General features: G+C 43.5%; 2 protein-coding genes, 3 long non-coding RNA genes and 1 other non-coding gene across 9 annotated transcripts in view; 4 read left to right on the top strand and 2 right to left on the bottom strand.

The window, feature by feature from the left end:
• The window catches only part of LOC136767716 (uncharacterized), a 16,931-nt gene extending 8,473 nt beyond the window's left edge, over positions 1-8,458 (bottom strand). Inside the window, exons 1-3 of one of the 4 annotated variants that reach the window (XR_010821877.1) lie at positions 7,718-8,131; positions 6,716-6,753; positions 5,581-5,775 (exon numbers count right to left, since the gene is read on the bottom strand). This is a non-coding gene — a long non-coding RNA (uncharacterized LOC136767716). Of the gene's footprint in view, positions 1-5,580; positions 5,776-6,715; positions 6,853-7,717; positions 8,132-8,352 lie in introns of those variants that run through there. The other 3 variants (XR_010821875.1, XR_010821876.1, XR_010821874.1) reach the window with 3 other exon arrangements.
• Positions 8,459-32,928: 24,470 nt separating this feature from the next.
• Positions 32,929-33,001, bottom strand: trnaf-gaa (transfer RNA phenylalanine (anticodon GAA)). The gene has a single exon. It is a non-coding gene; the product is annotated as a tRNA-Phe (tRNA).
• A 3,903-nt stretch (positions 33,002-36,904) lies between these two features.
• Positions 36,905-49,489, top strand: LOC136767715 (uncharacterized). The gene is made up of 3 exons (XR_010821873.1): positions 36,905-36,974; positions 42,820-43,014; positions 49,417-49,489. It is a non-coding gene; the product is annotated as an uncharacterized LOC136767715 (long non-coding RNA).
• Positions 49,490-51,699: 2,210 nt separating this feature from the next.
• On the top strand, positions 51,700-53,079 carry LOC136767714 (uncharacterized). Its single transcript, XR_010821872.1, has 3 exons — positions 51,700-51,768; positions 52,116-52,235; positions 52,874-53,079. It is a non-coding gene; the product is annotated as an uncharacterized LOC136767714 (long non-coding RNA).
• A 6,122-nt stretch (positions 53,080-59,201) lies between these two features.
• LOC136767390 (maestro heat-like repeat-containing protein family member 1) lies at positions 59,202-61,830 on the top strand. Its single transcript, XM_066721150.1, has 9 exons — positions 59,202-59,223; positions 59,504-59,646; positions 59,953-60,078; positions 60,190-60,331; positions 60,448-60,546; positions 60,645-60,799; positions 61,093-61,233; positions 61,491-61,643; positions 61,792-61,830. Exons 1-9 carry the CDS (start codon positions 59,202-59,204, stop codon positions 61,828-61,830), a joined length of 1,020 nt encoding a protein of 339 aa, XP_066577247.1.
• A 14-nt stretch (positions 61,831-61,844) lies between these two features.
• On the top strand, positions 61,845-65,766 carry LOC136767710 (maestro heat-like repeat-containing protein family member 1). Its single transcript, XM_066721658.1, has 14 exons — positions 61,845-61,980; positions 62,162-62,262; positions 62,348-62,487; positions 62,604-62,718; positions 62,815-63,071; positions 63,161-63,275; positions 63,371-63,499; positions 63,610-63,801; positions 63,914-64,063; positions 64,215-64,343; positions 64,461-64,563; positions 64,679-64,744; positions 64,931-65,115; positions 65,555-65,766. Exons 1-13 carry the CDS (start codon positions 61,884-61,886, stop codon positions 65,071-65,073), a joined length of 1,737 nt encoding a protein of 578 aa, XP_066577755.1. The 5' UTR covers positions 61,845-61,883; the 3' UTR covers positions 65,074-65,115; positions 65,555-65,766.
• Positions 65,767-71,573: the final 5,807 nt, after the last annotated feature.

The following is a 71,573-nucleotide window of genomic DNA, read 5'->3' as shown; positions in this document are numbered from 1 at the left end:
GTGGCAGCAGCACCTTCCGGGGGTCCACCAGTGGCTCCCACTTGACGTTGTTCCTCCCCACAGAGAACTCGGTCTGCGGTGGCCAGTCCTGCCTGTGATAGTGCGCCTTGGTGTCCCTGCTGTCCCAAAGGCAAAGATAGCAGGGAAACTTGGTAAAACTGCCTTGGAGACCCATCAGGAATACCACCAATTTGAAGTCTCCTATGACCTTCCAACCATACTCATCATAATCCTCTTTGAGGTGCACCGAGTGAGCCAGGGGAAGAGACAGGTACTTGTTACCATTATGGAGCAGCACGGCTTTGAGGCTCCTGGATGAGCTGTCAATGAAGAGGCACCGGTTACTCATTCTGGTTACAGGCGATTCCGATTGCCTCAAACAGACTGGTCACATTGTGGCAGAAACGGAGCCCATCTTGACGGGTGAAGAAGCTGGAAAAAGGTTAGTGACGCTTCCTCTGATCTGTGACTTGCACACTTTCATCAAACAAGTTCCACTGCTTGAGCCTAGATGTCAAAAGCTCAGCACTGGACTTGGTGAGACCAAGATCTCTAATCAAGTCGTTGAGGTCTTTTTGGTTGGGGTAGTATGGGTTCCTCTCCTCAGCTCCACCTCTGAAATTGTCATCTGGATCTACAACGTGTTCCTCGCTCTCTGACTTGCTGCTCTCTTCTAAAGACAGCTGCTCTCTCTCTGGAGGAGTGGGTACGTGGAGCTCATGGCACTGTGGCACCGGGGCGATAGATGAAGGATACGTGATAGTAGGTGCATTCTTGCCAGTCCGACATTTGGAAGGGTCCACCACACAGAAGTAGCAGTTGCTTGAGTGGTCAGTGGGTTCCCGCCAAATTCTTAGGATAGCAAACTTCATGGCTCTCTTTCCCCTCTGTACCATCCTACAAAAATAAATTTTGTAAATACATTTACAAGAGATTCTCATTTTTCATATATGATATATTTTTTCAATAACATTGAAATTTGTAAACATTTTAAAATTAAAAACTTTTTCAATTTTATATTATTTTTACAAATTTTATAACATAAAATTCCGAGCACCAATTGTCCATCTTACCTTCCAGAGTTTGTTGCAGTGCTTGTAGATGAAATCAGGTGCCCAGGGTTTGTCTTGATCCCAGAAAGGTATACTGAAATATGCCTTGTATGCCTCACACATCTTAGCAGATGCTTCCACTGAGTACTTCTTGCTCTTTTCTTGATAAATTGGCAGCAGACATAGCAAAATGCGTCTGCCGGATGCTTGCACCTCTTGATGCCATCTCAGAAAAATGCAGATATGTATCGACTTAAGCAGCTGGAACTAAACTGAACTGGTGGGCTTAAGGCCCCTGCATTTATACTACTATTTATATTTCTATCTAGAAAGTTCTAGAAGTTACTCCAAGTTTACTCAGCACTGAATCTATCTGGAATGTTCTGGAAAATAGGTCAATTTCAAAATATCCTGGTCACAAAAGCAAAGTTTGTGGGGAATAATAGCCATTTTCTATACTTTTGAGGAATAAGCAATTAGGAAATAACACTTACTACCCAGGAACCAAAAAAAAAAAAAAAAGTTACACGGTGTAAATATACTCAACAGATTTCTACAAAATTATCAATTCACACAGAGACAATGGTCTTTAGCATTCACTATTTCTATCTATCTAGGTCGGCTAATGTTTCTGATATCCAAATATAATTGCATAGAATATTAACCACGTAATGCGTATTTATTTGTTTCAGTTGCCTGACAAAGGAACTAACCTATCAGAGTTCAGTCGTTTTCATTGACGACGCTATTTTACACCAGACTAGCTTGCTTGTTGTTAAGCTTAATGGTGGGATATTGCCTAAGTTAGGCTGGCTGTATTGACATGTTTTAGTAGTGGTTTAATTTCACAACAGTGACAAACAATGTCAAGGCTTGGGGCAAACACTATCGTTACCCAACTGTTACCAATTAAGGCAGGTCAGGGAGACGCGGATGCTGCTCCGCAGGGCGCTCGATTTGCGGGCGTTAACTGTGGTGGCTGTGACGAGGGAAGTTGAAGAGGGATGGGCAGGGGATCATGCAGTCTCACAGAATTAGAGCTCAGATGCAGTTGTCAGGCATTACAGCATGCTTATAATTGAGAATTGATGCCATGGGCCAAATTTAAAAACTAAAATATAGCATTAGAAAAAGAAATAGAAAAAAAATGTCTTGCAAAAAGGGCAATCATCTAGACAGAGGCCAAAAGGGCAGGTGCTTGAGCATCACCTGGGGTCTATCTGTGCACGTGCCTGGCCTTAGGCCCCGATAAATGAGTCATTGAATTACATTGCTAAGTTGCTATTCCTGATATACAAGTCAGTGCCTGACTCAAATAATTAAATTATGGCTTTCATTTTTTGATCATTAGACTGAAATAAGTTTGTAGTGTTATGTTGGGTGTATTTTGAGAAGAGCATTTTAGCTCTGAGCTGAAGCACTGATCTAAAGAAGACCTCTCCCCCACAAAGTTATCAGATTTCCTTAGCTCATCAGCTTGGAACTGGTTTGCATCAAAGTGACAGTTTTGGGGAGGATGGCACCGAGAAGAGGCCAAATACGTTGAATCCTGCTATGAGATGTCTGGAGAAAGGGGCCTGTGGGTAATAAAAACTCTTTGAAGTGGACGAGAGCCGAAATCCCGACATAGAGCTACGAACCCGGGCCAAACGGCATTTCCAAAAGATGGCATGGATTTACATCAGTCATAAATCAAGCCCCCTCCAATACGACACTGAGGGCTGAAACCGAAATCCAATCTCAAGAACTCAAAAACCAATCACCTATTGATCTGACAGACTATAAAGAACAGCGCACGGCCTCTCTCTCTCTCTCTCTCTCTCTCTCTCTCTCCTGAACCAGAAACTCGCTGCCACAGCTCAACCTGTAGCTCTGTTGCCAGAACCGGAACCAGAAACCAACCAAGTCTTTGCCGGCAACAGAAGAGTTAAACTGGGAGAAGGAGATTGAGCCGTACGAAGAATTCTTTTAAAGGACTTTATTAAATAAAGAACTTTACAGACTGCGCTGACCGCCTGTCCCCACCTGATCAGTGGAGTTTTACAGCTGGACAATTGACTAAGTCGACTGTATACGAAAGTGTCAGTCATTTAAATAGCTATTTGAGTCTTAAGAAACTTGACCCTTGGAACGAACAGGGCCCTGCTTTCCTCAAAGACTTTGTCTTCAAGTAACTACGGTGGAACCCTGCTTACAAAGATTTTGTGCACAACCTTGGAGCCTTCAAACCAGTGGAAAATCTGTTTGGCAACTTCCAGGAGCATCGACTGAGTGGAAGTTCTTGGACAAAGCCGAACCGGACTGCCTTTGTTCCAAACCACACTGGTTAATCTGTAATTCATAACTCTAGAATGTGTAATATCATTTAGTTTTCTTAAATATAAATGTGTGTTGCATTAAACTGTTTTGTTGATAATTTTAGAAATAAAATCCGTCAACGCCGAGAAATATCTTCTCATTCCTGTTTAACTGTTTAGTCTGAAATTGACACAAGTTAATAGACACCAGATTATAGGTGGCCCTGCCTATCCTTAATCATTGAATAATAATCAGTTAAGGGAAACTGTGGTAACAAGTAATGATAGGATCTTTCTCGGCACCTAAACGTAAATGAGACTGATATACACTCACCTAAAGGATTATTAGGAACACCATACCAATACTGTGTTTGACCCCCTTTCGCCTTCAGAACTGCCTTAATTCTACGTGGCATTGATTCAACAAGGTGCTGAAAGCATTCTTTAGAAATGTTGGCCCATATTGATAGGATAGCATCTTGCAGTTGATGGAGATTTGTGGGATGCACATCCAGGGAACGAAGCTCCCGTTCCACCACATCCCAAAGATGCTCTATTGGGTTGAGATCTGGTGACTGTGGGGGCCAGTTTAGTACAGTGAACTCATTGTCATGTTCAAGAAACCAATTTGAAATGATTCGACCTTTGTGACATGGTGCATTATCCTGCTGGAAGTAGCCATCAGAGGATGGGTACATGGTGGTCATAAAGGGATGGACATGGTCAGAAACAATGCTCAGGTAGGCCGTGGCATTTAAACGATGCCCAATTGGCACGAAGGGGCCTAAAGTGTGCCAAGAAAACATCCCCCACACCATTACACCACCACCACCAGCCTGCACAGTGGTAACAAGGCATGATGGATCCATGTTCTCATTCTGTTTATGCCAAATTCTGACTCTACCATCTGAATGTCTCAACAGAAATCGAGACTCATCAGACCAGGCAACATTTTTCCAGTCTTCAACTGTCCAATTTTGGTGAGCTTGTGCAAATTGTAGCCTCTTTTTCCTATTTGTAGTGGAGATGAGTGGTACCCGGTGGGGTCTTCTGCTGTTGTAGCCCATCCGCCTCAAGGTTGTACGTGTTGTGGCTTCACAAATGCTTTGCTGCATACCTCGGTTGTAACGAGTGGTTATTTCAGTCAAAGTTGCTCTTCTATCAGCTTGAATCAGTCGGCCCATTCTCCTCTGACCTCTAGCATCAACAAGGCATTTTCGCCAACAGGACTGCCGCATACTGGATGTTTTTCCCTTTTCACACCATTCTTTGTAAACCCTAGAAATGGTTGTGCGTGAAAATCCCAGTAACTGAGCAGATTGTGAAATACTCAGACCGGCCCGTCTGGCACCAACAACCATGCCACGCTCAAAATTGCTTAAATCACCTTTCTTTCCCATTCAGACATTCAGTTTGGAGTTCAGGAGATTGTCTTGATCAGGACCACACCCCTAAATGCATTGAAGCAACTGCCATGTGATTGGTTGGTTAGATAATTGCATTAATGAGAAATTGAACAGGTGTTCCTAATAATCCTTTAGGTGAGTGTATATATAACGAGAAGTTACCTGACAAATACTAACCTGCGTAGTGATTTAATGTCTGACTAACAATACTAATGAGACTCACCTTCGTCTTACTAACCGGTATTGTAGTCAATATGTTTATAACCTTTTTTGTTTAACGATTTGTGCGTTATCATATGCGATCCCATGGTCTTTGATTTGGTCATGGAAGTGATTTGTCTTTGATTTGTTGATCTAGAGTTGAATTTTAATTAGTTTTTCCCTTTTGTATAATTAGTGTAGTGCTACATTTAGTCTTTGTTTTTGAATAAATTTGACAATTTATATCTTTGGAATTGGTGTCTGCGTCCAATTATTACAGAAATTTAGTTCTACAAGATTCCAGGATTCGTGATAAGGTGATACTATAAATTCACTTCTTTAATTTAAATGCATAAGTGTACCTTACGCTACAAGTTTAAAGTTTTAAAGTTTATAAGTTTAAAAAAGGAAGGTTGATTACAAATTTAAAGCACAATGAAAAGGAAAGGAAATCCAGCAAAAATGTAAACAATAAAACGCTGATTTCCTAATTTAAAACAAAGAAATGCAACCCATAGTAGTAGACCCTTGGAGAAATGTGACTGAAAAATAAATAGACAGACAGACAGACAGATAGATAGATATTAATAACAACAACAACAACAACACTGAGAACATACTCACCCCCAGAGGTCTAGGTTCTCGTTTTAGGAAGTTCCTGGCCATTGCAGGCAGCTTGTTCCCAGGTGTGAACTGTGGTTGTTCATTGTTTATGGAAACAGCAGGTACAGAAGGAGCTGAGTCTTGCCTCTGTGGCAAAACCTGGGTGACAATGACCAGACCATTGGCAGTAGTGATGGAGGAAGTCATCTTCTCAGCCTAGAAGAGACGCAAGGGAACAAAATATATTTCAAATAAAACTAGACAACTTACATTTAAATATAGCAGTGACCTCAAACCCTGTTCCTCTGAAGCCTTCAATCCAGATGCATACAGTGGCTCTCAAAAGTATTCACCCCCCTTGGACTTTTCCACATTTCAGTGTGTTACATCGTTTTTGCCACTGATCAACACACAAAATGTCCATAATGTCAAAGTGAAAAATATGATCTGCAAAGTGTTCTAATTACAAATACAAAACAGAAAATAATCAACATTTCTAATGAAAGGATGGAAATATATTCAATAGTGGTAAAAAAAAAAACATTTAAACAAATGTTTGATTGAGAAATGTAGAGGAAATTAGGAAAATATGTAAATTCTACAGGATGTTAGTTAGAATTGTCTGGTTGTATTTTATTTATTCATCAATCTGTATTTAATTGAATCTGTCTTTAATAAAGACAAGTTGTTATGTCAATATTTGCTGGGAATAAAGACTGCAGCTTTAAAGGCAGGCAGAGATATTCTAAACTTCTGCATTTATCTTACAAATATACATGAGATTATTACTTTGTTGCTTAATATATCAACCGTCATTCCCCCCCATGTATACAAACATATTGTGATTGATATAGAGCAATATACACTGAGATCATTAGTGTAAGGTGGTGACTTAGACCTACATTACTTGTTCCAGTAAGTAATCAGTTATATCTGACCTGGAATCACTGCTAACAAAATCATAATTCCAGGTATTGTTGATGTGCGTCTGTTTTATTTGCATCTTAATGAGCTGAATCACTAACGATTATGTCCTTAAAGCAACAAAGCAGAAGCTCCATTTACTGATCGCATTAAACGCAATTTCGTCCCCTTCCGCCTCTTATGAAAGAAGGGTCTCACTTTTTTGACATGAATAGGCATGTAGCTTACTTACCAAGACGAACTTATATTTTAAATAGTGTTTTCCGCAGACTGTTCCAAGGATGAAAATGTGCAAACACAACAGGTTTGGTTAAGTTTTACTTTTTATAATGTGCCACAGAGATTGAAAAAATAACTTCCTACTTCCTTATGAATCTGACAGCGCCGTAACTGGATAATGATTAACAGTTTGTGGATTTGTTCAAAGTAGGTGGACATCCATCATGTGTAGCCTGTATGTTCTGTAACGGGATCTATATACGTCGTCGTGTGTATGTCTCACATATTTGTTTGACACGTGTTTGAACTGTATTCAGTGTTTACATATTTTAATTATGTAACGCAGGGCTTCCCAACCTTTTCCATTCCAGGGCCCACTTGATCAACATCATAAATCTTTGAGCCCCACTACCCACAAAATCCATCCATAATTTGTCAATGACGTCACATTAGCTAGTAAGTGTATAGAAATGGAATGAAATCCTTTTTTATATATATTTGTTTACAATTAATCCATATAAACAAAATAAAACATCCCCTTGTAGTTCAAAATGTGTTATGTCGAACAGTAATCGTGTTTTAATGTATTTTTACAAGCACACGGTTTATATATAGGTAGGCTATTGATTTAACTTGCATGAAACATGTTAACCTTCCAGTAAAAGCACGTTACTCTTAATAAACTGTATGTGTGGTGACGTATGCATGTTATCTTTAAATTGTATTTTATTCAATAGAGAAAATAGTGTCGGAAATAACGAATCAGTATTAAAAAGGTGTAAAACCCTTGATGAATAAACCCCGGTGTTCAGTAACATTAAAGACAACTATACTGAAAGTAGTAAATACGAAAGACACTGGAACACAGTAATCTTAATAGTTGGTTAACTAAAGAAAAAGACTCCCTTCTACAGTTTGTGTCAACATTATATATTCTTCAGTAAATAATATTATTATTATTATTAATAATAATAATAATAATAATAATAATAATAGTACGGAGCTGCTTACTAACCACGGGATCATCTCCAGTTAGTGCGCCGCTTCCAGTTCGTTGCAAACCTTCAAAACCTCCGCAGGTGTGGAGACCCAACGGACCAAGACAAGCCTAATTATTATAAAAACTGTATTCCTATTTTAAAAGCATTTAAAAACATATGTTTGCGGCCCACCTGCAGTACCTCTACGGCCCAGGTGGGAATCACTGATTTAACGTATATGTTTGATTGACGTCACGTTGTCACTTTCTGATTGAGTTCTGGAATGGAATTGTTTGATCGTTAGACCGAACCATTTACTTCTTGCTGGATAGTCGCCTGTACTGTCTCTGTGTGCTGTGCTATTCTCTTCATCTTTCTGGCTCTCCTGTCACTAACTTCTCAGCAATTCTTCCAAGGTTTCCACTGGTGCGTCTGGACGTGTTGCTGAGCTGTTTGCAAAACCTGGCGATTGTCGGAAGTTCATCGACCCCCTGTTATGGGAGGAGCAGAGCGATTGTGGAATAGTGTTGCGTTTCCTTTTAAAAACACAAACAGAAAACAACACTAATAGCGATGGAGCCTATTTTATTCTTTCTGCTTTACATGATTGAAGACACACTAATAAATAGCAATTAAGAGATATTAGGAAGAGCTAAACGTGTATACACACCATTTTAGTCAGACGAGCACTACGGCAGGGGTTCCCAAACCGGTCCCGGAGGACTGTCCTCCTGTTTTTCGTTCAAACGGAGATCTTAATTGATTCCTTAATTGAACTAACAATAAGACTCAATTATATCATTAAGAGCTCGGTCGGAACAAAAACCAGCAGGGCAGGGGGCCCTCCAGGACCGGTTTTTCTGATCTGCATTACGGTAAGGAAACTCATCATGCGCTCCAAAGTTTTCCAAAGTTCTCCGGCTCCATTTTAAATCTATATGCGTTTACATTGTTTGTAAGATTATGTGCAATTGTATGCTTTAATTGTTTTAATATGATTTATGCTAGTCCTTGTCCACATATAGAATGTTCTTAGAATGTTTGATTTATTTTGTCTAATAACCATAACACTACCCAACTGGTCACCTGCGGTGGATGTAAAAATGTTAAATAGTGTATTGTGTGTGGTGGGTTGTTTCTTGTCTTTCTCTTATTATTATTATTATTATTATTATTATTATTATTATTGATATTATTATTATGTGGTTTAAATATTTAGGCCTGTGTGTGTGTGTATTTAGTAATGTATTTGTGGATTATTTCACTTTGCATAGTTTTATAAAGGGTCTTAATAATTTCGATCCAAAAAGAGAAAAACACTTAAGTATTAAGTATTCAATTAAAATGTGAAAAAAAACTCTTAGAGATGTGAAATATGGATATGTGTTGATTGAATCTTTGTTTTTATTACGTTAACAATCTAGTAATTTAAAATAATTTAAGGTATTGGTGTCTTTAATGAAGTATAGAGTTTTCTAATTTTACATGTGAGATACAAGTTAATGTACTTTAATACTACGTATTGAAATGGTTTTCCCAAGACCCTTTCAAATAAAATTGACAATTTGAAAAACAAATCTAAATCATGTTGACGGCATCAGCTCATCTATGACATTTAAACAAAATGTATGTATCATAACTACTGGTAGACAATATTTACAATTACATTAAAGCTATTGAGATATTTTAATAGTTCCCAATTGTCACTTTGTTTAATATATATATATATATATATATATTTTCTCATGAATGTTTTAAAATGTCTATAGCTTTAATGTTGTTCTCTATTTGTTAGTACATTTATTCTAATCATTAATAGTATTGAACCTTTCCTACTGTGAAATACATAGAGGCACTAAACTATCTCAGTCAAGTGAAAATAGGTACACTCCATAGAATGGGATATATTTTTTCATTTTAGATACCCACAATACTGCTTTTTTAAATTAGTTAATACAATATTTAATGGTTTACCTGGTAAGGCCATGACTTTATGACCAAATATTACCTTTGATATCTTATTTGCTCTATAATAAAGTGAATGTTTCATTCACATGAAGGAATGAAGAACATCTCTAGCCTGTAGACACTCAATGAAGTTTAGACCCACAATGATTACTGCATTTGGAAAAGCTTTGAGAAGCAGCCAGAGCAGCAGTTTCCAGCTCAAGAGTGAGAGGACAGTGTAGCAGCTTTGGTCTGAAATCTCCTACAGGAGCCAAACATACAGGGGACATAGCCCTGAAATATTACTCTTCACAGAGACAGAAATAATTGCCTTCAAAGTTTGTTTCTTTCCTACAACTATCACACAAAGGCATCCCCTCCTACTACAAAACCCTCCCGTGCTAACATTACCATTCATTGTTTTTACACAAAACCATAGTGTAATATCACTTAACGTTCTATGTACATCATGTATTATCATCATGTCATTTTATGTTTCTTTGTTAGGTGTACATGTGCTAGAAGAATACCAGTGCCAAACATATATCTCTCTGTGGATAAAAAAGTATAAACGTGTTTACCTTGACATATTCTTTAAAAAGATTTCAACTTGAATGGTCATCTGAAGATTTTGTAACTGAATAAATGTTTTGTTTGAATAGGGTGAAATACTGTACACCCCAAACTGCAAAACAGATTAAGGTTACAAGAGAGCATAGTAAGTGTAGCATAATAAAATAATAAAGTACAAAATACTCATTCCATTTAGACAGACAGACAGTAAGATATACACATATTTAAAGGTAATCCATATATACACAATTTAGATAAATAGGTCATGTTTAAGAATGAGATTGTATAAATGATCAGGACTGAACATTTCTAAGCAGATAAAATACATAGAAAAAAAGAGAAATGTGGGCCCTGTTTCTTATCAGACCCTGGTCTTCTAGGTATCAGGGTTGAGCTATAGCACAGTACTGGAGCACAGTGAGACAGTGAGACTGTGACCTTGTTTACACAGACACAAAGGGAAAGAAATGCAGTTATTCAGTCCCTCCTGTAGGTACAGCGGAAGAAATGAGTGGAAAAACAAAAATACACCCCATTCTATGTATCATCTATCTCTATCCCTGTAGCCATAGGGTGTATATCAGTAAGACTATGTGTACGCAGTTACCTGATATGGTCGGCAAAGTGTAAGCAGGTGCTTAATTGGTGGTGATTAAAGGCCATCATATAATGGAGAATGTGTGTTTAAGGGTTATAATAGGGTGTGGCCATATCTGTATTTCTGACAGTCTGGTATAACTGTCTGGATTCTTGGTGCAGAGAAAATAAGACATTGGAAATAACAACATTGACAGAAAGCAGAAACTCAGCAAGAAAAAGAGCAGAAGAACATGAAAACAGTGCTCCAACTAATTGGAGGTCTTTGACCTGTGCAGATTCCAGCTGCACCCTAGTATTGTCCATGCTATATTTCCATCCAGATTTTGAGCAAGGAATCCGGAAGAGTCTGTAATGTGTCAGCAAATGGTCTGTGAGCCAGGGCAATGGGTGTAATGTTTGTCACTAATGGCCCAGTGGCCCATTCCACCAAGGTGCGGTCAGTAAGCACCCAGGCCTCCATTGATCAGTGTGCAGTGTGTCAGTCACTGGAAGACACGCTGTCGGTATCTTGTAGGGCACATCAGTGGGCCGAACCGGTATGCGAGCAATTAAGTCAAGACGCACCATTTGTGTAGTAGACACCTATGTAGCCTCCTTGGCATCCTGTGGATAAAGTGCTGTCATGACGGAAATGGGTGTGTCGCCCTCAGAGAGTGGAACACGAATAAGCCATGAAAGACACTTTAGTGCAACAGTCAGTTGTTGTAGTCATAAAGGCTGTCTGGAAATGACAACATGTAGCTAGGAGTTCCAAAGCAATACACAGCCATTGTGTACTGCTCCTGTGGGTTTAAACCTAAATCATTGGAAAGGTTTGGGGAGAAATCATAAATGATCATCAGTGGAATGGAAATGCAATGTAGCATCAGCAGAGATAAAGAAGGGAGGAGGTTCCATACAAATATTCAACATGTCATATTAACCATAATCAAGAGGCCTCACACATCCAGACTGGACCATGGAGCAATGGAAGAAGGTGGCCTGGGCTGATGAATCACGAGTTCAAGGTGTTGCCTTGGCCTCCAAATTCCCCAGATCTAAATCCATTCGAGCTTCAATAATGTATGCCAACATTTGTCCTATTTCACAACTTGGCATACAGTAGTAATTTGGTGGTATTTAAAAAAAAAAATTGGATTGGTGTGATCCATTGTGGGTCAGTATTGAGTCTATTTTTCATGATAAAGTATGTTTTTTAAAGGTCTTTTAAAGGTCTTATTTTTACCATCATGTTCTATTTACTGGAAACTTACATGTATTTGTGAAACCCTGCTGTATATCCTTGAAATGATCAATACAAACTGGATTTTTTTCTTTGCTAATTGATCATCTCAGAAACAGTTTATAAACTTTAAAAGCAGATGCTTTTACAGTGAATGGGTTTGGTATTAAGTGCGGGTTTGTCAGTGTTGATTAGCAGGTGGGTCAGTTTGGATTTATTCCCCCGATTACTTTGATGTTTGTTTGTTTTTTACATATTCTGCCAGCGAAGACAGTGATGAGAGAGTTGCATGTTCAGGGAAGATCATTTATATCTGTAACCTTTTCTGAAAGCTCAGATATAATAATCCTAAGTATAACCTAAAGCAAAACATACTGTTGGTGTGGGCATTGGAGGAAAACTGGGAGTGGGCAGCATTTGTGGGGATTTTGGCATTTTTTTGATGGTGCAGATGTTCTGTTTTTTATTACGGGATCACAATCCAACCATTATTAAAGCCAATTCCAGTGCTCTTTAGCACCCCAGCCTGTAGTTGGGATTGGTGGTATTGCAGCCAAAATCAGTAGGCAGAATTGGCAATACGCTCTGAATCAGGGGTGTCAGACTCCAATCCTGGGGGCTGCAGTGTCTGCTGGATTTTGTTCCAGACCAGCTTGGCTCCTTAATTGCTTCCATGAAACAATTAGGCGTAACCAGACTACTATATATAGCTTATAGCTGTAATTCTAAATAATGAAACATTTACCATATTGTATTATTTTTGCTCACAACAATACTTGACGTAATTCAGTGCATAACCCCACAAGGCCGGCCTTTCAGAGAACATGTGTGGCATATTTTCAAACACATGCTTTATTTTTATTTTGGATTCATCTGGGATGCACATCATTAGTATTAAGTTAAACCAAAATGGTCTGTTTTTTGTAGGAACATTTCCAGAGCCTTGACAGACCTCAGAGGTAGTACAGAGAGAAACACAGAGCACCTCACTGTTCCACTAATGTTAAGTGTGATTCATTTTGTGAATTGTCAAATGTCTGTGCAAAGCTCAAATGGTCTTCATAAATATATTTAAAATGTTTTTGTTAGGACTTGCAGTATACGGAAGATGAATCAAAGGTGCAGAGACAGGCAGCTACACTCACAGTGGCTGAGGTGAGCGTTATCTAGTTTCATATTTTTTCTCTCCCCTCAGCTGATCTGTCTTTCTGCACCCCCATCTCTCTTATTCATGTTTTTCACAATATGAGAGCAGAGTAAATCCTTGATATGATAGCTTTGATATGATAGGAAGGTAAATAAGTGTCAGGAGGCAGTTACATAGGCAACCCTTTTGATAAACAGTCAATGCCACTGATATAGTAATACAGAGAATTCATATTAAATATTTAATAAAAAGTTGTGGTTGCAAAAGTATTCAATCCCTTTGGTGTGGCAATCCTAAATGAATTCAACTGCACAAAATGACCTTAACAAGCCACACAATTAGTGGAATGGCCTAAATACTTCTGCCAGCTTTCTACAATGTTTTATATTTCTTTACCATGTTTCAGCTGTTAGCATCATGCTTTTCAGAGCTGTGCTGTGTGGTCCTCATGACCAAATAACTGCTGGGTTTCACATCCCTGTCCTGCAGCTGTAGTGGTCCTCCCAAGAGGTAAAGACACTTTCCTGAGGGCTCTCCTGTCTCTCCCCGCAGGTGCATCCGTGTGAACAGGTCTCAGTGGGACGACCCAGAGCTGCACCGGGCCTGTGAGGAGAGCAGGGTGCTGTACTGCGACCCAGGCTGCCATGGCCGCTCACTATGGGTCGACCCCGGAGAGGTGTGGTGCAGGTGAGTGTCTCTCTCTCCTTATTTCCCTTTCTTCCTTCTTGCTCTGGTCCTCTCTTGCGCTTGTTTTCAGCGCAGGGCACACACCCTGATGTCCATCCATCCTGAACCATCCTGAACCTGCCATTTGTAACTGTCTGATTATTGCTCCAGGTATGGTGAGGACAATGACGCTTTTAAAGTGGAGAGTTTCCCCAGCAGCGGCGATGCTGACAATAAAGAGGACATAACTAAAGAAGGGACAAGCACTGTGGGGAAGGTGACCTCACACTACCACTCAGGCTCCTCCTCAGACGAAGAGAGCGGCACCCGGGACGCCAAGCACTGAGCCAGCGCTGTCACCTGTCCTCTGGATCTAGCGATAATATCGAGAGCACACACTTAAAGCAAGAAAAGTTGACAATTAACTACATGGACAGATCTCCTCAGATAATTGTGAAAGTGTAATTGTCATTATTATTATTATTTAAGTATGTGTATGTCTGTATGTCTCAGGAAGACCCACATATGGTTAAACCGGGGAGATTGTAAGGCATACGTAATGTTTAATATAAGGGGGATTGTATGATGCATCAAGCCCAAACTGCTGGTGAAAACTGGTTCTTATCAGACCCTGTTCTTCTGGGTATCAGTGTGGAGCTGTATAGCGCAGTACCGTAGTGACCTCGTTTACACAGATACACAGGCAGCGACATACAGTTCTTCACATGCATGGAGGTGAAAACACTATTTTAGGCTTAAAATACCATAATATGTTTAAAATGCTGGAAATGTGTACTGTATGTATGAAATATTAATAGGAATCAGTATTAATCATAGAAAGTTGACCTGCTGTTAATCAGCTTGTTTACATGACTAAATGTTTGTATTTACACTATGATCTGATAGTTTTTATGTCTTGAATTTTAATTATTGCAGCACTTAAATAGATTTGCTTACTGGCCAAAAATAGTAATGCTTCTGTTTTTCTTTTGTTTCGTTATCTTAGAGAGGGAACATTACCATGATAATGAAATCTTGCATTCATAGTCTTTGTTGTTAACTGATTTCAATATTTAATGTATAAACATTTGATTTCCACTTGCTTGCATTATTAGTAGAAAACAGACACCCCAGTGAGGGGTTGGTAGAACAGTTAATGATGCACTTTCCTCATTTCTTACATTTTAAGAAAACATTAAAGGATTAAAAAAAAATCTTTAGAGCTACAGAAAATACAAAATTAGTTGAACCTTGTTAGGTTACCCTTGTTATGTCTTCATTGATGACCATTCAGGAGTCCAATTTTTAATCAAAGCAGCAAGTATTACACAATAATAAAACTAGCCTTGTTTGAAATCATCGATACAAAAAGCACATACATTGAGGGGGGGTGCATATAATTGGCAGCTACTACATGCTTGTCAAATCACATTTCATCAAAAATCTCTTACATATTATCAAAGGAACAGGAAAGCAACATTGAATACACTTATTTAAAACAACACAGCTATTCCAGTTCCCCCGTATTCATGAGCCTAGTGCGTTGCCAAACATAGTGCATTGCCACTGTTTAATGCAGTTGTAGTTTTGTCACTGACAGCAGATGGAGGAATTTATCACATACATAAATATTACAGGATGAGGACAAAATTGTGCAAGCATTAAGTTAATAACTCAAAGGTGTTCCCCTTTGGGTCAGATTGCAACACAAGTGGAGGCTACGCACTACATTGCGGCCTAGTATCTAATTTCCTGGGGATCACACGCACCTGTGGCTTAAAGCAATCAATTAGCAACAAACAAACGAGTTGGGGGTCAGCTGATCAGGAGGTCCAATACAGAGCAGAGGAAACCAGTGTGAGAGAGGGAACATGTTGCCTTTGTGATCGACAGATGCTTCATAAATAATGCTCATTTTGCTCTGCTTGTGCAACTAATGCATATATTGTTAGGAACTGATATTAATACGCGGGATATCAATTTTGCTGACCTTATCCTTGTAGCATTTGTAATTCGTGTTCAGATCCTTTATGGAGGAAAAAATATGACATTCTGTCTTTAATGTTCCACTACATAGAATTAAGATTGATTGATTTCATTTGAATGAGGATTATAGATTCTCATTGTCCAAAATAAAAAGGGACATCTTCCAAAAATGATCGAGCTAGTGAAGTGCTATTACTGCTGTTTTTTTTTAAATTTGTAAATTGACAATAATCTGTGAGCAAAAATGGAACCTGCATATTTATATCGTTTTTGGGGAAGAATATGTGTCTCACTTCATTCAGCTTCATATTCTGCAGCAGACTCCCATTAGCTGACTGGAGCGGCACTTGCTCTCAGGACTACAGAGGGATAAGGGGGTGGGTTCAAGGTGGGGGGAGATTGGCAGTGGATGCAGGTGGCCACTATCTGTCCATAGTTTTTAGATTTGTCTGTATTGTGGTTTGTTTTATTGGCATGTTTGCTTAATAACTTAATTACAACAACAACAAAATATTGGTTAAAATTGCTGTTTAGTCTCTGTATAAACTTTTATATCCCTAATTTATTATTGGCACCCATTGGCACTTAGCAAAGTATACAAACCAGACTTTGGGACTCCGTTCAAAAAAGGTTCGCCATCCCTGTTATAGGCACTCACTGCCTCTGTCAAAGCCTCATCTTGTGCCATGTCTCCAGGCTTGTCTTTTTCTGTGGCAAAGTGGCCCCATCTCCTCCAGCTCTGCCACTTCATCCTGTTCTTGTATCTTATGATTTGCCCACTTAACAAATGTGTCTGTAGCTGCCTTAATCCTGTCAGAGACTTTTTCAATGGCTTTCAGTTTTTCCAGTGCAGCCACAACCATTTGCTTGTCTGCAGGTATTTGGACAGTGGACCCGATGACCCTCCTCCTCTTTCCTTGAATGTAGAATTGTGTGAAATTAACCACCAGGGCAATCTCCCTATCACTCCCCCTAATTTGTCCTCAAGTTTGAAAACATTTCTGAAATTAAATCCCTTTCAAAACTGCCACGAAGGAGACAATGGAAACCTCTACATTTAAAACCTATACCTGGTTTGACTTGTGACTTGTTACAGGAAGAGAACCGACTTACTGGGAGGTGTGTGGCTGTACATCTGTATCAGGGCGGTTTCTCACTGGGCACAGAGCTGGCCAATTCACTTTGGACGACACTTGATGAAATGACCTACAAGCAATAAGGATTATGGTCATACAAACTGGGCAGACAGTCATAAGAAAGTTTACAAATGGGAGGAGGCCATTCGACCCATCATGTTCATTTGGTGTCCATTAATAACTGAGTGATCCAAGGCTCCTATCCAGTTTATTTTTGATTTGATTTGATAAAAGTCCGTTTTGAGATCGTAGGTTATTAAAGAATATTGGATCTAAATCAAAAGAGACCATGTGCACGTGTGTAGTTTGTAACTGAATATGCAAAGTGCTGGTGAATATCCAAATCGGTGATGAACTGACGCTGGTGATGGTCTGTATCCCGTGATGAAGTGTGCATGATGAAAAGACATAGACCCCAGTAGAGTACAGTCTAGAGGTCAGAAAGCAGGCTATCAGAACAAGACAGGAGATCCAGGAATCGATTCTGTGGGAGAAAGCAGAAGGTCATAAATGCAGGGAGGCATAAACAAGCTGATAAAGGCTTGGGCTGTTGTTCAAGAGACTATGAAGACTGAGCACTGGAGATGGGACATGGAACGGTTTAATTATTGGAGCTGATGAGCGGGGAGACAAGGAACAGGTGAAGTTAATTGGTCAATGAGGCAGGGATTGATTATTCAATAACCATGTGGCAACAAACAGGAGGCTAAGGAAGACACAGCAAAGCTGGAACAAGGGTGACCTCTGGTCGTGATCTTGGAGAACCCTTCCTAGAACAATGTTCCAGTTATTATCCAGATTTATTAATTGTATTAATGAATATGTACAATTTATTATCATCACTATAATAACATCAAGCTGTTTTTTTTTTCGAACACAACACAAAGATGGCAGACCTACAGGTGTGATTGAATAGGATCAGTTTGTAAAAGCAAGTCTGGGCTCACTTTGGTTCCACAAGGTACAGATGTTCATATCATATTACTCTGTATTATTAGGCTTTTTATTAGTAGTATGTAAGTTTAGCATAATAATCATTGTCTTGGGTTCATAAAACAATTAAAAGTATTAAGGAATGTACAGTTGTGAACATATTACTATAAAAACTTCCTCCATCAATAGGACAGTACTCATGGGTGCCAGTGTGAGAGAGTGCTGCATTCACATTAAAGGAAGGTACAGATATATACTATCGAAGAAGTGTGTTAAGAACATTGTGAAACAACCAACTAAAAAAGGCTTGACATCCTGCTGAAAAGTACCTGCATCTGCAGTCCTCATGTGTGCTTGTGTGAATGATGTAGCCTCTCATTTGAATTACTGATATGTGCCAGCAATATCTGACTATGTACAAGAAGTGGTGACTCAATACAGTGCGAGTGATTTCACTTCCGACTACATCCAGGACAAGTAGAGGTCAGTAGATTTGACCTTAATGCATTCCATGTTACATAATCAGGCCTCTCAGTGTTTGAACTGTTACTGTGCTTTGAATGCCATGTTTAAATGAACATGCAATTACCTGTTAGAGGAACTCCCTACATCTTGACAGCACTTAGCTTTTACCATCCAGGATGTAGGACCTCACTTACTGTACTTGCCTGTTTAAATTGTAAATTGGAATTTGTAAAATGTATTATTTTGAATTGCTGTTTTAGTTGAATTGAATTTGTAATGATTGATGCTTTTAACTTAACTGCACTTTTGCACTTTGTTTTACACTTATGTTGTAAGTCGCCCTGGATAAGGGCATCTGCCAAGAAATAAAAATAATAATAATAACTCACGGTGGAATTGCTGCCAAGGTATGACAATCCACACGGGACAAAATGGCCTTTCCAAAATGTGCTGAATGGACTCTTGAGTCATACAGAAGCATTGCAGGCAGGTTTGATTCCAGCAAATCTCTAAGTTGCACCCGTCTACACTAATCCTGTACATTAGTATCTCATCACCTCTCATACAAGATACACTGGCCAATAAGTGAAGCCATTCAAGACCATGACGTTGGCTTTTGAAGGACTGGCTTCCCCGACACCCTTTGCACACTAGACGGATGTCACATTCCAGTCTGTAGAGCACGACACATTGACAATGCACAGATATACTACAGCAGGAAACAGTTCTGTTCAATTCATCTCACTGCCTCCTGTGACCATACATGCCAATTCACCCATCCTGGTAGCTGGAATGATGCCCAATAAATAAAACTGACAGACATTGTAACATTGTTGTTTTATTGATGGAACAAAGCATGCAAAATTAAACATAACAATCCTCCCCAGCCAATAAACAGAATTAATATCACTGCTTTTCCTCGATTCTTTCTAACAGTTCAATAATTCAGTCCTGATTTGCAGAGACAGCTTTCATTTCCTTCAGCAGTTCAGTTTCCCCGCGTTCTCTTCTCCTCTCCCTCTGCTCGGATTTCCGACAGCGATCTTCCCTCTCTTGCTGTCACCATTCATTGGTTTCTGTGAGGGTCCTTTTTGCAGACTTGGTCTGCCTGTTCAGTCAGGAATGTCCCTGCTGTATCTCCACCAGGTATTGGCTTGGCTTGGCTCTTCCTTGTTGTGGGATGTGTTGGTGGGGGAGCTGATGTCTGCATGGAAGAGACTGTTGAAGGGGCAGATTGTGGCACAGACAGGTTTGTTGCCACAGTGGTCTCTTATGAGGGTAAACCCCTTGTGTCTTGCAGAGCAGACTAGCCATTGAATGGGAGGAGAATAGGTTACACAACTGAAACTGTCTTTCGAGCTCGGCTGGAACAAAAACCAGCAGGAACTAAACCAGCAGTTGGTACTAAATTGAACATTTATCTGAACTGTCACCCCCAGGATCAGGAAACAGAGCAGATCTTACACAAAGACAGCCACAATATACAGCTCTGGAAAAAATTAAGAGACCACTGACCATTTTTCTTAAATCAGCATCTCTACATGTATGGCAGCCATTCCATTCCAGTGTCTACTGAATGAGCTACTGATTAGGTGATCACCTGGACAATTATCTTATTTAACGAGGAATATAAAAACCACTGCTGTGGTCATCATTATCCTCTTGCAATAGGACCAGCTGGATGGTAAAAACAGTGCTAATAGTACCTCAAAAGCAGTTGGAATAAAAAAATAACTATTGACCATGCCAAAAGAGTTGAAAAGGAAAGTTCTGAGTGAGGAAAACAAGGGTTCAATTCTGGCTTTACTGGCAGAGGGATACAGTGAGCGTCGGGGGGCTTCCATCCTTACAATTTCAAAGACGACGGTTCATAAGAACAAGGTCAAGCAGCAGACATTGAGGACAACAAAGCTACAGACCGGCAGAGGACGAAAACGACTCTCCACTGACCGGGATGACCGCCAACTCATTCGAATTTTACTCGACAACCAAAGGATGACAGCAAGTGACCTACAATAAGAATGGCAAACGGCAGCTGGGGTGAAGTGCACAGCGAGGATGGTTTGAAACAGGCTCCTACGGGCAGGGCTGAATTCGTGCAAAGCTAGAATAAAGCCCGTCATCAATGAGAAGCAAAGAGCCAGGCTGAGGTTTGCAAAAGACCATAAGGATTGGATAGTAGAGCACTGGAGTAAGGACATCTTCTCAGATGAGTCCAATTTCAGCTTTGCCCAACATCTGGTCATCTAATGGTTAGATGAAGACCTGGAGAGGCCTACAAGCCACATTGTCCCGCACCCACTGTGATGATTTGGGGGTGCTTCAGCAAGGCTGGAAATAACTAATTCTATCAAACAAATACAAATTAAATTGCCTTATGTTAACCCAGGTACAATTATTTTGACACAGGCTAAATTATAGTGTCCAGTATTATAATTTGTTCACACTCAAGAGCTACAAATGTTAAACATTTCCTCAAACCCCAGGTTCATAACATATCACTGAAGTGATCTCTTGCTTCTCCTCTGGAGTCACTAAAACAGTAACGGTGGTGGAACCATCAGTGAGTTTTATTTCATAATGCGTTGGTGGTATACAAACTAACCACAACCTCAGCTATTTAAACCCTTGTTGCCTAATTGGAACGGTTTAATACAGACTGTGTAATGTAATGACATTGAATTGACACACAATGTATCACACATGGGGATTGCATTCCATAATAAACATCTGTCCTGAACTTGTTCCCTCATATTGTTTCCTTTAATGTGTTTATTCCGTTCATTGTCTCATCGCCAGTCATTTAGGTCACAGCTTTATTATACATACACCTTTTCAGATGCTCTCTATGAACGCACACATGGGCTAAATGTGTTCGCCTTTACAGTCTGTGCAGAATGATCCCAGTGAACGCATGCTGCGTGACCAATAATAGAATCAAAAAGTCGACTGATTCAGAATGCATTTGATTAGTTTCTTGTAATTTCGCCTAATTCGAGCCTGGCAGAATATAATTTATTGATCGATGGTTTAAATCATTTATTACTAGGTCTTATACATATTACATTTTCAAACTGCATGGAAAAAAAAAGTGAATGAGAAAAGAGAAGTAATTCTCAAGACGGCCCAGCAAAACTTCACAGTCAACGGTTATCAATATCGGGAAAAGTCCTGACTGTGATCGCCCAAAAGCTGATTTCCAGGGAGATAAGATCACATGCTGGAGTGCCGGCCCTGCACCTGGATTGCCAGACATTTTATTGGACTATTTTCACCTTTTCATTTTTGAATTTTTAAACAGCTGTTTATGTTTTAAATATTTCGTTTTTCTTAAACTGTTATTTACACAACAGTAAAAACAGGAGTAAATAAAACAAGCTTTAAATCCAGATTTCTATATTCTTTTCTCTTATCAGCTTAGAAAATGTTGAGCAAAGCAACACAACTTTACACAACATAGGAAGGGTTTGAACATTTTTTATTTTTTAAAAATGTTGAGTTGCGATCCTTGGTCTTCCTACACACCTACCGTCCAGCCCGGCAGACAGGCACAGATGCCCAGGCCCTGGCAGCGCCCCTCGTTCTGGCAGGGGCAGTGTGGGGGGCAGCTTTGCTTTGGGCAGAGGTTCGTACAGCTGGGGGGAAACATAGTGAACCCTTTGCTGAGATCAAGACACTGACAAACAGGACTTTGTCCCATTCCATTTGTGTGTTCGATATAACATGGTTTCTCCTGCAACGCGGTGAGAGTTTTTAACGCCTGAGGAGCATGTTATATCGGGGTAGAGCTGTAATAAATAAAAGCCGAAACTTGTACACATCCCGTTTCTCTTCCTGTCTCAGTCCTGATGCCCAGACACACCCCTACGTGCCTGCAGTCAATACAGCCTAATTGCAGAAGATCTAAACATTTTAGCATTCCTATCAGACTAGTTCTATCCACTCTAGTTATCTAGTAACCGAAGCGAATGCTCATGTTAGGCCTACATCTTACAGAAGCGCTAGTTATGCTTTTTTTATAGAACAGTGTACAGCCTACTGTATTATAGATTTTAATACATTTTCTTGACAATCAACACAAACCGTTGTGTATTTTAGCGGAGACCCAGCAAATGTTGAGGCTGCGAGACTACTACAGCAAGGCCAATATAATCTGCCCATGTTGGAAAAAACTAAAATTATTCTTCTTCTACGATGGCAATGCTTGCAATATCACCAGTTTCAATCATGATTGCAAACTGAAGCTAACAATCTATCTGTACAGTTGTGAACTGTGTAACGATAAAGACACAACGAACTTCCTGTACAATTTCAGCTACAGAACAATTGTGTATAAGTTTTGGCTTTTATTTATTACAGCTCTATAACGAGCTCCTCAGGAGCCAAAAACTCTCAACGCATTGCAAGAGAAACCGCATTATATCGAACACACAAATGGAATGGGACAAAGTCCTGTGTGTCAGTGTGATGATCTCAGCAAAGGGTTCACTATGTTTCCCCCCAGCTGTACGAACCTCTGCCCAAAGCAAAGCTGCCCCCCACGCTGCCCCTGCCAGAACGAGGGGCGCTGCCAGGGCCTGGGCATCTGCGCCTGTCTGCCGGGCTGGACGGTAAGTGTGTAGGAAGACCAAGGATTGCAACTCAAAATGTAAAATCTCAAAATGTAAAATCTCAAAACTTAAAGTAAAAATCCAGCCGAATGAGATAAGAATGAGCATCTTAATAACGACCCGAGTCGCCGCACATACTCGCCGGTCGCCGCAGTCGTAGGTGCCCAGGGGACAGGGGTCCTGGCAGCGGGAGTCACTGTAGCTGGGCAGGGAGCGGTAGGCTCCGGTCAGGGGGTTGCACTGGCTCCCGTTCTCACACTGGCAGGCCCGGCCGTCACAGGCTGAAAGACAGCAACGGCGATACAGGGTTACATTGACCACTGAAGGAGGGCAGAGATGAGATTTGAAGGCAGCAGTTGCCCAGGGTGAGGGAGTGAGAGTGAGGGCAGAGAGAGGGGACGGGGGCAAGAGAGGTCCGTGGTGTGTCAGAGGACATGATGAGATACAGCGGCCTGATTCGGTTACCCTGCGTAGCTCCTGAGGGGGTGACCATCTCCTCCCTTCTTCTAATGGCCAGCAGCAGAAGAGCCTCTTCCACAAGGGCTCCTTCGCTGGCCTCTGTCGCTGGGAGGCAGTGCAGCACTCCAGGGCCCGAGAGGCACAGCTCCTGACCTGTGCGTCACTCTCCTCCTGCAGGGCCTGCGTCAGAGCTGGAGACACAGGGAGAGGACAGGCTGAACACACAGCTCTGGTGTGTCTGAGTAACAAGAGAGTGCACAGCAACAGGCCGATGCACTCTGCTCCAGCCCGGCAGCAAAGACTGGCTCTTTACACACAGCCAGGACCAGAGCAGCAGTGACATGGTAACACACTGACGCATTCAAGGGCTGCATTACCTCCGACGCTCTGATCCACCCATCGACGACTGAGGAGGGACTGTGGGACGTTTTTAATCAGGGACTCTGTGGGTCAGAGAAAGCAACACTGAGTCACAATTCAGCACAGATCTCAGCTACAATGTGCCTATGAGCTCCATCACGGGCCCATATCCTGCCCAGCTGTGTCTCATCTCCTCACTGGCTCTGACTTCAGGAAAGCGGCTGCTCAGGCAGTACAGGGCGCAGAGTACAGGGTACAGACTGGTGACAGCACAGCCTGTGACACACTGAGCACAACAGCCTGCAGGCCGGACACCGAAGCCTAAAACAGCAACTCACTCTTTCCCAGAGCACAGTGACCCTGTGCAGGACGTCTGCAGCGACATCCCGGGCGACGCCGTCCCTTCTCAAGTGGGGCAGGACCTGTGAGAGGGAGGACAGAGCTCCCCGGACCGCCTGCCTGTCGGCCACGTCTGTATCCTGCAGGGCCGAGCAGATGATGGCCAGTAGTTCCCAGCTGTGTTCTTCCACCTGCATAGAGACACCCAAAGAACCCTGTCAGCACGTATACCCCCAAAGTGAAGAATTGAAACATCGCCGTGTCCGGTGGCAGACGGTCCTGCATTGCACACTGTCCTTACCTGGGCGGCAGTGGCTCTCCCCAGGCCTTGGAATAGCTGCAGTCTCACAAGCACAGAGGAGTCCTGGGCTTGGCACTTCAGGGTCTTCACAAGCACAGCCTTCAACTGCTTCTCTGAGCCGCAGAGCAGCTGCAAGACAGGAGAGACAATGAGAGCAGCCCCCCGGCAACGCACAAGCTGGGAGAGCGAGGCGCCGTTAGAGCTGCACACAGAGACACACTCACCTCAGAGAAGAAAGCCGTCGCTGTGACTCTGTGCTGCTCCTGGTCAGAGGTCAGGAAAGGGATAAGGACCTTCACGATGCCTGGGAGCTGCAGGCCACCGTGCTGAGCCATGGCCCTGGAGGACAAAGGGACAGCTAGTGAGCAGACAATAAATATGAATATGTTCCTGTCAGTGCAGTCTGTGATGAAAAGAGAGACCCGTACCTGGCCAGGAGACGGACCCCCTCGGTGTGGCTCTTGGAGCTCCACAGCAAAGCCCAGGCCGCCTCCTGCTCCAGTTGCTCCATCACTGTCCCCAACTGGGCCTGGAGAAGTAGGGCCCGCAGAGCCAGCATGGTTTCTCCGAGGATCTCACTGTGGCCCATCTGCAGAAGGAGGGCCCCAAATAGTTGGGGAAAGACCCTCTGAAAGGGCCCCTTACCCCCTGGGGCGGCTAGCAGCTCCTGCACAGCACAGGTCACCTGACACAGGGAGAGACACACAGGGTCACACTCAGATAGAAGGCACCCAATTTACAGCACTATATCTTTGAAAGCGTCACAGAGAGATGCACTCACAGCCAGGGTTTCGTGCCCAGCGGGTGAGGTGCTCAGTTTTCTCATGAGGAACGCCAGCAGCCTGCGGGACAATTTGCCCTCAGCACCCAAGGCCCTCCACAGCGCACAGATGGAGCTGGGGGAGACAGAGACACAGTGAGACAGACACACAGGAGCTCCTCGCTGTGACACACGAGCCGATCAACACTGCGGCCAGTCACTGTGAAAGACAGACCCTTGTGTGTGGCTTACCTGTCCAGCGGCAGGGCTCGGCTCAGCAGCATCACGGCGAGCACCTCCAGGCGCCCAGACACGAGGCGGATGACCACTCTCAGCTGCCGGTCAGTCAGGTGGAGCAGGCAGGGCTGCAGTGAGTCCAGGATCTCAGAGACCTGGAGGACAGATGAGACAGGCGCTCAGTGTGCCGCCCAGCGCAGCGAGAGGAAACACAGCGAGAGACTCCAAACTGGCCCTTACCTGCCTCGTCAGCTCGGCTCGACGGGCCTCCAGGACACGAAAGCAGATGGAGCTACAGTCCTGGGGGAAGGAGGGCTGGCCTGGAATGGACTGGGTGTTCCCTGTAATCAAATTTGAGGTTTGATAGGGTAAGGACAGGACAAATTAATCGATCACAGAGATCAGTAGAAACAATACAGTTACAGGCTGAGAGTGTGTGTGTTTCGATGTGTTGCTGATGAGGTCAGACAGCACTGAGAGCACAGTAGCGCAGTGGGACAGGACGGGGGGACAGGACGGTACCTGCAGCGATGAGGAGGTGGGCAAGAATCAGCCCGGACGCAGCCCGGCTCGGCTCACTGACGCTTGTCATCTGCTGAATAATGAATCTGGCGACCATCTTTGGGAAGGCGGTGGCTGTGGGAATAAGGCAGGCAGCACAGAGCAGTGAGGTCACGACACAGGCCAGCGGATCAGAACCAGGATCTTGAACACGCTGTGCTCGTCCGCGGGCAGCTGGCTCTCCCGACGGGCGCGCATCTGAAGGAGACGGGCGCGGACCTGAAGGAGAAAGATGTGGTCACTGCATACCCAGGGGGAGGCGTCGCTCCACTGCACAGAGTCGGCACAACAGAGCAGGGCCTGACCTACCTCCTGGTGCAAGCTCCTCAGCAGGACGTCCACAGAGGAGCGGATTATACTCCGGTCCGAGCCCAAGGCCGCCAGGACGATGTAGCGCGTGTTCTACAATAAAGAAACACAAACTGCACTGTGGGCTGGGTTCACAGACCCCAATCAGCACGACTCAAGGGCTCCTCAGCATATGTTTGCGAATCTGGCTACGAGCTTTTAACTTCTAAGACAAAGTATCAACCAATCAATAAGAAACTAAACCAAACCCTTATCCTGATGTTAAACATAAAACCAAGACTTTAATCTGGAGCCGGTCTGATCTATCCCACCCTTGCTACCCCAGTCAGCAGAGAAAGCCCTACCTGGACCAGGACTTCACCATTCGAGCTGCGTTTGTACAGCGCCACTGTGGTGTTGATCAGCCCGCTCAGTCTGGCCCCGAGATTCGCAGGGCACAGCAGGGGCGTCAGGGCAGCCATGGCAGCCACTACTGCCTCATGCACCTTCAGGACGGACACAGAGACCAGTCAGTGTGGGCAACGCCAAGAGGGCAAAAGAGCAACAATTCAGAACAAGGGGGAGAGATGGCAGCATGTTAGGATTATCAGTATACAGGGTGTACAGTGATTTATACTGTGGCAATCCTCTCCCTGTAGATAACTCACCCTCCCCAACACATTGTGCCTCAGAACCAGCTGGCAGAGGATCACTGGGCCATAAATCCTGACTGCCCATGTGTGGAGCTGGATGGTTTACCAGTCCATGATTGACAATCACATTTCCCAGCGGCCCATACCTGCAGGTTCAAGACTTCCACTATGTACCACCTCTGCAAAGATGAGTATGCAGTGCCCATGACTGGAGAGAAGTCCTGATTCCTCAGGGTGGGGTCAGCGCTCCCTCTGGGGCCAGAAATGAACTCCTGAATGCTCTCAGAGAAGTTTGTGAGCACTGGGAAATGATAAACAGACACCGGGGTCACCCTCCATGCGACACACACGCTTCACGGATATCTGTCATTCCAGGAGTCAGCTGCAACCTTCACTCGCCTGAGCATAGCACCATCCTGACATCTGACTTGGTGGCCCTGATGAGCACAAGATTCAGCCCCTGGATAATGTCCCTGAGACGAGGCACCATTCCGGACACTGCACACACACACACACACACACAACAGGTGGTTACGGGTCTTCAAAAAACAGGTCAGTTCCCTGTTGCAAAAACAGTGGCTTCAGGAATCGAAGCAGCAGGCAGACTCACCATTTGCTCGTGACAGACGTCCCAAAAAGGTCAGCCATATGGGATTTCCAGAGCTGCCAAGACCTCCTGGAGAAACTGGGATCCTAGGGCCAGCAGGATGTCACTGGTTGCTTGCTGTGTGTCAGGAGGCACGTTCTGGGTCAGAGGAATCATTATACAAAAAAACAGCAAGGTCTGTGTCTAATGTGCATGTTTCAGAGCGCCTCACAGGAGGGAGTGACTCACCGGATCCCTGCCCATCATTCCAGCTGCCATAGTGATGACCTTCCCGGCTGTGGAGGGGCTTATGTCCTCAATCTGGCTTGTCAGCAGCTTTCCCATGGCCTGCAGGATGGGGGTCTCATGGTGCACCTGAGCAAAGGAACACAGGAGAAAGAGCTCAAGAGCGGTGTGACACAGAGCACCCAACACTGAGCCCTGCATCACTCCGAAGAACCATTACAATACAAAAAGGCCTCGCGAGGATCAATGTCTATCTTCTCTGCATGATTGACAGCGTTACAGCCTTGAACCCTCTGTGCACAACGACACTGAGAGGTGTATGGATTGCCAAAAACTCAGCCACACAATGTACACACTTTATAAGCTGCCAAATCAACTGCAGAAAACATAAAAAATTCCTACTGACAGACAAGTCCCAAGTCTCACCCGGTGGTCCCTCTGCAAGTAACCGACACACCACAAACAGAAGTCATCTGGGTGGGCCACGTCGGAGAAAGACACTATCTTCTCCTGCAGCTCTTGCTCGGAGGCCTCTGCGTCAAGGGCACGCTGGAGAGCAAACATCTTCACTGAGGAGACAATACCAAGAAATAAATATGGTGAAGATCAAGTCCAGCACATACTTATAGAAGAGCAGCAACACGTGGACGATCAGACATTCTGCTGTCTGTCACTGGAGTCTTCAATTAAACGCAGACCTCATGTCTGTAATTCCTCTGTAGGATGCTCCGGAAATACATATGCAGATGAAATCCAAATATCAGATATTTAAAGGAAGAGCTCCAAACTGAGGATTGTATTTCTTGTTACTAGTCAATAAAAAGGACTCAAAACAAATAGGCAACTCACCTAAGGCCTCAAAACCATCCATCTTGGTGTGGTAATACTAAATTAAAACAGAAGAATTCTGGTTATGTTTCATTTCACTTTATTGATTGAATTATTTTGTGTGATTAAACATAGTATGCTGACCATTGGTGCATTAGAGTGAAAAAAATCAAGTCAAAGAATGATAAAGTGTAATTTATGGTTGTGAAGCAAAGATATGTCTGAGTCCAGATCTGCCTGACTTCATATATTAATTAAAGATATCTCGAAATTACAATTTGGCTCGCCATACCCATCTCCTTCGACACGACTGAGTTACTAGATATTATGTCATTTACAAATTGGCAGATGGGAGATGAAAGAAGTTGTTGAATATATACACTGCATATTGTTTCACTTTTTCAGAGGAGGAATGCTGCGCCCAGCTTGCAGAACTTAGTTCAAAACTAACATGGGTGTTGGTATTCAGAACTCACCAGGACTTGGCCATCCTTAGTTTTTGGACCTTATAACAGGGATGTTTTGCACTTTTAGTTTTCCTTATTATTTTTTGAAGACAGGCTGAGGGAGACGATGTGCAGTGTTTCATTGGTTTGTTTTGCAAAGAGATGGATAGATGTGTAAAACAGTAATTTGAATCACTGTGGCAGTAACTTCACGCAGTGAAAACGTTTTAAAGTATAATTTAATCAAGGCTTTATTTCCAAGTAGCCTGCTGGCTATGCAGCGGGTTATTGATAGGCATGCTCTTATGCACATGGCACATCCCTGTATTCATGCTGGAGTTGTCCCATCTAGTGGGGACATTGGGAACTACCAGTCCTCCCTTTTAAGCTTTGAATTTACTCCAAACATCAACTGCAATAACCCAGGTATAACATCATACCTTATAACTGCCACCACTTTGTTATATGTAACTCAACTCAATTAATGAACAACTTGTACTGTTACTGTAAAATACCCATAACTAATACCATCCTTTAGATGTCAGCTGAAAGTCTTGTAAGTGACTTGGTACCCTTTTATCTGTTTGCGCCCCCGTCTCAGTGCTGGTCCCCTCCTGTGGTTTTGAAACTGACAGTCCCCTAGTCACCGGAGGAATGATCTCAGCCTGCGTGTCCTGCGTACTGGGGACAATGTCCTGAAGCGTGTCCTCTACTGGTGGTGGCACAGTGATGGAGGGTTTGTGACTCGGATCGGACAAATCCGCTGTCTGGCCATTTTCAGTGTCCACCGATCCCTTTAGTGCAACTGGTCCACATGTCTCCTTACCACCCTTCAATCCCCCAGCCTGACTTTGTGGGACACAAGTCCCGCTGTAGTTTCAGTGAATGCAGGGATCCATTTTGGCTGAGATTCCTGGTTGTAACGAGGTCTTTAAAAGACATAAGTATGCTCTCAACCCTGTTACATTGGCTGGTGTGGGTGCATTTTGGATTGCCTTTACCTTATCTTGTATGAGATGTAGTCCCGTTGCGTCCACCTTGTGCCTCAAAAACACCGCCTCACTGCCCATAAAGGTGCACTTTCTCCTCTTTAGCCAGAGTCCTGCGTTTTCCAGCCAGAGAAGTACATCTGTAAGGGTCTGCAGATGCTCCTGATCAGTTTGTCCCATCAGGAGGATGTCATCCAGAAAGATGGCCACATATGAAATGCCTTGCAAGAGCCCCTCCATGGTTCTCTGAAATATTGCAGGCTTGAGGATATTTCAAAAGGTAAGACATTGTACATGTACAGGCCCTTGTGTGTATTTACTGTCACACTCCTCATCCACAGCAATGTGATGATATGCGTGGCTCATATCTAATTTGGTCAGTTTCTCTCCACCTCCTGTGATTGTCGCGTGACGAACCTTCGAAGGTTTGTAAAAACCTCAGCAGGTCTGGAGACGGGACCTTCGAAGACACAGTGTTTAATATGTATAATTGAAAAGGAATAGGACACTGTTTAATTGTAATGGAAGTGAGAAGTAATACAGCATAGTAATCAGTATTCCTGTGTGCAGGTTGTTTCTCCTGGAAAACCCATCGCACCGTTTGGAACGGATGACCATTCATGAACTTTCATCCAGCGACGACAACGTCAGCCATCGCACCACGGCTCCACCTCTCCACACACACTGGACGCTGTGCACTGAGCTGCTTTTGAACTGCAGGAGTGGTAGGACAAAATGATTGAGACAAAGCATTTCATGTCTTTTTGTATTTTGTTATTGGAATTTACTGATTGCTAATTATTTCTTAAGAGGGAAATAACAAAGCAAAGTAAAATACCATTCAAGGAAAGTCATACCACTGGTATGTTTTTTATTCAGGGGGTTAGTATTGTACTGTGCCACAACTTGCACAACCAGTCTCCTATCGCACCTAAGATCCCTGGACATGTTACACACTAATATAGGGTTACAACAGCATAACAGAAGCATACGTTGTCTCTTCATACAATTCATCTGCATTCATTTCATTTAGCCTAAAATATTTAATCTACCTTTTTCTTCTCCACGAAATTAAATAATTATTCATTTTTTTGATATTAGAAATATAAAGTTAATTGTGCATATGAATTACATACAGATAGATATGTAGTTTTTATGTGTTGTGTGTTCTTGTTTATATATGGAGTATCACCTGTGCTCCCACCAAAATAAGTTAGTGTAACGCCCTGCGGGGCAGTCTTTTATTCTGACTGTGTTTAGACATATTGATTCAGTTCTTGTCCTTCAGAACAGGTGTGAGTGTGTTCCTGGGTGGTTAAAGATCCCTTGGCAGAAGTGGGATTCCATCCCAAGCCTCCTGTGAAGACTGCGAGCTCAAAGCAGCGCCTCAGACCATTCAGCCATCCTGACTTGTGTGGCTATGTTTAAATGGAGCCATTCCCGACGTCATGGAAAACAGTGGATATCTCATTGAATGTTGTTGTATTTGGCCGAAATAACTCAGTTGGGAGAGTGTTAGACTGAAGATCTAAAGGTCCCTAGTTCAATCCTGGGATTGAGGGATTGTGGGTTTGAGTCCCATCTGCTGTGATCCCTGCCTTGTTTCTGGACTGGAAATTGGAAATTCACTATATGCTGCAGTTGTTTTCTTCCTTCTGCTCATATCCTACACACATCTTGCCTCTGGGCAAAGTTGGGAACTGCGCCGTTTGAACTGGGAAACATGGACATTAAAAGACTGGAGATGCCAAAGCAAAACTCAGCATAGTAGAGGCTGTAGCTCGGCATTAGTGCGTGTACCTTCAATGTATCACACCTGGCCCCGATAAAGCCCTACTTTTTGGTGACAGGTGGTCTATGACTTGATCCCGAGAAGTGAAAATGACACACCAATGTGCATCGCTGCAATCTCGTCCTCTCCTTCACTTTTCACAGTGGATGCGTCCACACGCTGTTTCTCGGAGAAACTGTTCCTTGCGTTACGTGTCCAGCATTGTCCAGCGCACAGTCGCTTCTTTCTCCTTCTCTTTGCCCATGTCATCCACATATTGTGCCGTTGGGGAACGCTAGGAACAGCGTTGTAGCATGCATTGAGACTCAAGGAACGACAGTGCAACTCTTTTCTTTCTGTGTTGGATTGTTTACTTGTTGGTGTTGTGTGCCATTGGGGAACGCTAGGAACAGCGTCGTAGCATGCTCTGAGACTCAAGGAACGACAGTGCAACTCTTTTCTTTCTCTGTTGGATTGTTTGTTTGCTGAAGTTGTTGAAGGAGACATATGCTGGCTGTGGGGATGTAGCTCAGTGGTAGAGCGCATGCTTTACATGTATGAGGTCCCAAGTTCAATCCGCGGCATCTCTAGGCTGCCTTTTAATGTCCATGTTTCCCAGTTCAAATGGCGCACTTCCCAACTTTGCCCAGAGGCAAGATGTGTGTAGGATATGAGCAGAAGGAAAAAAACGACAGCAGTCCACAGTGAATTTCCAATTGTGGGTGGAAACAAGGTAGGGATCACAGCAGATGGGACTCAAACCCACAATCCCTGGCATAGGAGGCCAGTGCCTTATCCATTAGGCCATTGGGGCTCAGTCAGGTAGTTTCTGAACAGGAAAAAAAATAAATAAAAAAAAAATACAGCCCGCAACAGAATGGAAACAGTATAATGAAGTGAATAGTTACAGGAATTGTCCCATAAGCAGTAACACAGGGTTGCAGGAGTCATTGCACAGCCTGCAGTGTAAAGTGAACAAGGAGCCTGTCGTTGATTTCGCCTAGAGTTGTATTTGCAAAAGGGCTTTGAATCAATTACCTTTGAATCGGAGCACAGTGCACTCTAGCTGCAAAATGGAGGCGCACACATGTGCAATACATGGGCTCCTTGTGCTTTCTGAACATATTCCTCATAAAATGCCAAAACCCAGGATTGAACCAGGGACCTTTAGATCTTCAGTCTAACGCTCTCCCAACTTAGCTATTTCAGCCAAATACAACAACATTCATTGAGATATCAACTGTTTTCCATGACGTCGGGAATGGCTCCATTTAAACATAGCCGCACAAGTCAGGATGGCTGAGTTTTTGTTCAGAATTTTTGTATTAAATGTTACTAGGTGTTTGAGTATGCTCTGTGTATGTTCTGTCTTTTTCATGCTACTAGGGTGTTACTATTATTGGCCTTTCCTCTCTTTCTTTCCACCCTCTATCTCCCTGTTTGAGTTTGTTTTTGTACACAGGGTACTCTGCTGATTAGGCTTCATGTCTTACAGGACTTTCCAGTCTGCCATGTTTTTAATTTCTTTACTGATGTTTGTATTTCTTGAGATAACTAGTTTTACTCGGCCGAACAACAACCTACTTGATTCCTTATTAGGATTTGACTATTGCATTACCATAGAAACTTAGTGTCTGATATCCGTTTTCTTATTCTGCAACTGTGATGTTATTGAATGCTGTTATCAACTAACTGTTTGGAGGGACTGTCCTATGGCCTCTTTTGGGAGAGTCTGTTGGAAGGATTCCCCAATAACACTCTCCTGGATGTGTGAGGCCTCTTGATTATGGTTAATATGACATGTTGAATATTTGTGTGGAACCTCCTCCCTGATGCTACATTGCGTTTCCATTCCACTGATGATCATTTATGATTTCTCCCCAAACCTTTCCAATGATTTAGGTTTAAACCCACAGGAGCAGTACACAATGGCTGTGTATTGCTTTGGAACTCCTAGCTACATGTTGTCATTTCCAGACAGCCTTTATGACTACAACAACTGACTGTTGCACTAAAGTGTCTTTCATGGCTTATTCGTGTTCCACTCTCTGAGGGCGACACACCCATTTCCGTCATGACAGCACTTTATCCACAGGATGCCAAGGAGGCTATACAGGTGTCTACTACACAAATGGTGCGTCTTGACTTAATTGCTCGCATACCGGTTCGGCCCACTGATGTGCCCTACAAGATACCGACAGCGTGTCTTCCAGTGACTGACACACTGCACACTGATCAATGGAGACCCGGGTGCTTACTGAATGGTCTGGTGACCGCACCTTGGTGGCATGGGCCATTGGGCCATTAGTGACAAACATTACACCCATTGCCCTGGCACACAGACCGCTTGCTGACACATTACAGACTCTTCCGGATTCCTTGCTCAAAATCTGGATGGAAATATAGCATGGACAATACTAGGGTGCAGCTGGAATCTGCACAGGTCAAAGACCTCCAATTAGTTGGAGCACTGTTTTCATGTTCTTCTGCTCTTTTTCTTGTTGAGTTTCTGCTTTCTGTCAATGTTGTTATTTCCAAGGTCTTATTTTCTCTGCACCAAGAATCCGGACAGTTATACCAGACTGTCAGAAATACAGATATGGCCATACCCTATTATAACCCTTAAACACACATTCTCCATTATATGATGGCCTTTAATCACCACCAATTAAGCACCTGCTTACACTTTGCCGACCATATCAGGTAACTGCGTACACATAGTCTTACTGATATACACCCTATGGCTACAGGGATAGAGATAGATAATGCATAGAATGGGGTGTATTTTTGTTTTTCCGCTAATTTCTTTCGCTGTACCTACAGGAGGGACTGAAGAACTGCATTTCTTTCCCTTTGTGTCTGTGTAAACAAGGTCACAGTCTCACTGTCTCACTGTGCTCCAGTACTGTGCTATAGCTCAACCCTGATACCTAGAAGACCAGGGTCTGATAAGAAACAGGGCCCACATTTCTCTTTTTTTCTATGCATTTTATCTGCTTAGACATGTTCAGTCCTGATCATTTATACAATCTCATTCTTAAACATGACCTATTTATGTAAATTGTGTATATATGGATTACCTTTAATTTTTTGTGTATATCTTACTGTCTGTCTGTCTAAATGGAATGAGTATTTTGTACTTTATTATTTTATTATGCTACAGTTACTATGCTCTCTTGTAATCTTAATCTGTTTTGCAGTTTGTGGTGTACAGTATTTCACCCTATTCAAACAAAACATTTATTCATTTACAAAATCTTCAGATGACCATTCAGGTTGAATCTTTTTAAAGAATATGTCAAGGTAAACATGTTTATACTTTTTTATCCACAGAGAGATATATGTTTGGCACTGGTATTCTTCTAGCACATGTACACCTAACAAAGAAACATAAAATGACATGATGATAATACATGATGTACATAGAACGTTAAGTGATATTACACTATGGTTTTGTGTAAAAACAATGAATGGTAATGTTAGCACGGGAGGCTTTTGTAGTAGGAGGGGATGCCTTTGTGTGATAGTTGTAGGAAAGAAACAAACTTTGAAAGCAATTATTTCTGTCTCTGTGAAGAATAATATTTCAGGGCTATGTCCCCTGTATGTTTGGCTCCTGTAGGAGATTTCAGACCAAAGCTGCTACACTGTCCTCTCACTCTTGAGCTGGAAACTGCTGCTCTGGCTGCTTCTCAAAGCTTTTACAAATGCAGTAATCATTGTGGGTCTAAACTTCATTGAGTGTCTACAGGCTAGAGATGTTCTTCATTCCTTCATGTGAATGAAACATTCACTTTATTATAGAGCAAATAAGATATCAAAGGTAATATTTGGTCATAAAGTCATGGCCTTACCAGGTAAACCATTAAATATTGTACTAACTAATTTAAAAAAGCAGTATTGTGGGTATCTAAAATGAAAAAATATATCCCATTCTATGGAGTGTACCTATTTTTACATTGACTGAGATAGTTTAGTGCCTCTATGTATTTCACAGTAGGAAAGGTTCAAGACTATTAATGATTAGATTAAATGTACTGACAAATAGAGAACAACATTAAAGCTATAGACATTTTAAAACATTCATGAGAAAATATATATATATATATATTAAACAAAGTGACAATTGGGAACTATTAAAATATCTCAATAGCTTTAATGTAATTGTAAATAGTGTCTACCAGTAGTTATGATACATACATTTTGTTTAAATGTCATAGATGAGCTGATGTCATCAACATGATTTAGATTTGTTTTTCAAATTGTCAATTTTATTTGAAAGGGTCTTGGGAAAACCATTTCAATACGTAGTAGTAAAGTACATTAACTTGTATCTCACATGTAAAATTAGAAAACTCTATACTTCATTAAAGACACCAATACCTTAAATTATTTTAAATTACTAGATTGTTAACATAATAAAAACAAAGATTCAATCAACACATATCCATATTTCACATCTCTAAGAGTTTTTTTCACATTTTAATTGAATACTTAATACTTAAGTGGTTTTCTCTTTTTGGATCGAAATTATTAAAACCCTTTATAAAACTATGCAAAAGTGAAATAATCCACAAATACATTACTAAATACACACACACACACACACACACACACACACACACAGGCCTAAATATTTAAACCACATAGTAATAATATCAATAATAATAATAATAATAATAATAATAATAATAATAATAATAGAGAAAGACAAGAAACAACCCACCACACACAATACACTATTTAACATTTTTACATCCACCGCAGGTGACCAGTTGGGTAGTGTTATGGTTATTAGACAAAATAAATCAAACATTCTAAGAACATTCTATATGTGGACAAGGACTAGCATAAACCATATTAAAACAATGAAAGCATACAATTGCACATAATCTTACAAACAATGTAAACGCATATAGATTTAAAATGGAGCCGGAGAACTTTGGAAAACTTTGGAGCGCATGATGAGTTTCCTTACCGTAATGCAGATCAGAAAAACCGGTCCTGGAGGGCCCCCTGCCCTGCTGGTTTTTGTTCCGACCGAGCTCTTAATGATATAATTGAGTCTTATTGTTAGTTCAATTAAGGAATCAATTAAGATCTCCGTTTGAATGAAAAACAGGAGGACAGTCCTCCGGGACCGGTTTGGGAACCCCTGCCGTAGTGCTCGTCTGACTAAAATGGTGTGTATACACGTTTAGCTCTTCCTAATATCTCTTAACAGAACTTATATCTCTTAACTGCTATTTATTAGTGTGTCTTCAATCATGTAAAGCAGAAAGAATAAAATAGGCTCCATCGCTATTAGTGTTGTTTTCTGTTTGCGTTTTTAAAAGGAAACGCAACACTATTTCACAATCGCTCTGCTCCTCCCATAACAGGGGGTCGATGAACTTCCGACAATCGCCAGGTTTTGCAAACAGCTCAGCAACACGTCCAGACGCACCAGTGGAAACCTTGGAAGAATTGCTGAGAAGTTAGTGACAGGAGAGCCAGAAAGATGAAGAGAATAGCACAGCACACAGAGACAGTACAGGCGACTATCCAGCAAGAAGTAAATGGTTCGGTCTAACGATCAAACAATTCCATTCCAGAACTCAATCAGAAAGTGACAACGTGATGTCAATCAAACATATACGTTGTGACAGAAGCGGAGGTTAAAAAAAAATAAAAAATAAAATACCTGGGATGTGGAACACTGGGGAAGGAGGAGTGTGACAGGCAGGGGGTTAATTGTCATTCCCTATCTGCTTATGGACTGCAGGTGGTTGGGGTGATTGAGCAATTAAGGTCAATCAACCCCAGCAACCTGACATATATAAATAGGGGTGGGGCAGAGGACAAAGGGAGAGTGTTGGGCCGGTAGCAAGGAAGTTGTTTTGAGCTGACGGTTTGGTTAGTTTTTACTGTGTAGTCAGTGGACCAGCCAGTGTTTTGTGTTGTAGTTATTTAGTATAAAACTTTGGTTGGCCCACGTGCCACATTGTTTTGGTTATTAGATCTGTAAATTGTGAAGTGTAAGATATTAGGAGCTGGGATTGTTGGGACCCGCCCTGAAGAGTGGGCGCAGTAAAGGTTGGGTTCTGTCAGGTCACAGTAGGAGACCTGAGAAGAAAATAGTACTGTGAAGAAGAAAACAAGTAAATAAACTTTTCCCAACTAATCCCTGAACCCGTGGAGTACAGCCTGGTTTTTCTGCTTCCCTTCGGACAAAAGTAGAGGTAACAGTAACGGGAGAGTCCGGGCTTCACATATGGTGGCAGCAGTGGGATCTGTAAAACTGTAGATATACCATACAGTACCCTCCAGCCTAGAACGCTCAGAAGAAGACATGGCGAACCTTGAGGCCCTGGTACATGCGCTGACGAACGCCACAGCCGTGCAACAGGAGACCAATCGGATTCACACAGAGGAGCTATAGGCAGCAAAGGCTGAACAAGAAGCCATGTTCCGTCGCCTGGAACAAATGGCCGCTGCCCCAGCTTCTTTGCATACTTCCATCCGGTCAACGCATGTACTGAATAAAATGACTGCTGGGGATGATGTGGAGGCCTATCTTCTAGCCCTTGAGAGGACTGCAACTCGAGAAGCCTGGCCAAGGGACAAGTGGGCTGGCATACTCGCCCCCTTCCTTGTTGGAGATGCCCAGAAGGCCTACTCCGACCTGACACCTTCGGATGCTGATGAATACGACACCCTAAAGGCGGAGATCCTGGCCCGGGCGGGAGTCACATCTGCGTTAAGAGCCCAAAAGTTTCATGCCTGGACCTATGATACCGCACGTCCACCTCGTTCTCGGCTTGATACATTTAGCCAGTAGGTGGCTATCTCCAGATGTCCACAGCAGTCACAAGGTGGTGGAGGTCCTGGTGATGGATCGCTATCTCCGTGCCCTACCGGCCAGCCTGAGGAAGTGGGTAGGCCAGGGGAACCCAGCCACCCTCGAGGAGTTTATCTCATTAGTGGAGCGGCAACTAGCGGCTGAGGAATTGGTTCGCTCAACCACTCCACCAGGACATACGCCCAGAACCCCAGATCCAACGGGAGGAAGACAACCTCCCCACATGAAGATGGGTAAGCCACTTACCAAGAGGAATGACGGGCGACAGGTGGCTGCGAAGGGACAATGGCAGGGACCAGGGGCAGGGTTAACACGTATGAGGGAAGGGGTGGATTACACTTATTACAGATGTTACAAATGTAATAATATGGGCCACATTGCCAGAAATTGCCCCCAAACTGAGGAGTTTATGCAATGTAATACAGGGCAACAGTTTTGTGGAAGTATTGCCATTCCAGGAGAACCTCCGTGTTTAGCAGAAGTGGGGGTAAATGGAAATAAGGTGACAGCTCTCATAGATACTGGCAGCTCAATGACGCTGGTAACTTCGGATCTAGTCACTGCCAACCAAGTAGGTAAACATCTCACAGTAGGGATCACTTGCATACATGGGGACATAAAGCGTTACCCAACCACCCTAGCCACTGTGGAATTTAAGGGGCACGTGACACAGTAACGGGTGGGGGTGGTGAACAAGATACCCCATAAGGTGATACTGGGGAGAGATTTTCCAGGGTTTAAGGAAGTGGTGCAGTCGATGGGGCAATTAGATGACCCAGCTTCCACTGACATTGTAGAAAGAGATACTGCGGAGAGCTTGTTCACCGTGATTCCATTTATGGAGGCAATATTCGAGGGGCCACGGCTCAAAAAAGTGTATAAAACACGTCGACCGCGACGTTGTGAGAAACGAAAGGGATCTCTGAGTAATAGAGTGTTGTTGCTGGAAATGGGGAAAAGAATGGGGAAAGGGGTAAGCACCCAGTGCTCCCCCAGAGAGATTTTAGACGAAACAGGGGAGGAAGTGATTGACATTGGGGAAAACAGGACAGAAACCTGGTATGATACTTTCCAACCCTTAACCAGGAATTTTGGACGGGAGCAATCACAGGATCCAACTTTAGTACATGTTCGGGGGAAGGTTGTAACCATAAACGATGTACCGGTGGAGAATGCAATTGTGAATCCACATGAACATTTTATAGTTAAAAATGACTTATTATATCGGGTCACTATAATCAACGGTAGTCACGTTGAACAACTGCTAGTACCTCGGGCATATCGTTTAAGGGTGCTTAGGTTAGCTCACAATCATCTGTTTGGGGCACATTTGGGAAGCGAGAAAACACTGCAACGCATAACTCAACGGTTTTACTGGGTGGGGATTAACAAGGAGGTAGAACATTTCTGTAAATCCTGTCCGGAATGCCAGAGAGCCAGCCCCAGACCTCATCTTAGAGCCCCACTGCAACCCATGCCCATAATAGAGGTCCCTTTTGAAAGGGTGGCCATGGATTTAGTGGGTCCACTGAATAAATCGGCCAGGGGCCATGAGTACGTCCTGGTAATCCTCGATTATGCCACTAGGTACCCCGAGGCCATTCCATTGAGGACTATGGCCTCGAAGACTATTGCAAAATAACTCATTCAGGTATTCGCTAGAGTGGGGATCCCCAAAGAGATCCTGACGGATCAAGGGACCCCCTTCGTGAGTAGACTAATGCAAGACTTGTGCAAAATGTTGCAAATCAAACCCATCAAAACCTCAGTCTACCATCCGCAGACGGATGGGTTGGTTGAACGTTTTAATAAAACTCTAAAGTCAATGCTTAAAAAGGTGATATCCAAAGATGGAAAGGACTGGGATTTGCTCTTGCCCTACCTCATGTTTGCTGTTCGGGAAGTTCCCCAATCTTCCACAGGATTTTCAGCGTTCTAGTTGTTATATGGGTGTCAACCACGGGGTATCTTGGACATTGCCAGGGAAGCATGGGAGGAGCAAAGTAACGAAGGTAAGAACTTAATAGACCACATCCTCCAGATGCAAGACCACATTGATAGAATCACCCCCATAGTCACCAAACACTTGAAACAAGCCCAAGGGCGACAAGCACAGCAGTAAAATAAAACTGCTAAAATCCGTCAGTTTCAGCCAGGAGATAGGGTGTTGGTGTTGGTCCCCATGCCAGAAAGTAAACTCTTCGCCCATTGGCAAGGGCCGTACGAAGTTATTGAGGCTGTGGGGCCAGTAAATTATAAGGTCCGACAACCTGACAAGCGTAAGAAGGAACAGCTTTACCATGTCAATCTATTAAAACCATGGATAGACCGAGAAGGGCTATTAGGGGGGTCAGGACAAGTTAACTGCTGTCCCACCCAGATACAAATAAAAGGGGGCAGCGACAATCGAGAGGAGACCGGTCCCGTAAACATTGGTCCAGAGTTGACACCTAAACAGGTCCAAGAAGTTCACGAATTGATATGTCGACATTGCGATGTATTTTCATTGACACCTGGTAGAACTAATGCCATAGCACATGATATTATAACGGCCCCTGGCGTGAGGGTAAAAATAAGACCGTACCGGGTTCCGGCCGCTCAGAAAGCTGAAGTCTATAAGGAAATAGAATTAATGAAAGCCTTAGACGTTATAGAAGAGTCGCATAGCCCATGGTGTAGTCCTTATTTGATGGTTGCAAAACCCAATGGTACGTGGCGATTTTGTAACGACTTCCGGCAGTTAAATGCAGTATCAAAATTCGATGCCTACCCCATGCCAAGGGTAGATGAGCTGATCGAGAGGCTTGGTAAGGCCTGGTACATAACCACACTAGACCTTACCAAAGGATACTGGCAAATTCCGTTGACGCCAGCAGCTCGTGAAAAAACTGCCTTCGCCACCCCATTTGGGTTATTACAGTATAAAGTAATGCTGTTTGGGCTACATGGAACTCCTGCAACGTTCCAAAGACTAATGGATAAAATTCTCCAACCACACCTGGACTATGCATCTGCGTACATTGACAATATTGTTATCTTTACAGAAACATGGGATGACCATCTATCCAAAGTGGAAGCCGTGCTGAGTAGTTTGAAACAAGCAGGTCTGACCGCAAACCCAGACAAGTGCTTTGTGGGCTTGCAAGAGGCCAAATATTTAGGATACGTAGTGGGCGGTGGAGTGGTCAAACCACAGGTTTCAAAGGTGGAGGCCATTAAAAGCTGGCCGATTCCCCGAACCTAAAAACAAGTGTGACAGGCAGGGGGTTAATTGTCATTCCCTGTCTGCTTATGGACTGCAGGTGGTTGGGGTGATTGAGCAATTAAGGTCAATCAACCCCAGCAACCTGACATATATAAATAGGGGTGGGGCAGAGGACAAAGGGAGAGTGTTGGGCCGGTAGCAAGGAAGTTGTTTTGAGCTGACGGTTTGGTTAGTTTTTACTGTGTAGTCAGTGGACCAGCCGGTGTTTTGTGTTGTAGTTATTTAGTATAAAACTTTGGTTGGCCCACGCGCCACATTTTTTTGGTTATTAGATCTGTAAATTGTGAAGTGTAAGATATTAGGAGCTGGGATTGTTGGGACCCGCCCTGAAGAGTGGGCGCAGTAAAGGTTGGGTTCTGTCAGGTCACAGTAGGAGACCTGAGAAGAAAATAGTACTGTGAAGAAGAAAACAAGTAAATAAACTTTTCCCAACTAATCCCTGAACCTGTGGAGTACAGCCTGGTTTTTCTGCCTCCCTTCGGACAAAAGTAGAGGTAACAGTAACGGGAGAGTCCGGGCTTCACAACGTTAAATCAGTGATTCCCACCTGGGCCGTAGAGGTACTGCAGGTGGGCCGCAAACATATGTTTTTAAATGCTTTTAAAATAGGAATACAGTTTTTATAATAATTAGGCCTGTCTTGGAAGGTTCGGAGGTTCGTTCGGTCTCCAGACCTGCGGAGGTTTGGAAGATCATATTTTTCACTTTGACATTATGGACATTTTGTGTGTTGATCAGTGGCAAAAACGATGTAACACACTGAAATGTGGAAAAGTCCAAGGGGGGTGAATACTTTTGAGAGCCACTGTATGCATCCGGATTGAAGGCTTCAGAGGAACAGGGTTTGAGGTCACTGCTATATATAAATGTAAGTTGTCTAGTTTTATTTGAAACATATTTTGTTCCCTTGCGTCTCTTCTAGGCTGAGAAGATGACTTCCTCCATCACTACTGCCAATGGTCTGGTCATTGTCACCCAGGTTTTGCCACAGAGGCAAGACTCAGCTCCTTCTGTACCTGCTGTTTCCATAAACAATGAACAACCACAGTTCACACCTGGGAACAAGCTGCCTGCGATGGCCAGGAACTTCCTAAAACGAGAACCTAGACCTCTGGGGGTGAGTATGTTCTCAGTGTTGTTGTTGTTATTAATATCTATCTATCTGTCTGTCTGTCTGTCTATTTATTTTTCAGTCACATTTCTCCAAGGGTCTACTACTATGGGTTGCATTTCTTTGTTTTAAATGAGGAAATCAGCGTTTTATTGTTTACATTTTCGCTGGATTTCCTTTCCTTTTCATTGTGCTTTAAATTTGTAATCAACCTTCCTTTTTTAAACTTATAAACTTTAAAACTTTAAACTTATTTCAGTCTAATGATCAAAAAATGAAAGCCATAATTTAATTATTTGAGTCAGGCACTGACTTGTATATCAGGAATAGCAACTTAGCAATGTAATTCAATGACTCATTTATCGGGGCCTAAGGCCAGGCACGTGCACAGATAGACCCCAGGTGATGCTCAAGCACCTGCCCTTTTGGCCTCTGTCTAGATGATTGCCCTTTTTGCAAGACATTTTTTTTCTATTTCTTTTTCTAATGCTATATTTTAGTTTTTAAATTTGGCCCATGGCATCAATTCTCAATTATAAGCGTGCTGTAATGCCTGACAACTGCATCTGAGCTCTAATTCTGTGAGACTGCATGATCCCCTGCTGTTGTGAAATTACACCACTACTAAAACATGTCAATACAGCCAGCCTAACTTAGGCAATATCCCACCATTAAGCTTAACAACAAGCAAGCTAGTCTGGTGTAAAATAGCGTTGTCAATGAAAACGACTGAACTCTGAACATTCCAGATAGATTCAGTGCTGAGTAAACTTGGAGTAACTTCTAGAACTTTCTAGATAGAAATATAAATAGTAGTATAAATGCCCACCAGTTCAGTTTAGTTCCAGCTGCGTAAGTCGATACATATCTGCATTTTTCTGAGATGGCATCAAGAGGTGCAAGCATCCAGCAGACGCATTTTGCTATGTCTGCTGCCAATTAATCAAGAAAAGAGCGAAAAAGTACTCAGTGGAAGCATCTGCTAAGATGTGTGAGGCATACAAGGTATATTTCAGTATACCTTTCTGGGATCAAGACAAACCCTGGGCACCTGATTTCATCTACAAGCACTGCAACAAACTCTGGAAGGTAAGATGGACAATTGGTGCTCGGAATTTTATGTTATAAAATTTGTAAAAATAATATAAAATTGAAAAAGTTTTTAATTTTAAAATGTTTTACAATTTTCAAAGTTATTGAAAAAATATATCATATATGAAAAATGAGAATCTCTTGTAAATGTATTTAAGAATTTGGGGGGAACCCACTGACCACTCAAGTAACTGCTACTTCTGCGTGGTGGACCCTTCCAAATGTCGGACTGGCAAGAATGCACCTACTATCACGTATCCTTCATCTATCGCCCCGGTGCCACAGTGCCATGAGCTCCACGTACCCACTCCTCCAGAGAGAGAGCAGCTGTCTTTAGAAGAGAGCAGCAAGTCAGAGAGCGAGGAAGACGTTTTAGATCCAGATGACAATGTCAGAGGTGGAGCTGAGGAGAGAAACCCATACTACCCCAACCAAAAAGACCTCAGCGACTTGATTAGAGATCTTGGTCTCACCAAGTCCAGTGCCGAGCTTTTGACATCTAGGCTCAAGCAGTGGAACTTGTTTGATGAAAGTGTGCAAGTCACAGATCAGAGGAAGCGTCACCAACCTTTTTCCAGCTTCTTCACCCGTCCAGATGGGCTCCGTTTCTGCCACAATGTGACCAGTCTGTTTGAGGCAATCGGAATCGCCTGTAACCAGAATGAGTAACCGGTGCCTCTTCATTGACATCCAGGAGCCTCAAAGCCGTGCTGCTCCATAATGGTAACAAGTACCTGTCTCTTCCCCTGGCTCACTCGGTGCACCTCAAAGAGGATTATGATGAGTACGGTTGGAAGGTCATAGGAGACTTCAAATTGGTGGCATTCCTGATGGGTCTCCAAGGCGGTTTTACCAAGTTTCCCTGCTATCTTTGCCTTTGGGACAGCAGGGATACCAAGGCGCACTATCACAGGCATGACTGGCCACCGCGGACCGAGTTCTCTGTGGGGAGGAACAACGTCAAGTGGGAGCCACTGGTGGACCCCCGGAAGGTGCTGATGCCACCACTGCACATCAAATTGGGCCTTATGAAACAATCTGTCAGAGCTCTAGATAAGGAGTCGGCTTCAAGTACCTTCAAGACTTCTCCCCTTAGCTGTCTGAGTAAAAGGTCAAAGCCGGTGTCTTCGTTGGACCACAGATAAAGAAGATCCTGGGGTGCAATGAATTCCCAAAGAAGCTCAAGAAGTAAGGGGAAAGCGGCTTGGAACAGCTTTGTCACAGTGGTTCGGGGCTTCCTGGGCGATCACAAGGCCAAAAACTATGTGGAGCTGGTTGAGACTCGGGTGAAGAACTTTGGCACAGTGGGCTGTAAGATGTCCCTCAAAGTCCATATCCTTGATGCTCATCTTGACAAATTCAGGGAAACATGGGAGCGTACTCGGAGGAGCAAGGCGAGCGCTTCCACCAGGATATACTGGACTTTGAACGCCGCTACCAAGGACAGTATATCGAGAACATGATGGGAGACTACATTTGGGGGCTGATTCGTGAAAGTGATTTACAGTATAATCTTAAATCTCGAAATACTACTCACTTCTAAATCTTTTGTAGCCATTTTTGTATTACTTTAGTATAAATACATGTTAATTTGGATTCAGATGTTGTTTCTTCTGACTTTATGTGAACGAAAAGACACAAATTCGCCCGTTTTCTCAATGGAAATAGGTAGATTTCAAAATGTCACTGTCCTGGTCACAAAAGCAAAGCTTGTGTGGAATAATAGCCATTTTCTATACGTTGAGGCATAAGCAATTAGGAAATAACACTTACTACCCAGGAACAAAAATTGTGTTAGTGGTATTAAACATCTGCATGAGTGTATGGGTATTGAAATAAAAAATATGTAAGTAAAAGATGTGCTACTGTATGTAACTTTATTTTTTATAAATAATTATGAGAGGGGTGCCCTTTTTTCGCCCCCCAAAATGTCTGTGCACGGCAATGCCTAAGGCTGTTCTTGTAACTGAATTTCTTTGTTATTCTATAGTTGTTATTGATCAGGTTATTTTAGTTTTTTGTGATGTTTAATCAGATGAAAGATACAATTTCCTGTTAATTATTTATAACACAGAAGTGTTGTATAAAGTCTATAGGCTTCTTTATGTAAGAGCTCTGAGGCCATGTGAGAGAGAAAAACCCCTCTGAATTTCAACTTAATTATGATAGTGGCATTAGATTTCTTCTACAGGACTGGGGAGTTGAAGAAGACCTACTTGAATCTTTCAATGCACTGATTAGCTGTACTCTGTCTATATAACAAAATAATATTCATGCTGTCTTCATAGAAACTTCTGCAATTGTTCAACATAACCATTTTCTTTACCGCAATTGGCACACACTCTCTCTGGGTAATGTCTGTAAGTTATTGCTTCAATGAAGTACAGTCATCCCCCGTCGTCTCATCTTATGTCGTTCCGCACTTTCATCAGCAACATTGCCCTGAGCAGAGCTTCATTCTGCAGTAAGCGCTTGCATCGAAATCATCTCTGCTCTCTAATAACTGTTTTTTACGGTTCATTTAACTGTTTACTGTTAACTCCTGAATTGTCACGATGGTTTCAAATAGGGATGCTTCTGCTTCAACATCTGTCTCAACTTACGTTGCCGGTCTCTGGAACAATTACGACGTTACTTCGCAATTACTTTGGGATTGTTATTGATTGTGAAAGCTTCCATCCAGATGGCATGTCGACTACAACCCTCAATGCAGCCATTCATTCCGATGCCATAATTTAAGTTTGTCTTGTGAATCAATATGCAAAATTTAATTTGGACCTCTAATGCAGTATTGCCATCTTCATAAATGGTGAGCAAACCTGAGTTTTACACCCTGTGGATCAATTACATTTAGAATCTGTCTTATCGTATCCTGTGTCACAATAATAAACCCTCTTTGGATTGCACAGATGTAACCACCGATAACCCTGCATCTGTCCCGATTTCTCAATTGAATTATGTATAAACAACCTGATCCAGTCCAAATATTGTTTTCTCCTGTAAAGTTCAAGTTTTTGGCATGTACTCTCTTCAAAATTCTGTAACTTATAATAATAATAATGACCATGTGCTAACATTGCCAATATCTCCTTATTAGTAAACACAAGTCTAAAGTAGGATCTTAAAGATCTGCTATTTGAGGCATTGTGTAGATTTTGAGGCATAATGCATCTGTCTCATTTTTGCTTTTGTTCTAGCTCCATCATTGGAGTTTCAGTCAAAATCAAGTTTTTTTCCCCTCTCTCACATGACCCCAGGAGTCTTCCATACTTCGTATACCACAATCGATATTGAACACACTTCTCTGGGTGTGTAGAGGTTTCAGAAATTCTAAGCATACACCTGTGAAGAAGTAAGTAAGTTTATTACAAAAAATGTATAAATATAGGTTAATCCAGAGCTCTCTTCTCGTATGAAGTTCAGAAAGTTTTTATATTTTGTTGTAATCCAATTGTACATGTAGTAATTATATAGCCATAATAATGAACATATGCCTGAGATTATTTCATACTGCTGTTGTTGTGTTTGATGTGTTGAAAACTGCTTACGTGGCACTGGTCAAATTGGTATCAGACTTTACTGCTGGTCAGCATGCTTGTGATGGAGCAAGGCCCATCCCTTTGCAAAGATGTTGAAAAAAAAACCCAAAGGCTTACCTGGAGTGGGGTTGTGGAGCAGCCATCTTGGGAAAGTAGGGGGGAGGTTTCAGAGGCCATCTTGACAGGGGATTTTATAAACCTGAATTGCCTTTGACTGTTGACATGGGGAGGGGGTCAATATTGTTTGCAGTGTTATTCCCTTTGTTTATAGTTTTAGATTTAGGTTTGAATTGAATATCACATTTTATTATAAGTTTATTATTTTTATTTGAAACCTATTTTTGTAACATGTGTCTGGTGATATGATAGGTCTTTTAGTGTCACTCCTATTTTTGAATGGTTGGATCTAGGGGGTTGGGCTAAGCAGCTAAGCTGGTTCAAGGGCCTTAGTAATGGCCCTCATGGGCATTGTAGAGATTCACTTGTTTGTTTGTTTGTTATTATGTAGGCAATGTGTTGCAGTGACTACATTTTTTGAAGCCTTGCTGCCCTTGTGTGTCTGACTTTGGGACCACCACAATGCAACACAATCCACCTAAAATCCATAATATCTCAGGTTATTCTATAAGTAGAAACCTATTCTGTGGAGCGAGATCATCATGTGCAGCTCATTTAACCAGATGTCACAGATTTCAAGGGACTGCAGTGTAGTCTACAGGCCTACACGGCAGTTCCTCGAATAAAATAATAATGTAAAATAATAGCGACAGTTCTTGGTGGTGAAATAAACCGATGGTTCTTTTGGAGAAAAAGGGTGATGGGGCAATCAAATGAGTCATTTTTAATGATTTTCGTGACTTTTCTGATTTTCTGGATCCAGCAAAGCAGCTCCACAGTTGGCACCCCTGTGACGTCACGTCATATTTTTTGATCTCTGATTTCTGGTTCATAGAATGAGCTGGACATGATAATCTCACTCCACAGAATATGTTTCTATTAATAGAATAACCTGAATTATGGATCATTGGTGGAGTTCCCTTTTAAGGCAGCAGATGTTATCAAAGCCATTGTTTTAAGTCCTCAACCAAAAGCAAAACTCTTGACTTCCCAATTGATATACATGTTCCCGATGACTGGATTCATGATTTTAATTTATTGATTAATTGCCTGTAATATTATTGAGTAAATGGGATGCATGAGTAAAATGCCATGTTGGACAATTACATTAGAAATTCTGGATTTCTAATGACAGACAAGCTGTTATTGATTTTATTTATTTTTTGTTAAAATGCTTAATAAACCAGTTTGATTTATATATGTTCATTTTCTGGTTTTATGATGTGAAAATCCAACCACAAATGATAATGATTACATTTACATTATTTGTCATTTAGCAGACACTTATCCAGGGCAACTTACAGTTGTACCCATTTATACAGCTGCACAATCTAAGTGAAGTACCTTGCTCAAGGGTACAACAGCACTGCCCAGGATTTGAACCCACAACCTTCCAGTTATGAGTCTAGAGCCACTGTTCCACAGTGCTGCCCGACGTTACTTAAATACTTGGAGTATAATTCTAGTCCACAATATTGTTAGCCAATTGTTAGTGCTCTTATCCCATACAAGGTCAAAATGGTTTAGCACTGAACCAAAGTGCTAAATAGTGTGCTTTTAGCAAAGGAGTGGTGTAGTTAAAGCCTTGGTTTTATGTACATTATATCACACCTCGATTAGCTAATTCTGCATAATTACGTAATTGTTATCTCCTTTGCAGACTGTTCAGATTATGATTGGATTGATACACCTGGCATTGGGATTAATTCTGATGCTCCCAGGGCCCACCTTGGTGTCACACATTTGGCTCCCTTTCTGTGCTGGTGCTTTGGTAAGTCACATGTGCGCAACTGGCATCATTGAGCACAGATTCCTGATGGAGGGGCCAGGTTGATAAAAGGGGGCTGACTGGTAAACCTTTACCTTTTTAACAATACATGTTCTTTGTTTAAATGATGCAAGGAAGTAGCTCTGAATTCTTCAGTTGCCTTATATCATCATATATTTATACACATATTTACTTTGCACTCTCAAAGAAGGTAATTTAAATTGATGTTAAATACATCTGCTTCTGCCTGTTTTTGAATTTGTGTTAAAAATGAAACCATTTCTTGTCCAGGGGAATAAAATAACTTGATTATTTGGAAATAGGGATTCTGCTAATGATTTATTGTGCTTGCTTTAAGACTTGTCAGAACTATTTCTGTCTTCTCTTTTTGTTCCAGCTGGAGCTATCAATGTCTTAATTGACAAGTAACATTTGCAGCTTGAAGAGAAATGGTACAATGCATTTAGTCAACCAATCTGACGAAATAATGGGAACATGGTTGGAACAAAACTCAGAAGACACTGCAGCATATTTTTGTTTTTAATTCAAAGTTTGGAGTTTACTTAGAGTAATACTTTAAATATATTTTAATTTCCTAATATAAATGTAGTTTCCTGCAGATGCATGGCATACAAAGATGGAATTCATCCACTTATTTGAACAAAAAAAATAAAATCTTGTATCTTTCTCTGCAGTATATCCTCTCTGGATCTATTGCAGTTGGTGCTCACAAAAGAAACAACATTTATCTGGTAAGTGCGTAACATGTTTACATCGGCAGTTGACACAATAGAAACCTTACATCAAGGATGATGGGGAGGGTGTGCATAAGGGAGCTCAGTGCAAAAGGGACACTGAGTGTAGTAACATTTTGGTTTAATTTATTATTATTTTCTTAGGTCTTTTATATGAGGAAACGCATACAAACAAACAGCATGAGTGGAATGCTAATCAGATAGTTTTAGGGTTCTCAGGGTTATACCACAGCTAAACTAATGCAACAAGAAGCACCATTCATCTTTAAATAGGTAGTTTGAAACATTCTAAGGTAAAATGTGGATAATATTTCCTATGACTATTATACAGTAAGTTTAATAAGTCACAAACTAAGGGAAATGTGTCCTTTCCTTTTTGTTTTTTCCTATTTCTGTTTTTAGGCGATTGCTCCATTTTAAAACATGAATTATTTATTTGCTGTAATTGACTTGAATGTGATAATAGCTGCATTCCCCAGTATTTTTCACATGTAAAGACGGTTGGATTATGTGTTATGCAGATATGTGTTTTCAAAAGTCATCCCAATCTGCAGTGTCTTTTGAATAGGTAGATCTAAATAACAGGAAACGCACGTTTCATGACATTAGTTATGTGTCAGTAATAATTATTACACACAACAGGATTTTAATGAGGAATTACTCCACGATTATACTGTCTATTCCATTTAAAACTTACACATTTTCTATTCCAAACGTATATTTTGCTGGATGTAAGGTACATTGGGAATGTAAAACATTAAAAAATAAATAAGCCTCATGGCCAGCATCAAGCATAGTCAAAGAAAAAAACATCTTCTTTTACCAGTCAACAGGTATGGAGATATCCAATACAAATACAAATGATATATTATAGACTTCTAACATTTTCCTTTACAGAAATAAATACAGTATGTACATCAAAAATGTTCCCTCTTGTTGCTCACAATGACCAGTCTAATCCTGATGAGGTTTAACTTTTATATGTAAAACATGGTGATGTGTAAGAGGCAGAAATAACTGACCAGTTAAAAGCAACACGTCATGGGAATAGTATCACAAATTTCCAGGTCTGCTTTTCTGAAATCGAACTTTTCAGAAATCCATATTTACATTACGTTGAAATGCTCATCCATAGAGGCACCCTCTGTGTACAACTGTGTTCATAAGTATGTATGTACTGTACATATACAGCAGGGTGCTTATCAACTTAGTCACCCCTTTCAAACAACTGTGTAGTGGAATTTACTGCAAAGAAATGCTATATTCTTGGGTTAGCCTGATGTTTTCCAAAAATATGTAGTTCAGTGCATTTCCTGGATCAGACTGGCTTTGATTTTTGTTTTAATTGTATTTCTTCCCAGATCACAGGGACTGTAGCTATGAACATAATCAGCTGTATTGTGGCGGGACTTGAGATTTTCCTTCTGTTTCTTGAACCAGCCCCAGGAGGACATATGATGGATACGGAAGCTATAGTAGTAATTATAAGGTGTGTATCAATGTGTCACGCAGTCTGCACGTAAGTTATGGTCACCAGCACAGTTCTACACCAAAAATATCCAACCTCTGGGGGATCCCTATTCAAGCAGAATTTACAGGTTACCCCTTATCACAATCTTGTAAGGTTTGGGAGTCTTCAGAACTAGAACGTTCTTGACATTACATATAGCAAGCCTGCATATTATTAATATACAGCTCTGGAAAAAATTAAGAGACCACTTTACATTGATTTCTGAACTTGGAATGGTCTCAATTTTTTCCAGAGCTGTATATCAATATAATATGTAAAAATGTATTTATTTATTTATTTATTTATTTTAATTAATTTTTTTACAGGAGATGATTTGTGGGATCAAAGGGATTCTACTTGTGTTTTCTGCACTGCAGATCTGTGTGGCTGTTTCAGTCTTCGCCTTCGCCTGCAAGACTGTCATTTGCAATTCAGAGAACCAACCGGTACGACTATCACTGATCAGGGGTTGTATTTACATATCAGGACCAAACGGCACTGTACTCACTGGAGCACTTTGGGATGGGATGTGATGGGGATTATAAATATTGCCTTTAGAGGCCCCAAGTGGCAATTCTGGTAAAGGTTGTGCCGGATCCAGCTGCTCTTGTACTGCTGGCTTTAGACAGGCATTGGGTGTTCAGATTGTTAGGATTTCCAGCATCATCAGATTCTCAGATTGTTACAATAGCTGGGCTGTGGGCATCTGGGTGTTGCATTGTGAGAAATAGTGGGAGTCAAGTGAATATTGAAGCTTTGATACCCTGCAAGCTGGAGGACTCGTGAACGTCTCATTTCTCCTGAAGAAGCACAGAGATCATAGGAGTCGAATTCAGTACATGGTGATTCCAAATTAAGTTGAAAAAGGGAAAATCTGTTTGGAAAACTAAGACCGAACTATATACTGTGTGTTTGTGTATAGAAAGAAAGAGATTATTCGATTATTCGATTTTTAACAGGAGGCGTATAATGCATTTAAAGGTGTGTTGATGAGGGTGAGGCTGTGGGGGAGTAACAGGATGAGAAGTGACCACTGAGGTGAATGATCAATTCAAGTTTTTCTTCTCCCTTTTTCTTGTTTCAGCCTGTGTTTATTGTCCAGCAAATCGGAGGGCCTCGGAGACATCCTGAACGTGCCCAAGACTTCAGTGGGATTGACGTCCCTTTCCTGAACAGCGAAAGTGCATTCGACAGCCCCCCACCCTATTCTGCATAACTTGGGACTGAAACACTCGGCACCAACCTTTACATTTGGGTAATGCCAGCTGACGTAAAGGAAACCACTACAGTTGCACCTCTGCCTACCTTTTCTAATGATTTTCATGTTCATGTTTCATGTAATTTATTGCTCTTAGGGCTTGTTTTAGATGATTCTGAGAGAGAACGTGTCATGCTTTGTTTTTGTGGTGCTATATGTTTGCTCAATTTAATTATATATATATATATATATGTGTGTGTGTATATAATATATACATCATGCATAACATGGGAAATACCTGAGGGAGGCCCTGATGCAGCACTGGATAGATAAGTGATGATGATGATGAAAATGATAGATGTAAATGTACATGTTATAATCAAATACCATTTAAAATAAATACTATTCCACTGATATACTTTTTCTGTTCATTTTAGACTATTCTAGCCACTTTTAGTCTTGTATTGGACACCCTTTATTCTGTAATAAAAGGGGAAAGCTGAACTGAAAAACTGATACATTCTTTATACGTCGTTACTAGTGTAAAAAGGAGCCTCAAATTGCAATCAAAGAGCACTGCTCTGGTCTAGTGACAGTAACTAATCTGTATGTACCTACTTTAAAACTGCACTTTTGAGAGTTACAATAAAGCTTATTTTTCTGTTACAAATTGAATTGTACAGTGAGGGGAAAAAAGTATTTGATCCCCTGCTGATTTTGTACGTTTGCCCACTGACAAAGAAATGATCAGTCTATAATTTTAATGGTAGGTGTATTTTAACAGTGAGAGACAGAATAACCACAAAAAAATCCAGAAAAACGCATTTAAAAAAAGTTATACATTGATTTGCATGTTAATGAGGGAAATAAGTATTTGTAGTATTTGGTGGCAAAACCCTTGTTGGCAATCACAGAGGTCAGACTTTTCTTGTAGTTGGCCACCAGGTTTGCACACATCTCAGGAGGGATTTTGTCCCACTCCTCTATGCAGATCCTCTCCATTAAGGTTTCGAGGCTAACGTTTGGCAGCTCGAACCTTCAGCCCCCTCCACAGATTTTTTATGGGATTAAGGTCTGGAGACTGGCTAGGCCACTGCAGGACCTTAATGTGCTTCTTCTTGAGCCACTCCTTTGTTGGCTTGGCTGTGTGTTTTGGGTCAATTTCATGCTGGAATACCCATCCACAACCCATTTTCAATGCCCTGGCTGAGGGAAGGAGGTTCTCACCCAAGATTTGACGGTACATGGCCCCGTCCATCGTCCCTTTGATGCAGTGCAGTTGTCCTGCCCCCTTAGCAGAAAAACACCCCCAAAGCATAATGTTTCCACCTCCATGTTTGACGGTGGGGATGGTGTTCTTGGGGTCATTCCTCCTCCTCCAAACATGGCGAGTTGAGTTGATGCCAAAGAGCTCGATTATGGTCTCATCTGACCACAACACTTTCACCCAGTTCTCCTCTGAATCATTCAGATGTTCATTGGCAAACTTCTGACGGGCTTCTACATGTGCTTTCTTGAGCAGGGGGACCTTGCGGGCGCTGCAGGATTTCAGTCCTTCACGGCGTAGTGTGTTACCAATTGTTTTCTTGGTGACTATGATCCCAGCTGCCTTGAGATCATTAACAAGATCCTCCCGTGTAGTTCTGGGCTGATTCCTCACCGTTCTCATGATCATTGAAACTCCACGAGGTGAGATCTTGCATGGAGCCCCAGACCGAGGGAGACTGACAGTTATTATGTGTTTCTTCCATTTGCGATTAATTGCACCAACTGTTGTCACCTTCTCACCAAGCTGCTTGGAGATGGTCTTGTAGCCCATTCTAGCCTTGTGTAGGTCTACAATCTTGTCCCTGACATCCTTGGACAGCTCTTTGGTCCTGGCCATGGTGGAGAGTTTGGAATCTGATTGATTGATTGCTTCTGTGGACAGGTGTCTTTTATACAGGTAACGAGCTGACATTAGGAGCACTCCCTTTAAGAGAGACACCTGGGAGCCAGAAATCTTGCTGATTGACAGGAGATCAAATACTTATTTCCCTCATTAACATGCAAATCAATTTATAACTTTTTTGAAATGCGTTTTTCTGGATTTTTTTGTTGTTATTCTGTCTCTCACTGTTAAAATACACCTACCATTAAAATTATAGACTGATCATTTCTTTGTCAGTGGGAAAACGTACAAAATCAGAAGGGGATCAAATACTTTTTTCCCTCACTGTACCTGTTTTCAACCTCAGCACCCGATAACAATAACGATTGCTCTAGAAGATTCTTCATTGCCTTCTGCTTCCATTCCTCCAGCTGATTCTTCTCCTCGCAAAACCGCAGCTCCTGCTCTTCCTCCTGTCGATGATGTACCTTGCCATTCCAGCTGACACGGCCCACTGCCACACCGCAGCCTCGATTCCGGTTTTCCCTGCCTCCACCATCATGTTCCCCGGCACGGCTCCAATTCTGCACCCCTCAGTGATTAGAAACCATCTCGTTCACCCATACACAAGCATTGTCCGTAACATTCCACCTGCGCCCAGCAATCCCTGCAGCTGCAGGACGCTCCCCTGTCGTGTCTGGGTGACATACCGCTCCTTGCTCCCTCCCACGGCCCACACCTACCTCGCTGGCTTCTCCTCCTCTCGCTCCCTCTTCTGCCGCTTTCCCCCTTGTTCCTGTCCCCTCATCCCCCTCTGCGGATTCCATGCTTTCATTGTTCCTGTCCTCCCTCCTTGTCTCGGTCTTCCAAGTGCTGTCTGCCCTGCCTGCTCCACAGCTACCCCCACCCCGGGCTCGTCCTCCATGTCTGCATCCTTTTCCTCTATCCCCCCTCCCGTCTCCAAGCTGCCTACTGTCCTGCTGCGTCCCACCCTAGGCCCTGATTTACTTTCATTTGCCCCGGCCACTTCCGTGACCCTGGCTCAATCCCCACAGTGCTGGCGGCGGTCTCCACCCTCCCAAGCCCCGGGTGACCCTTTCCCTTCGCTTCTACTGCCGCACTTCTACCCTCCCCCCTCCAACTGCTATGCTGTATTCTCCTCCCCTGTTCCACTATCCCTCAGCCAGCAACTCATCCACAGCATGGCTGTTACTCTGACTAGCCTCCTCAGGTTTCAGCACCCAACGACATAATCACCAGGACTGACGATTCTGGCCCCATCGTCACTTTTCGAAAATAAATAAATAAATACATTATTATTATTATTTCATAAAAATATAATATAACCTGACCCCAGAGCTTCAAACCACACACAATATCTATCTATCTTTTTCCACCTATCGCGACATCCGCTACCTCGTCAAAGCCTGTGGCCGAGATGCGTGCCTGACAAAGGCTGACATTTCCAGTGCCTTCAGTGACTGCCCCCAACTCCTGACTCGTGGCACCTTTTCGGCTGGCAGCATCAATAAGATTTTCATCACTCTCGTTGAGGCTCTGCGCTGGATTCCCTTTACCAATCCCGCAAATCCCATCTGTCTTGCACCTATTCTATGACTTCTCCTTGATCAATCCCCCCTCCCCCCTCGCTCCCTCACCCCTTTCATGTCCATCTCCTCTGCCCTTGGCGTGCCCCTCAGCCACGAGATGACGACCGGACTGTCTACGCACCAGGATTTCTTGGGCATCGTCCTCGATTCCCCTTCCTTCCCCGAGAGAAAATCAATTGCGTTTTCCAATAATTGGCCAGATATCGCTCTTTCCTATCTCTTCTGCTCACCCTCGCGTCCTCCATCCCTTCTCTCCATCAACAAATTGCCTTCACGGCCAATTGCATCACTGAACTCAACATGTGGCTACTTCGGTGTTGAAAATTGTAATGTAATTGAAAAGGCACTACACCAATGGTAACATTTGGAAGTAAATAAATATTTATTGCCATGTTTATTGTCATTTTTTAATAGCAAAGATGAGATCAAATGGTGCATTAGAAAAAAAAATTGCATACTTTTAGTTATTAATTTTGGATCGGCATCATTGGCTGTGTAGAGGTGGACAGAGTAGTTATGAGTTCTCATCAAGTTAGAAGTCTATCCAGCCAAGTGACACAGTGGAGAAAGCAGGGTTATCCTGCAAATGTATGAGCGGATGAGCTTCACAGGTATGCACCAGAATGTATGGCATTAACCAAGTACTAGCATGAAAAATTGTGTTGTAAGCAAGGTGTGTTTGTGAAAGAAGTGTGCCCCATACAAAACAAGTTTCATAAATGTTCTTGGCCAGTTGTTCATTGAGGGTACTGTTGCTTTTGGTGACCAACTCCGAACTTAGAGTTGCCTGATGAGATAATATTTGAACTGCAGTCCCTGACCAGTAAGTATGAATACCATGTTCAGCAATGTTTCTTAGTAGTTTGATGATCCTGAAGTACATACATATTGGCATACTTCATGAAATAGTGCATCACAGCAAGTACATATTTTTCTGCTGGTAGTGAGAGGAAGTTCATTAAAGTCTGCAGCAGCAATTTGAAAAGGCTTTGTAACTGTGACAGTTTGCATTGTTTATTTAAGATGAGGGGCAGGTGCCATCCAACCTTGACAGTCATGCTTGACATTGCTTTCAGAATTCCTCAAATGTTCTTCAGTTTAATTCTTCAACTGTACTGACATGAAAGGTCAGTAATGGATACTGTTGGCATGAGTAAGGGTCTGGCAAGATGGCAGCAGATACTAATGCAAAAAGTTAAACAAACACCTTATTATTAGATTCTACACATACACCGATCATCCATAGCATTATGACCACTGACAGGTGAAGTGAATAACACTGATAATCTCGTTATCATGGCACCTGTCAGTGGGTGGGATATATTAGACAGCAAGTGAACATTTTGTTCTCAAAGTTCAATATAATTCCAGATATCTCATTTAAAAGTACATTTAGAGATATCTCTAAATTATTTGCAGATATCTTTAAATGATTTAGCGATATCTGCAAATGACTTCATATTTATTTGGAGATCTCTAAATCATTTCGAGATCTTCAAATCACTTCCTGTATGTAGCCCAAGATTATCACTTCCTGTTAACTAGTCCATTTATTTCTATGTAACTGAATGCGGAAACAGGAAGTGATAATCTAAGGCAAAATACAGGAAGTCATTTGAAGATATGGCGAAATGATTTAGAGACGTATCTAAATTAATAGGAAGTCATTCGCAGAAATCTCTGAATGATAATCTGGCTTGTCATAGCTGGCTGTCTTCTCCGGGTGATTGAGGGCCCTGTGCGCTAGTGTGGCGGGACATGTGTCCTGCAGCTGGACGCGGGGTACACAAGATGGCGCCCAAGTCGCAAGATCGCACTGCGGGGACAGAGACATACTTGGCTGTTTGACCGCTGGCTGGATGATTAATGCTTGGTGTTTTAGCGGGGAAAAAACTCGACAGGCATTTCACAAAATCCATATTTACATTTAAGAAACTTTTCCATCTAGAAAAAGCTGTGATATATTGTTATTATCCGTCTCTCGACCTGCTGCGACGCTGAGAGACATACGCGTCACCACTAACGAGCAAACTATGACGTCACAGAGACGCGCCACCCTGACGCGAAGGAGCGTCTGTGGATTTAGTTCATTACGGATTCCGACCAAAGCAGTTGTGTGAGTATGACTTAGCAAATGCGTTTCTGTTCAGATGAAATGGTCATCGTGCACTTTATGAATCTGCTTATTTAGATGTGAGTCTCATTAGGCTGTACTGGATAATAGTGTTACATTTAATATAAAACTTATTTCAAATTGTGTACAATAGACACTTTTATTTTAGTGCAGGGGTAGTCAATTATTTTGTGTCAGGGTCCACATTTCTTGGTCAAGGTACAGTCAATGTCCAGACTCCAGGGGAGGGGGGGGCAATCACACCTCCAAATGCCCCTTTCCAACACACACACACAATTCTTGAATGAGTAATATACCCCGTTGCTTACATTGCTTTAGTACATTAATTTGACAAAGTACAAAAATAAAACGTTGAAATTGATGTAAATATAAGTATTAACAGAAGGCTTTTGTTTTAATTTGTTAAAGATTATTGTAGGCATATATGAAGTCGGGCAGATCTGGACTCGGACATATCTTTGCTTCACAACCATAAATTACACTTTATCATTCTTTGACTTGATTTTTTTCACTCTAATCACACAAAATAATTCAATCAATAAAGTGAAATGAAACATAACCCAGAATTCTTCTGTTTTAATTTAGTATTACCACACCAAGATGGATGGTTTTGAGGCCTTAGGTGAGTTGCCTATTTGTTTTGAGTCCTTTTTATTGACTAGTAACAAGAAATACAATCCTCAGTTTGGAGCTCTTCCTTTAAATATCTGATATTTGGATTTCATCTGCACATGTATTTCCGGAGTATCCTACAGAGGAATTACAGACATGAGGTCTGCGCTTAATTGAAGACTCCAGTGACAGACAGCCGAATGTCTGATCGTCCACGTGTTGCTGCTGTTCTATAAGTATGTGCTGGACTTGATCTTGACCATATTTATTTCTTGGTATTGTCTCCTCAGTGAAGATGTTTGCTCTCCAGCGTGCCCTTGACGCTGAGGCCCCCGAGCAAGAGCTGCAGGAGAAGATAGTGGCTTTCTCCGACGTGGCCCACCCAGACAACTTCTGTTTGTGGTGTGTCGGTTACTTGCAGAGGGACCACTGGGTGAGACTTGGGACTTGTCTGTCAGTAGGAATCATGCCTTCTGAGTTTGTTTTCTGCAGTTGATTTGGCAGCTTATAAAGTGTGTACATTGTGTGGCTGAGTTTTTGGCAATCCATACACCTCTCAGTGTCGTTGTGCACAGAGGGTTCAAGGCTGTAACGCTGTCAATCATGCAGAGAAGAGAGACATTGATCCTCGCGAGGCCTTTTTGTATTGTAATGGTTCTTCGGAGTGATGCAGGGCTCAGTGTTGGGTGCTCTGTGTCACACCGCTCTTGAGCTCTTTCTCCTGTGTTCCTTTGCTCAGGTGCACCATGAGACCCCCATCCTGCAGGCCATGGGAAAGCTGCTGACAAGCCAGATTGAGGCCATAAGCCCCTCCACAGCCGGGAAGGTCATCACTATGGCAGCTGGAATGATGGGCAGGGATCCGGTGAGTCACTCCCTCCTGTGAGGCGCTCTGAAACATGCACATTAGACACAGACCTTGCTGTTTTTTTGTATAATGATTCCTCTGACCCAGAACGTGCCTCCTGACACACAGCAAGCAACCAGTGACATCCTGCTGGCCCTAGGATCCCAGTTTCTCCAGGAGGTCTTGGCAGCTCTGGAAATTTTGTACAGGATAGATGTGCAACCAGACCCCATATGGCTGACCTTTTTGGGACGTCTGTCACGAGCAAATGGTGAGTCTGCCTGCTGCTTCGATTCCTGAAGCCACTGTTCTTACAACAGGGAACTGACCTGTTTTTTGAAGACCCGTAACCACCTGTTGTGTGTGTGTGTGTGTGTGTGTGTGCAGTGTCCGGAATGGTGCCTCGTCTCAGGGACATTATCCAGGGGCTGAATCCTGTGCTCATCAGGGCCACCGAGTCAGAGGTCAGGATGGTGCTATGCTCAGGTGAGTGAAGGTTGCAGCTGACTCCTTGAATGACAGATATCCGTGAAGCGTGTGTGTCGCATGGAGGGTGACCCCGGTGTCTGTTTATCATTTCCCAGTGCTCACAAACTTCTCTGAGAGCATTCAGGAGTTCATTTCTGGCCCCAGAGGGAGCGCTGACCCCACCCTGAGGAAGCAGGACTTCTCTCCAGTCATGGGCACTGCATACTCAACTTTGCAGAGGTGGTACATAGTGGAAGTCTTGAACCTGCAGGTATGGGCCGCTGGGAAATGTGATTGTCAATCATGGACTGGTAAACCATCCAGCTCCACACATGGCCAGTCAGGATTTATGGCCCAGTGATCCTCTGCCAGCTGGTTCTGAGGCACAATGTGTTGGGGAGGGTGAGTTATCTACAGGGAGAGGATTGCCACAGTATAAATCACTGTACACCCTGTATACTGATAATCCTAACGTACTGCCATCTCTCCCCCTTGTTCTGAATTGTTGCTCTTTTGCCCTCTTGGCGTTGCCCACACTGACTGGTCTCTGTGTCCATCCTGAAGGTGCATGAGGCAGTAGTGGCTGCCATGGCTGCCCTGACACCCCTGCTGTGCCCTGCGAATCTCGGGGCCAGACTGAGCGGGCTGATCAACACCACAGTGGCGCTGTACAAACGCAGCTCGAATAGTGAAGTCCTGGTCCAGGTAGGGCTTTCTCTGCTGACTGGGGTAGCGGTGGTGGGATAGATCAGACCGGCTCCAGATTAAAGGCTTGGTTTTATGTTTAACATCAGGATAAGGGTTTGGTTTAGTTTCTTATACAGTTTTATAGGTTGATACTTTGTCTTAGAAGTTAAAAGCTCATAGCCAGATTCGCAAACATATGCTGAGGAGCCCTTGAGTTGTGCTGATTGGGGTCTGTGAACCCAGCCCACAGTGCAGTTTGTGTTTCTTTATTGTAGAACGCGCGCTACATCGTCCTGGCGGCCTTGGGCTCGGACCGGAATATAATCCGCTCCTCTGTGGACGTCCTGCTGAGGAGCTTGCACCAGGAGGTAGGTCAGGCCCTGCTCTGTTGTGCCGACTCTGTGCAGTGGAGCGACGCCTCCCCCTGGGTATGCAGTGACCACATCTTTCTCCTTCAGGTCCGCGCCCGTCTCCTTCTGATGCGCGCCTGTCGGGAGAGCCAGCTGCCCGCGGACGAGCACAGCGTGTTCCTGAGCCCCATCCCACTCCTCGGTACGTCTCTCTTCTTTCACTCAGGAGAGGGTCCTGGTTCTGATCCGCTGGCCTGTGTCGTGACCTCACTGCTCTGTGCTGCCTGCCTTATTCCCACAGCCACCGCCTTCCCAAAGATGGTCGCCAGATTCATTATTCAGCAGATGACAAGCGTCAGTGAGCCGAGCCGGGCTGCGTCCGGGCTGATTCTTGCCCACCTCCTCATCGCTGCAGGTACCGTCCTGTCTCCCCGTCCTGTCCCACTGCGCTACTGTGCTCTCAGTGCTGTCTGACCTCATCAGCAACACATCGAAACACACACACTCTCAGCCTGTAACTGTATTGTTTCTACTGATCTCTGTGATCAATTAATTTGTTCTGTCCTTACCCTATCAAACCTCAAATTTGATTACAGGGAACACCCAGTCCATTCCAGGCCAGCCCTCCTTCCCCCAGGACTGTAGCTCCGTCTGCTTTCGTGTCCTGGAGGCCCGTCGAGCCGAGCTGACGAGGCAGGTAAGGGCCAGTTTGGAGTCTCTCGCTGTGTTTCCTCTCGCTGCGCTGGGCGGCACACTGAGCGCCTGTCTCATCTGTCCTCCAGGTCTCTGAGATCCTGGACTCACTGCAGCCCTGCCTGCTCCACCTGACTGACCGGCAGCTGAGAGTGGTTGTCCGCCTCGTGTCTGGGCGCCCGGAGGTGCTCGCCGTGATGCTGCTGAGCCGAGCCCTGCCGCTGGACAGGTAAGCCACACACAAGGGTCTGTCTTTCACAGTGGCTGGCCGCAGTGTTGATCGGCTCGTGTGTCACAGCGAGGAGCTCCTGTGTGTCTGTCTCACTGTGTCTCTGTCTCCCCCAGCTCCATCTGTGCGCTGTGGAGGGCCTTGGGTGCTGAGGGCAAGTTGTCCCGCAGGCTGCTGGCGTTCCTCATGAGAAAACTGAGCACCTCACCCGCTGGGCACGAAACCCTGGCTGTGAGTACATCTCTCTGTGACGCTTTCAAAGATATAGTGCTGTAAATTGGGTGCCTTCTCTCTGAGTGTGACCCTGTGTGTCTCTCCCTGTGTCAGGTGACCTGTGCTGTGCAGGAGCTGCTAGCCGCCCCAGGGGGGAAGGGGCCCTTTCAGAGGGTCTTTCCCCAACTATTTGGGGCCCTCCTTCTGCAGATGGGCCACAGTGAGATCCTCGGAGAAACCATGCTGGCTCTGCGGGCCCTACTTCTCCAGGCCCAGTTGGGGACAGTGATGGAGGAACTGGAGCAGGAGGCGGCCTGGGCTTTGCTGTGGAGCTCCAAGAGCCACACCGAGGGGGTCCGTCTCCTGGCCAGGTACGGGTCTCTCTATTCATCACAGACTGCACTGACAGGAACATATTCATATTTATTGTCTGCTCACTAGCTGTCCCTTTGTCCTCCAGGGCCATGGCTCAGCACGGTGGCCTGCAGCTCCCAGGCATCGTGAAGGTCCTTGTCCCTTTCCTGAGCTCTGACCGGGAGCAGCACAGAGTCACGGCGACGGCTTTCTTCTCTGAGGTGAGTGTGTCTCTGTGTGCAGCTCTAACGGCGCCTCGCTCTCCCAGCTTGTGCGTTGCCAGGGGGCTGCTCTCACTGTCTCTCCTGTCTTGCAGCTGCTCTGCGGCTCAGAGAAGCAGTTGAAGGCCGTGCTTGTGAAGACCCTGAAGCGCCAAGCCCAGGACTCCTCCGTGCCTGTGAGACTGCAGCTATTCCAAGGCCTGGGGAGAGCCACTGCCGCGCAGGTAAGGACAGTGTGCAATGCAGGACCGCCTGCCACCGGACATGGCGATGTTTCAATTCTTCACTTTGGGGGTATACGTGCTGACAGGGTGCTTTGGGTGTCTCTATGCAGGTGGAAGAACACAGCCGGGAACTGCTGGCCATCATCTGCTCGGCTCTGCAGGATACAGACGTGGCCGACAGGCAGGCGGTCCTGGGAGCTCTGTCCTCCCTCTCACAGGTCCTGCCCCACTTGAGAAGGGACGGCGTCGCCCGGGATGTCGCTGCAGACGTCCTGCACAGGGTCACTGTGCTCTGGGAAAGAGTGAGTTGCTGTTTTAGGCTTCGGTGTCCGGCCTGCAGGCTGTTGTGCTCAGTGTGTCACAGGCTGTGCTGTCACCACTCTGTGCCTGACCCCCCCTCCTGCTTGTTTCCAGGACGACGCGGAGCTGCGCTGTGTGGGCGCCAACGTGCTGGGTGAGCTGTGCCGATGCCAGGCAGTGACGGCCCACATCAAATGGGAGCTGCAGGGGGCGCTGGTGTGCCTGGCGCTGCACTTCCAAGACCCCAGCAATGAGGTGACCCAGGTAAGGGTAGATCAGAGGCCACTGTGGCATAACATTTTAAACGTTGGGTAGTGACCAAAAACGTAAAATTTGAGATGTTCCGTTCAGATCGTGCCGCTGTGTCATGGCATCAGTGCAGAGTGTTGAGGATCAGCTTGTGTCTCGTGTGTAGGCCTGCCTCCTGACCTTGAACAACAGTGGGTCAGCGCCAGAACTGAGCACCATCAGGAGGCTCATCTCAAAGAACCAGGAGGAAGGGGTTTTGGACTTTCGCTCCTTCCTGGACGACCTTGCTTTCTGGGTAAGGACAGTATGGCCATTCTGTTGCGTATTAAGGACAGAGAGATGCTGCATGTTTGTGGCTCTTGAGTTACAGGTCTGCTGAGAGTCCCACGAATCTGATCCCCGTCTTCTCTAGGCGTCTGATTTCCCTGAGGCCCTGGACTGGTCCTTCAGCTGCGCCCTGTACTGCCTGAGCAGCCGCTTTCCTGAAGTCAGAGCCAGTGCCGCCGTCTTTACAGGTGAGGAGATGAGACACAGCTGGGCAGGATATGGGCCCGTGATGGAGCTCATAGGCACATTGTAGCTGAGATCTGTGCTGAATTGTGACTCAGTGTTGCTTTCTCTGACCCACAGAGTCCCTGATTAAAAACGTCCCACAGTCCCTCCTCAGTCGTCGATGGGTGGATCAGAGCGTCGGAGGTAATGCAGCCCTTGAGTGCGTCAGTGTGTTACCATGTCACTGCTGCTCTGGTCCTGGCTGTGTGTAAAGAGCCAGTCTTTGCTGCCGGGCTGGAGCAGAGTGCGTCGACCTGTTGCTGTGCCCTCTCTTGTCACTCAGACACACCAGAGCTGTGTGTTCAGCCTGTCCTCTCCCTGTGTCTCCAGCTCTGACGCAGGCCCTGCAGGAGGAGAGTGACGCACAGGTCAGGAGCTGTGCCTCTCGGGCCCTGGAGTGCTGCACTGCCTCCCAGCGACAGAGGCCAGCGAAGGAGCCCTTGTGGAAGAGGCTCTTCTGCTGCTGGCCATGAGAAGAAGGGAGGAGATGGTCACCCCCTCAGGAGCTACGCAGGGTAACCGAATCAGGCCGCTGTATCTCATCATGTCCTCTGACACACCACGGACCTCTCTTGCCCCCGTCCCCTCTCTCTGCCCTCACTCTCACTTCCTCACCCTGGGCAACTGCTGCCTTCAAATCTCATTTCTGCCCTCCTTCAGTTCCTACAATTCACACCCGAGTGTCTAACCATGCCATTTACTGTTAATGTTAACAGCATTGAATTTATAATACGGGAAGTAGGGAAGTGTTGTCTTATCTGCTTCACAGATAAGAGAACTTTAAAACGCTTTAAAAACAAACACTGCAACAGTGTCTGCTGGGACTGTATTTATATGCGGGGGCTATTTATTTATTTATATATGTTTTTATTTTTTAAATGTCGGCACAAATGACCCTCCAGGCCAGCAGTCGTGTGGTCAGTGTAACCCTGTATCGCCGTTGCTGTCTTGCAGCCTGTGACGGCCGGGCCTGCCAGTGTGAGAACGGGGGCCAGTGCGACCCCCTGACCGGAACCTACCGCTCCCTGCCCGGCTACAGTGACTCCCGCTGCCAGGACCCCTGCCCCCTGGGCACCTACGGCTGCGGCGACCGGCGAGTATGTGCGGCGACTCGGGTCCTTATTAAGATGCTCATTCGGCTGGATTTTAACTTTAAGTTTTGAGAATTTAAATTTTGAGATTTTAAATTTTGAGTTGCAATCCTTGGTCTTCCTACACACCTACCGTCCAGCCCGGCAGACAGGCACAGATGCCCAGGCCCTGGCAGCGCCCCTCGTTCTGGCAGGGGCAGCGTGGGGGGCAGCTTTGCTTTGGGCAGAGGTTCGTACAGCTGGGGGGAAACATAGTGAACCCTTTGCTGAGATCATCACACTGACACACAGGACTTTGTCCCATTCCAATTGTGTGTTCGATATAATGCAGTTTCTCCTGCAACGTGTTGAGAGTTTTTGGCTCCTGAGGAGCGCGTTATAGAGCTGTAATAAATAAAAGCCCAAACTTATACACAATTGTTGTGTAGCTGAGATTGTACAGAAAGTTCTTTGTGTCTTTATCGTTAAACAGTTCACAACTGTACAGATAGATTGTTAGCTTCAGTTTGCAATCATGATTGAAACTGGTGATATTGCAAGCATTGCCATTGTAGAAGAAGAATAATTTTAGTTTTTTCCAACATGGGCAGATTATATTGGCCTTGCTGTAGTAGTCTCGCAGCCTCAACATTTGCTGGGTCTTCGCTAAAACACACAACGGTTTGTGTAGATTGTCAAGAAAATGTATTAAAATCTATAATACAGTAGGCTGTACACTGTTCTATAAAAAAAGCATAACTAGCACTTCTGTAAGATGTAGGCCTAACATGAGCATTCGCTTCGGTTACTAGATAACTAGAGTGGATAGAACTAGTCTGATAGGAATGCTAAAATGTTTAGATCTTCTGCAATTAGGCTGTATTGACTGCAGGCACGTAGGGGTGTGTCTGGGCATCAGGACTGAGACAGGAAGAGAAACGGGATGTGTACAAGTTTCGGCTTTTATTTATTACAGCTCTACCCCGATATAACATGCTCCTCAGGCGTTAAAAACTCACCACGTTGCAGGAGAAACCATGTTATATCGAACACACAAATGGAATGGGACAAAGTCCTGTGTGTCAGTGTGTTGATCTCAGCAAAGGGTTCACTATGTTTCCCCCCGGCTGTACGAACTTCTGCCCAAAGCAAAGCTGCCCCCCACACTGCCCCTGCCAGAACGAGGGGCGCTGCCAGGGCCTGGGCATCTGTGCCTGTCTGCCGGGCTGGACGGTAGGTGTGTAGGAAGACCAAGGATCGCAACTCAACATTTTTAATAAATAAAAAATGTTCAAACCCTTCCTATGTTGTGTAAAGTTGTGTTGCTTTGCTCAACATTTTCTAAGCTGATAAGAGAAAAGAATATAGAAATCTGGATTTAAAGCTTGTTTTATTTACTCCTGTTTTTACTGTTGTGTAAATAACAGTTTAAGAAAACCGAAATATTTAAAACATAAACAGCTGTTTAACAATTCAAACATGAAAATCTGAAAATAGTTCAATAAAATGTCTGGCAATCCAGGTGCAGGGCCGGCACTCCAGCATGTGACCTTATCTCCCTGGAAACCAGCTTTTGGGCGATCACAGTCAGGACTTTTCCCGATATTGATAACCGTTGACTGTGAAGTTTTGCTGGGCCGTCTGGAGAATTACTTCTCTGTTCTCATTCACTTTTTTTTTCCACGCAGTGTGAAAATGTAATATGTATAAGACCTAGTAATAAATGATTAAAACCATCAATCAATAAATTATATTCTGCCAGGCTCGAATTAGGAGAAATTACAAGAAACTAATCAAATGCATTCTGAATCAGTCGACTTTTTGATTCTATTATTGGTCACATCCCTGTAGCGCAGATTCCTGCAGTTCAGTGCAGATCTGCAGAATTCCAGCGATCCCGTAGAGGATAGGCAACACAGCGCCTGTGTGATTGGTCAATCGGGCTGCACCACGAGGCCAATGGGCGCGTTGACGACACACAGTGTGCGTTCACTGGGATCATTCTGCACAGACTCTACAGGCGAACACATTTAGCCCATGTGTGCGTTCATAGAGAGCATCTGAAAAGGTGTCTGTATAATAAAGCTGTAACCTAAATGACTGGCGATGAGACAATGAACGGAATAAACACATTAAAGGAAACAATATGAGGGAACAAGTTCAGGACAGATGTTTATTATGGAATGCAATCCCCAAGTGTGATACATTGTGTGTCAATTCAATGTCATTACATTACACAATCTGTATTAAACAGTTCCAATTAGGCAACAAGGGTTTAAATAGCTGAGGTTGTGGTTAGTTTGTATACCACCAACGCATGATGGATTCTCACACCGAAATAAAACTCACTGATGGTTCCACCACCGTTACTGTTTTAGTTTGTATTTGTTTGATAGAATTAGTTAATACCAGCCTTGCTGAAGCACCCCCAAATCATCACAGTGGGTGCGAGACAATGTGGCTTGTAGGCCTCTCCAGGTCTCCATCTAACCATTAGATGACCAGATGTTGGGCAAAGCTGAAAATTGGACTCATCAGAGAAGATGACCTTACTCCAGTGCTCTACTATCCAATCTTTATGGTCTTTTGCAAACCTCAGCCTGGCTCTTTGCTTCTCATTGATGAAGGGCTCCCGTAGGAGCCTGTTTCAAACCATCCTCGCTGTGCACTTCACCCCAGCTGCCGTTTGCCATTCTTATTGTAGGTCACTTGCTGTCATCCTTTGGTTGTCGAGTGACATTCGATTGAGTCGGTGGTCATCCCGGTCAGTGGAGAGTCGTTTTTGTCCTCTGCCGGTCTGTAACTTTGTTGTCCCCAATGTCTGTTGCTTGACCTTGTTCTTATGAACCATCGTCTTTGAAATTGTAAGGATGGAAGCCACCCGACACTCACTGTATCCCTCTGCCAGTAAAGCCAGAATTGAACCCTTGTTTTTTTATTCCAATTGCTTTTGAGATACTACTAGCACCTATTGCAAGAGGATAGTGATGCAGTGGTTTTTATATTCCTCGTTAAATAAGATTTGGTTCAGGTGATCACCTAATCAGTAGCTCATTCAGTAGACACTGGAATGGAATGGCTGCCATACATGTAGAGATGCTGATTTAAGAAAAATGGTCAGTGGTCTCTTAATTTTTTCCAGAGCTGTATATTGTGGATGTCTTTGTGTAAGATCTGCTCTGTTTCCAGATCCTGGGGGTGACAGTTCAGATAAATGTTCAATTTAGTACCGACTGCTGGTTTAGTACCTGCTGGTTTTTGTTCCAGCCGAGCTCGAAAGACAGTTTCAGTTGTGTAACCTATTCTCCTCCCATTCAATGGCTAGTCTGCTCTGCAAGACACAAGGGGTTTACCCTCATAAGAGACCACTGTGGCAACAAACCTGTCTGTGCCACAATCTGCCCCTTCAACAGTCTCTTCCCAACCACTGCATCAGCGGTGTCTGCCATGCAGACTTCAGCCTCCCCCCCAACACATCCCACAACAAGGAAGAGCCAAGACACCTGGTGGAGATACAGCAGGGACATTCCTGACTGAACAGGCAGACCAAGTCTGCAAAAAGGACCCTCACAGAAACCAATGAATGGTGACAGCAAGAGAGGGAAGATCGCTGTCGGAAATCCGAGCAGAGGGAGAGGAGAAGAGAACGCGGGGAAACTGAACTGCAGAAGGAAATGAAAGCTGTCTCTGCAAATCAGGACTGAATTATTGAACTGTTAGAAAGAATCGAGGAAAAGCAGTGATATTAGTTCTGTTTATTGGCTGGGGAGGATTGTTATGTTTCATTTTGCATGCTTTGTTCCATCAATAAAAAAACAATATTACAATGTCTGTCAGTTTTATTTATCGGGCATCATTCCAGCTACCAAGATGGGTGAATTGGCATGTATGGTCACAGGAGGCAGTGAGATGAATTGAACAGAAATGTTTCCTGCTGTAGTATATCTGTGCAATGTCAATGTGTCGTGCTCTACAAATTGATTCAATTATTGAAAGGCATAAAACAATGTCTGTCTGCAATTGCTTTGTTGAAAATAAAACCGAAGATGTTGACACAGCACTGCCCCAGTCTCAGCGCTGTCTCCTGCAAATGACGACATTTCCGTTTTCTCTGATAGCGAGAGATAACCATAGGGGCTATGTAACACCTCAACCTGAAGGTCAGGGATATAGAAATTAAGTTATCCATGTTTTCTACACACATTCACAGATTCTTTTGATTGGGTTGGTGTTCACACTTTCCTAAAAATAAATCCCAAGACTTTGTTTGTGCAAAAAGCATTCATTAAAATAAGTTGATAAAAAAAAAGTTAAACACAATTATCCTTAATATTGCACTACCCCAAATTGCAATAGATAAATCGTTAGGGAGACTGAGGGAGGAACTATGAGGACCACAACAGCTTGATATAAATATGCACTTCTCAAAAAAATGAAGGGAACATTTAAATCACACATCAGATCTCGATGAATGAAATATATTAAAGATCAAAATCTTTACTGTACATTTTGTAATTCTTTGAGAACAAAATGACAACAACGGTCAATGGAAACCGACATCAGCAACCGATTGAGGGCTGGGTTCAAATTCGCACCGAAAATTAAAGTAAACAATTGAAATCACAGGCTGTTCCTACTTGAGTGAATTTCATAACACTGACTCATAATGTGACTCAGTAGTGTGTATGGCCCCCACGTGCCTGTATGCACTCGCGACAACGTCTGGGCATGCTCCTGATGAAACGGCGGATGGTGTCCTGGTGGATCTCCTCCCAGACCTGGATCAGGGCATCAGTGAACTCCTGGACAGTCTGTGGTGCTACTTGGCAGCGTCGGATGCACCGACACATAACGTCCCAAAGGTTCTCAATTGGATTCAGGTCTGGGGAACGTGAGGGCCAGTCAATGGCATCAATGCCTTCGTCAACCAGGAACTGCCTACACACTCTGGCCACATGAGGCCGGGCATTGTCCTGCACCAGGAGGAACGCAGGGCCCACTGCACCAGCGTAAGGTCTGACGATGGGTCTGAGGATTTAATCCCAGTACTTAACAGCAGTCAGGGTACTGTTGGCTAGCACATGGAGGTCTGTGCGACCCTCCAAGGATATGCCTCCCCAGACCTTCACTGACCCACCACCAAACAGGTCATACTGGATGATGTTACAGGGAGCATAATGTTCACCATGGCGTCTCCAGACTCTTTCACGTCTATCACATGTGCTCAGTGTGAACCTGATCTCTCCTGCTCTCATGGCGGACCTGCCAATTGTGTTGTTCTTTGGCGAATGCCAATCAAGCAGCACGGTGCTGGGCTGTGAGCACAGGTCCCACTAGAGGACGTCGGGCCCTCATGCCACCCTCATGGAGTCTGTTTCTGAAAGTTTTGTCAGAAACATGCACACCAGTAGCCCGCTGGAGGTCATTTTGTAGGGCTCTGGCAGTGCTCCTCCTGTTCCTCCTCGCACAAAGGAGCAGATACCCGTCCTGCTGCTGGGTTGATGCCCTTCTACGGCCCTATCCAGCTCTCCTCGTGTAACGGCCCGCCTCTTGGTATCTCCTCCATGCTCTTGAGACTGTACTGGGAGACACAGCAAACCTTCTTGCGACAGCACATATGGATGTGTCATCCTGGAGGAGCTGGACTACCTATGCAACCTGAATGGGCTGCAGGTACTGCCTCATGCTACCAGTAGTGACAAGGACACAAGCAAAACCCAAAACTAGAGAAGAATCAGGAAGGATAAGGAGAGAGCAATTGTCTGTGGCCACCACCTGCAAAACCATTCCCTTTTTGGGGGTTATCTTCCTGTTGCCCCTCCAGTGCACCTGCTGTCACTTTCATTTGCACCAAAACAGGTGACATTGATTCACAATCGCTTAGGCTTCCTAACTGGACAGAT

Source organism: Amia ocellicauda, chromosome 14 (assembly GCF_036373705.1).
Source record: "Amia ocellicauda isolate fAmiCal2 chromosome 14, fAmiCal2.hap1, whole genome shotgun sequence".
Taxonomy (NCBI): Eukaryota; Metazoa; Chordata; class Actinopteri; order Amiiformes; family Amiidae; genus Amia; species Amia ocellicauda.
The sequence above is the reverse complement of the archived record's forward strand: the minus strand, read 5'-3'. Positions and strand labels throughout refer to the sequence as shown.

Excerpts from the sequence above, each read along its gene's own strand:
- LOC136767390 (XM_066721150.1), top strand. The coding sequence starts at position 59,202 with ATGGATGGTTTTGAGGCCTTAG. Across the intron at positions 59,647-59,952 it reads ACTTGCAGAGGGACCACTGG|GTGCACCATGAGACCCCCAT; the intron begins GTGAGACTTGGG and ends TCCTTTGCTCAG. Across the intron at positions 60,079-60,189 it reads GAATGATGGGCAGGGATCCG|CAAGCAACCAGTGACATCCT; the intron begins GTGAGTCACTCC and ends CCTGACACACAG.
- LOC136767710 (XM_066721658.1), top strand. The coding sequence starts at position 61,884 with ATGGTCGCCAGATTCATTATTCAGCAGATGACAAGCGTCAGTGAGCCG. Across the intron at positions 62,488-62,603 it reads CGAGCCCTGCCGCTGGACAG|CTCCATCTGTGCGCTGTGGA; the intron begins GTAAGCCACACA and ends TGTCTCCCCCAG. Across the intron at positions 63,276-63,370 it reads CGACGGCTTTCTTCTCTGAG|CTGCTCTGCGGCTCAGAGAA; the intron begins GTGAGTGTGTCT and ends CCTGTCTTGCAG.